The 72,089-nt window shown below is 36.0% G+C and overlaps 1 long non-coding RNA gene across 1 annotated transcript; it reads right to left on the bottom strand.

The window, feature by feature from the left end:
* Positions 1-25,629: 25,629 nt before the first annotated feature.
* On the bottom strand, positions 25,630-56,292 carry LOC130592318 (uncharacterized). Its single transcript, XR_008970526.1, has 3 exons — positions 56,024-56,292; positions 29,296-29,376; positions 25,630-25,770 (listed from the first exon to the last, which is right to left on the bottom strand). It is a non-coding gene; the product is annotated as an uncharacterized LOC130592318 (long non-coding RNA).
* Between the last annotated feature and the right edge of the window lie 15,797 nt (positions 56,293-72,089).

Below are 72,089 nucleotides of genomic sequence, written 5' to 3'. Positions count from 1 at the left end.
AACATTTTGTTTTCCCCATCCAAGAGATCCTCTTTTCTTATCAGATATCACAGCACTTTCTGAGGAAGGTAAATGTTCCAATCTGCTCTTGGAGGCAGAATAAGAACTGATTCACTGCAGTTTAAGTAGTTTACTTAGCCTGGCAAAGGAGAGCTAGAAGATTGCCTACATTTATATTCCACCCTCCTATAAACTAAATGTACTGCCTTCTATCTATTTATATAAGTATAAATATTTTGTATTTATCTATTTATATTTATCAATTTATCTATATAAGTATAAATATTTTATATCTTGTATTTTTTAATATCCTTAAAAATGTAAGTAGATTTTATCTGATTGCTAAATTCACATGATTCACTGATGAAAAGAGTAGTTTTTAAGCCCTGGAATATGACTTGATTATTTTATAAATTTGGTATTTTGAAGGCTAAAATGGCACTTCTTTCAGCTACTACATACTGCACTATTGCTGTGGAAAGAGACAGTTTGGTGACGTGTATATAAAAAGGTGCTATTTTTTGGAGCTGGTAACTAGCATGAAATTTATAAACTTGCACAGATTCATAGCTGTTGTAAGGAAGTTTTGGGGAGCTATACTTATTTGCACCAAATATCTCATTTGTCAGTATGCTAAACACAAACACTCTGCAGATAGATATCTTTCTGCTCTATATTCACAAAATAAAAATTAATTGACCTTCCCTAAACTCTGTAGTATCACAAGCCAATATTCCTCAAAGACTACATAAATACTATCAATGCTGTACACTGCAATTTAAATGAAAAATTGACAGTTAAGATCTACCTCTTGGCAGAACAGAGCAAAAGAAAGGAACTTATTTTTATAGAGTACTTCATTTTAACAATTCTATGGATTATTTTTAGTTATGTGGTCATATGTTTTATGATTAATTAATAAAAGCTGTCTATAGTGAAAAGTGACCTGGAATGGACAAGACAAAATTTATGACTGTTTTGTATCAAAGCCAGCTGAATCCAGTGGAAATGAGAAGCAAAAAAAAGTATTAGTCTAACTGTCAGAAAGACCAAACTTTATGATAAAAACTTACTTCTCCTGTAAAAATCCTTTAATGGGTATCAAAAATAATTTAATGCACCCATCATCATCAGTTTTTGCTTTGATCCTTAATGCACTCCTCCTAGACCTGAAACATTCTAAACCAAGAAACTCTGTATGTGCACATAAAACTACTGCAAAACTGAAAATTGAATAAATGAAGAAGCATTTTAAGATTCCAGTCAATCTTCAACAATCTCACCACTGTCTGATACTTTGTCTCATCACATGCAATGACCAGACTAGAAACAGGGGGATTGATCATGTCAAAACCAAAATGGGAAAGAAGATTCAGGCACAGCTTATCTTTGCTCAAATAGCTGTCTGCGTTCAAACCGCAGGTTGCTGTCCAGGCAGTTTCTCTGGTAGCATGGCTTCCTTAGAGTTTAAAATACTATTTGGCATTTATCCCAAGCATGGTGAAGTGGGGGGTGAAATGTGATAAGACACTAGAGCTGTTTTTCACTTCTGATAATGCTATTTTCTTCTACCACTCACTGTGGTAGAAATTGCTTCACAAAATCACCTTTTCCTTACATTGTTTTTCTAGTTGTTTTGCTTTTCCGAGGTGTTGTGGAATAATAAGTATCATGTAGTACTGAATTTACAATGAACAAGACTTGAAAAAATACTTTTTATGACACTGGGAGGCAGAATATGTGCTGATTTTTTAGATCGTGCAGTCAAGTGAAAAAATAGTAGATTAGCCTAATGGAGTGCCTTTTAATTAACATTTTCTTATTCTTAAAAAAATAAAACTGTTTTTCAGATTTCAGAAATGAAGGAATAAAAATCAAAGTAAGGAATGCTCTCAGCATTCTTGGAACAAGTGATTCTTCATATTACCATTTTTATGGGAGTGACTGTCAATCATCAGTCTTCAAATATGTCATAAACACCCACACATGCTATTTCAAAGATACCTAATGTAGGATATATAATACCATATTTCAAACTGGATTCAAAGCTTTTCATCTATCTAATAGTTAAGAACAAGGAAAAACACAAACATCAAATGAAATGAAATGTTTTGTTGATGCTAACTGGAAATATTAATTTAATAAAAATTAATAGCCTATTACATATCCATTTAAAAATTTTTCATGTCTGAATGATGATAGTGATCCTGAAATGCCTGCATCCGTAGAGAACTACTGATTCCAGCAGGCAATTTGCCAAGTAGGACCAATTAATATTATGGCTTACCAATTTCTTCATTTCTAAAAGAAATCAATAATGTTTGACAGATTTCATCCCATTCTGACCTGATCTCAGTTGTTCATCAAGAATTTAAAAATCACAGAAGTAGGGAGGGGAAAGTCCACAAACATACTTATGGAAGGCACTCCTTTTCCAAAACATTACAAATGTGTGCCACAGCTCCTAGGCCTTCAGAAACTCTATCAGCAAGGCATAATAAAGACAGAAGATGCACATGACAGATTTTCAGCCTTTTTCCAAATTATTAGAAAAGTAATCAGCAACAGTACATTTGGAACTGTACAAAACAACAAATTACAGTTTGGTTTTGCTCTTGCTGTAATTGAACTAAGAGAGAAATGCTGTAGAAAGGATCTACTAGACAATTAAGGGACAGTTGTAAGCAGGTCTACACAGTCCTATATAGGAGGAAACAACTGCTTAGAAAGAACTGCAACAGAAAGTAATGAGAAATTATTAGGAGAAAAGATAACTTTTAAGTGCTTTGATCTCTGATCATCTTTGATATTTTAAGGGAATATGTTTCATCTAATCCAGAAAATGTACATGTTACTACAGTGGCAGCACTCTTGGTTGACGAACAAATAGACCAGAACTATCTATGGAAAGTTCATCAAACAGTCCAAGGACATGGTCATAGACCATTGACAGATGTGGTTAGAGCTTCCCAGTGAGACTGGTAATCCCTCACTGTGCTTTGCTCCAGAAGGCCAGGGGCCTCATAGAATGTAACCAAGCTCAACAAAGATACTACAGGTTCAAACAATATTTAACCTAAAATTATCTTTTTTCCTTTTTTTTTTTTTTTCCACATCCCTTAAGGGAAAAAAACAATGCATGAGGTGTCGAGTCAGTACTAGCAAAGATATGGCAGGAACATCATTGTCTTGGCTATCATTGTCTGGGGCAACTGGCAAGGCCGCACTTGCACTGCCTGCATCTCTCCATGTCATTCCTCTCTCTGATCTGGTAAATTAATGGAACTTCAAGGCCACTAAAAAATACTGGGTATATTTCTCAACCTCAACTCCATCTTTCAAATGACTGCATTATTTATTCATTAGTACTACAGTCAAAGTGCTGTTTCTCTTGTTACTTGGTGAAATAAATGAAAGAATAACAATATCACTCTAAATCCCCATTTACAGCTCTTGGAAGGTGCAGATGACTGTGTCATAAAATTCTGCTTGCCTTCTGGCCTGTCACCCTTTTCTGCCTTGCATCTGATTGAAAGTCTTTCTTGCCCACTGCAAGTGGGTAAAGGCTGACCTGGTGGCCCAAGGGAATATATTACAAGGATCAAGATATTCCAAGTGGAAAGTGGGAGACATTGATGTAGTTAAAATCCTGAACTTGGATCAGAGGATTGAGCTCTACATGTAAGGTGTATCTGCAAATGCATTTCTTCTCTGGAGAAATACTGGGGTGAGAAAGCAGGGAATACTGAACTGTCAGAAAGTACACCATGCAGACAAGGTTCACCTACTTGAAGGTTTTATTCAGTTCCTTGTTTGCTTACTTATTATATGGGAAACCAAATATCTATCTAAAAAAAATAAAATTAGACTGGATTACTTCCTGAATCTTTATTTTGATTTATTATGGGAGACACTAAGCCATCACTGTTTCTCATGTGTAGCTGAGCTTCTCATGACTGTAACGCAAAGTTCAGTCCATTCTGCTCTCATAAACTTCCCCTGGCGAAGCATGCAAACTTACTACATGTTCCTGTGATGTTATGAGGAATACAGCAAGATGCAGGCAGTTTAAATTGTAGGCAGTTTTTAAATCCAATAGCTTTAGAACAAGCTTCATATTATATGTTCAGGTGCTAGCCTTTTATAATTACGGAAGAATTCTAGTTTTGACTATTCAAAAATTTCAGCACAGACTGGACTTGGGGTCCTAACCCCTGCTACTTTTTGTGCATACTTGCAAAGAAAATCTTAAGCCCAAATGCTCATATGTTAGAATAAAAATATTTCAAAAGTTTCATATTTTTTAAAATCTATGCTTTTTAAACCTCATTTGATGATTCTCAGCATCCTGCCTCCTGAACACTGGTGACACAGCAATGTGACTATCAGAATTAACTCTTCAGTCAGATAGGAGGGGAAACAGCTCCAGACTATCTTGTTAGCACTTGAGTTTTTTTGCTGACTATCTCTGTGATTTTTCAAAGGGTTGTAGCTGTTAAGCACTCAGTTCTGACCAACTTCTGCAGTAATTTAGACTCCAAGAAATCATGTATGTCATCGAAGAACAATCCTTAAATGCCATATTATCTACCACCTCTCACCTTTCAATTCCCTAGGAGCTACTTTAGACTATTAAGACAGCCAAGTTACTTAGTACCAGGAAACATGAATTTGTATCTCTCCAAATATTCAAGCTCACAGGAAATCGCAGACGCTTGACCTGTGCAGATGCCTATGTGTGTAACTGTATAGGAAAAATAGAATGCATATATGTGTATGCCAGTCAACTAGGAGATGGCTCCTACTGTTTACGTAACTGCTTAAATACACCTAGCTACTTTCAAATGGGCAGTAAAACACTAGCTGTTTAAGCAGATGCAGGCATGTAAACTATGACTCAAGAGGAAGATCTAGTGTGACAAAAGCAAATTTAGTCTTTACTATTTGAGTAGGTAGCTCAAAGAAGCTAAAGCAGGCAGAGTTAAATTAAACCAAGGTCAGAATATAACCATTGCTAAGATAGATTTAGGTAGCAACGCCCAAATTGCTTAAGGACGTAAAAACTGGTAATTTATCTTGAAATCTAACGTGCATTATCTGGCAATGGCATTGTTTCAATTATGAAAAAATTCATATCTCAGCTGACATATGTAATGAAGCTTGCTACTTGCCTAGTACATGATATAAGGTAAAAGAAAAGAGGGTATGTTTTATCATGATCTATCATATCTTTGTCTATTGTTCTGCAATCCATTTGCATACCTAAAGGGAAATGGCCTTTTTAATTTCTTTCCCCTCTCCTAATCATCTGAGGCCTATTAAGAAGTGTTCTGTATCCTGTAATCAGGCAATTTATACAGTGTGCACCCTTAGGCTACAGCCATTGCAAACAAGCTGAAAACCTCCTTTACAATAAATGGTTAGCATGGGAAGACACCATTCATAATTAATTTTTTTCTGTTTGCATTGGCAGATGGTCCCAGACATTGAAGCATGGCCTATTGCCCACATTTTTATTCCAAAGAGAAAGGGGCAGCCTTAGAGAAAAAGAGAAATGCCTGTAAGACTGCTTCACTTTGGGAATAAACATGCTCCTCAGCTTTTCATGAATTCGGGCATGTTGAAAACTGGATTCAAAGACTGTGGAAGTCAAATGAAAATAAATCGCATTAGCTTGTAACCAGGACCCGAGATAAAATCACAAGAAAAATACTGACTTGAAGGAGAGTATGACTGCTTTTTGTCATCATTTTCCATATGGATTATTCCTGAGGCAGCTTAAGCAGACATACTGTGCACGTGTATTTGAAAATGATCAGCTTTTCATCTGTGAAAGCTGGGTACTCACTGAGGCAGCAAATAAGAATTCTGCTTTTAGCCACATTTTACAACATGCATTTTCCTGCTTCCACAGAAGGACAGCTGATGACAGCTTCGGTCTTATTACTCATGTATTTGCTCAGCGTTTGTATGTTGCTTTTCAGTACTTTAAAACAACTTCTGATTCACTTCTGAGTTGTTGGCATCATTGCAAACTCCCCCAAAATGAGATCCAGCCAAGCAGACTGTCATTTTAGTGGCTTGTGCCAGCATTTCCTTGATGGTGACAGGATAGTCCTAACTACTACATAACAGATTCCTAACTTAAGAGTAAATAGAGCCTTCTGTCATGGCTCAGAACACTCTGATCCTCCCTTTTGCTCTGCAAAAAAAAACAGTAAGCTGCATTTCCATATGTGATCCCTAGAATGTGATCTAATCCAGTCTCACTAAAGTGTACTGTGTGTTTTGTGTGCTGGTACTGAAACCCAAAGTCATCAGCTGCTCATTCAAGATCATTTGTTTGGATTTATACACACAAAAATGCCAAGTCCCTGGATGAGCTCTGGGGTGTGGCACAGAGATTACAAAATTTTATCGAAAAATGTTGTTAGCTTTATCCATATCTCCTATCTGATATCTGGTCATAGCTATACTTGCCAGGAGGACACACGTACCATAGCTTCCTAGGGCCAACATGAGATAATCCACGTAAGCTGGACTTTCTCCAAGGAAGACATGACATGGTATTACTTCAGGTAGTGACACTGCCAAAGAGAACACGCAGTTACAGGCCATACTAAGTTCTAGCCTGCTTTTGCCCCACTCACTGAGACTCCACAGGCATTATGAAGTTCTTGCTGTTGACTTCAGGTATCCTTCTTCTGAAAATGTAATAATTGGCTTGTACTAGCACCCACAAAGCATTAGGTGCTATTTTAAACTTTCCAGAGAGGAAAGAGAAAATAGGAACATTTAGTCTGCAAATGTTTTCGTGCTCACTGAAGCTAATCTTCAGCATTGTCCCATTTCCAGTGGCAGAATTAGGCCTGAGAGCCAGGCACAGGGGATCATTCCAGGGTGGTACAGCCACATACAATCAATTCCAAACGACACATGCATGGGACGGAAACTAGGTGCAGACTTTCCACTGTGGTAAATCATACAGACTTCTGCTTACAGATTTGCTTAGTACTGCTTTGGTATTCTCTTTTTTCCATTATGCCAAAACCTACTTGCCTGACAGATATTTTGAAATACCAAAAGGAAAGCTGTTTTCACTCCAATTCCAACCTGGCTTGAAGTATCAGTTTTACCACCACACCACATGGATTTCTATGTAAAGGCCAAAGAGTTTCATCTAATTTGGAAAAATAAAGCTTTTGAGTTTTCAAACGTTGTCATTTATCAAACGTCTCCTAACCTTATGAGTCCGATCTCAACAGAGAACTGATGAAAAAGCTCTCTGAGAATTTCCAGTTTTGATGAAATAATCAACTTTTTAAAATGGCATGCTCTTTCTGCAATGCAGAACCAGCTGGACACTAGCAGAGAACTAGGAGTCACTAGATATGCCAGTGGCCCAAGGAAATGTACTCTCAGAAAGCCAATCTGCTTCCTTCAGATAAATACATAACTCTTTCTCACCCTCTCTTGCAGTTGATGCAAAACCATAAAAACACACGTTTTTGTCTCTTCTATGCAGTGTTAGCAATGTCTGTAATAACAGTAATTGAACCGTTGAACTTCAGTTTGAAAACTAGCTTACTTTATTAATATGACCAAATATTGGGGCCACTAAAAGATTGTATTCTTAGCCCTTTATTGCGTATTCAGTAGAGATGGTAGCCAAGGCTCCTGTCTTTTCCGCCTTTCTTTCAGCCATGGAACTGTAGGAACAGCTCCTACACTGATAGGCACTTAAAATTCAAATTGCAATTATACTAGAGCACAACAACATGCAGGTAAGGCAGAGGTTGGGTGCAAGCTATTTGACAGAGCCTCTTTATTTGTTTGGATGACCTAATAAGCTGCAGAAGCTGAGGTCATCAAAACCTCTCAATCATGTTGCAGGCTAGTGCCAACAGCTGTAACAGAAACTGATGATGTAAAACATGCTAAGTATGCCAAACCCAAGTTTCAAACAAGTCAGCCTGTAACATTATTTTCTACTTGACCATTGCACAGAAGTGTGCTCAGGTTTATTTATGCTCTTCTTGATAGTAATAGCCAGAAACCCCATTTCACTTTTTCAAGGATGAATGCAAGGACTGTTTTGTCATTAAACAGTATGAAATCTATATTGCTTTACTTTCCAGTTAGGCAGAACGCAGGTATTCAAATTGGATTTGAGAATTTAAGTTTCATTTTTTTTTGTAGGAAAAATACCACTGTTCTTATTAAAAAATACTACTTATTATAAGTTTTGGGGGGGAGAAACAAAAAATGAATTTATGACCCTCACCATTTTTTGCCTCTTACTTAATTCTTTACAACCCTAATTCAGTCAGTGAAGAATTCCATAAAAAGAAAGCATAAATGGCAGAAAAAAAGAAAAAAAAACAAACAACACCACACAAAATTGATTGATTAGATAAAAGATAAAAGCCCTAGGCAGATTTCAGACTGTGATAAAAATGTCTACAGGCAGAACTTACATGGATTCCTTTATGGGTAAACCATATTGGAGTATATTAAGGAAAAGAAAGTAAATAGAAAAGATAGTAGAGGCAACTCTACACAGTTTTCCTGGGACACCATTGTGGCAAAGCCAAAGGGTCAGATTCCAACATCTAACACACAGCGTGTATTGCCACACAAGTCTAAAAACATCTGCTGACACTCGTAAACTGCCACATGTTTGGATTTCCAGCAAGATCTCACAACAAGCTGGGTTACTGCAAGTCATTATTTCCTTTGGGGGAAAAATGTCTCTAGTGATGTTAAAACTCATGGCAGGATGTACTATAGTGTCAGGATAGCTCACCGGGGAGCATTCCTGCCTCAAGGCCAAGAACTTGCATATAAACTCTGCACCTGGATAGGGGCTGGGGAGAATGGGACTAAAAAATAAAATCCAAAAGAGTCAGTGGTTGTGGACAATGACATACTGACAAATCCTGGGAAAGAAGGTAGAAAACCTCCAATTGCTTACACATTTCAGAGCTCTGCAGTGTGGCAAGTGCACCTGAGTGATGCTTATGCCAGCACTTGCCTTTTCAAAGGTGTATACACTAAGCTAGAATTAGCTTTAGGGATTTTCCCACCACCCATGTTAATCAGCTAATCTGTGTTCTTATATCACAAACCAAAGAGCTGCATCTAATATTTTATCATAAATATGTGGCATGTACTTGTTGAGTTTTTCTGGAATAGGGAATCAGAAGACAATGATCAGAAGCACTGAGTCAGCTTGCTGATTGTCTGATATTCTCAAACCAGTTCACAAGATCTCAGAAGTTCTTAGATCCTTTATATTTTATGATGTCACACAAAAAAATGTGTTCTTCCTATATGAAGAAAAAAACAATAGAAGATATTGATCTGGAATGGCTTAAAACTAAACATTAACCACCAACACAAGGCTCAACATCTTGCCTGTTTTGTCTGTGCTACTACTTTGAAAGCACATGGTATTGTGACATATTGTGGATCTTGGCCTACTTCTTGAAGTGTTGCTTCAATGGCCTAAAGTTAGTACCTAACATACAAAACTGTTGCTGAATTTTCCCAAGTTCAAACACAGAGAAAAGGGAAGAGGTTTAAGTATCAACTCATTAGTGACCATTGATAGGCAAGAAGAGGCTAAGATACTTATGTGAAGTGATCTTAAGTTTCTCAGTGGAGTAAAAATTACTATCATGGGTTGATTTTTTTGTCTTCATCTTCTGCTGAGAGACAGGAAAGCACTGCTGTAGTCTTATGAGGGGAAGCTCACAGTTGCCAAAGTAATCTGTCATGGATACTGGATGATCCAGGAATAAACAAAGTAGAACCTAGTCAAATATTGAATAAAAAGTATTTTGCTGAAATTAAGGTATGAAAATCCAGTTCTTATGGATGTATGTTATGCAGTACAGTGACAGCATTTAGAATAAAAAATATAGATTTATATTATGTTTTGAAACAAAAAAATACAAATATTTACATTTCTGACTGCTTTTTAATTTAGTACATTAAATGCTCCAATGCTATACTTTTTTTTTTACTAAAAAAAAAAGAAGTAGAAGGAGAAGAAATATTATAAATGTAATACCATGCTGTTCTATATATACCCTGACTTCAACAGTACTACTGATTTTAATCATGCGATATTGTTGAAGTATATAAAAATAAGTCTGTCACAAACCCCATCGAAAGGCAACAATCAATTCATTAGTGAAAAACAAGAGAAATTTAAATTAATACTTTGCCTAGGAAACATGCTATCTTCTCATTAAAATCTCATAATTGGCTTATACATTTATTCAGAATATCTACTATTACTACAAAACTCAGTTTAACAAAGATTTGTACTAGAAGTATATGCTTAATTTCTTAAAAAAGCAGTTTATTTTACAAACAAGAAATATTTCTGTGCTTGCAAACTTGTTAAGAATATAAGTAAACTCATGCATAAATTTGCTGAGTCAATTAGGAAAAATCATTTACTGCATAAATCTCTCAACTTTTATTAAAACATCAGGATATTATAAATATACCAGCAAAGGACTTCAAACTGGGATCAGTTGGAGTTTCCCATTTGTTTTTTTAAACTGATCACTCATCATTTTTTTTTATAGATATGCTGCCAGGAATTTACCGTAGCTTAAAAAAAATTGTATGATTCACAATATATATACATATAGACACACACATATCTTATTAGCTAACTTATTAATGAGATTTATAGAGGGTGGGATCCAAAATTACAAGACCATAGAGGCTCAAATGGCACGTCTAATGATGTTTGAGAAGGGCTTATCTCAATTCCTGCGACACTCTTTGGAGATACTAACCTGCATCTTTGTGCCCCTAAATCGGACTCCCTGTTTGTATTACAGAAAGAGGTCAGAGCTTGTGCTTTAACTGTACAACCTTGTAATGGGACATAATTTACCAGGATTATCTCAGTACAAAAAAGGTCTCGTATTATATACTTTTGGCTGAAGAGTTTTCCTTAAACGTGTATTTGAAGGCCCGACCTTTAAGTGCAGTGAAATCAGTCCAATGTGTTATGAATTTATTGCACTTTGGAAGAGCAGTTAAGAGATTCTTATTAAGAAAAGCACATTTTTCTCTTAATCGGAACCATTGTGTATATTTAAACAATAATCAGGAATGTGTACAATGGTAGTATCAATGCAGTTGAAACTAGTAGGATTTAAGTAGGCATTATACAAGTGGTTAGGTTGACTCTGTATGGCCTTATGTACCATGGTTACTCTGATACAGTTTTATTTCAAACACAATTTTTCAACAGATGGAAATGATAAGAGAAGGCAAAGGGCATAGCCTAATATTTGAGGAAGTAACCTTATGAAACTCTTGAACAACATTTTGGAGTGAGATAAATATGCACTATTTTTGTTTTAATTAAAGCACATGATAATGTGGTTTGCAATGGGGAGGTTTTAAAAAAGAATAGGAAGACATGGCAGATTGACAATATTATGTGATAATTGGTTATATACATTCCTCATTTTTCATAAAATCCATATAATATTGATCTGCAACAGTTTTGACTCACTATCTTCCGTTATGTTGTTGTAGATGACAGCAATACTCTGAAAAATATTAAATAAGAATCTTCCAGCTGTTTCCTTATATACACAGGAACTAGTGACATGAAAGTTTCATACTACTTTTGTCACTACTAGTGACAAGTTTGTACTATAGTGTGCTACCACACTACTATATTCATACTGTTTGAATGAAAACTAATAACATTTCTTCAAGCTAAGTTTGTGTTTTCCTGTCTTGTTCAATTGTGAGGTGGGAAAAAAAGAACAGAAATGATGGATTTTAACAATATATACTTGAATATGCAAACACAGATAAATATACATAGCACAGATGTTATTATTTCTCAAAATATACCAGACTAACAATCTCAGTCTTCCAGAAACAATTCAGCATTAATTATTTTATGAATATGTCAGTTGAGTCAATGAAACTAGTTATGTGATTTAGATAAACAGGTACTTAACAGCAGGTAAGGGATTAGTGGGGAAAAAACAAATCCATTGGCACACCTATTTGTAATTTTCCTAGTATGAGTCAAAATATAGTGAGTCAATACCCTGCTTAGTATAAAACAGCACAACTTACTGACATTGGAGTACTTTGTGCAATTCTGCTGTCCTCAGCTTAAGAAGGACATGGAGTTGTTGGAGCAGGTCCAGAGGAGGGCCATGAGCACCTCCTATATGAAGACAGTCTAAGAAAATTAGGGCTGTTTAGTCTGGAGGAGAGAAGGCTGCATGAAGACCTCATAGCAGCCTTCCAGTATCTGAAGGGGGCCTACAAGGATGCTGGAGAGGGACTTTTCATCAGGGACAAGATGTAATGCTTTTAAACTTAAACAGGGGAAGTTCGGGTTAGATATGTGGAAGAAGTTCTCTTCTGTGAGGGTCATGAGGCACTGGAACAAGCTGCCAAAGAAGTGGTAAATGCGCCATCGTCGTCAGTGTTCAAGGCCAGGTTGGACAGAACATTGGGCAATATGGTCTAGGGTGAGGTGTCTCTGTCCATGGCAGGGAGGTTGGAACACGATAATCCTAAGGTCCTTTCCAACCCTAACAATTTTATGATTCTGTGAATGGAGCTATGCTGATTTACACTTACTGGGACAGCCTAATAGATACAAATTCTGATCCTTGACATATTCTTGCAAATCCCATCAGTCCAAATATGGAATCTTGTTAAATCAATATTTTAAAGATTTGATCAGCTGGAGAAGAAATCTGAAAATACAGGTTTGGTTTATATTTTTTTTTTTTTTCTTGTCAGATGACTAGTTGAAAAAACTCAGAAGTGAAATAAATCGTAAAAAAATCTCCTCAGGAAGAAAGTTTAATTTGGGCAAAGTAAGAAAAACAAATGAAAATAAATAAATAGATACTCAAGAATTATCACCCAAAGATACTCCAAATATAGATTATGATGAATTCTGTTCTATTCAACAAATAACATTTAAATACTCCATACAAAGGAGTAGACTACAGACATTTCACCCTAAAGTACTGATGCCATGAGGGTAATACAGTTCCCTGAGACATCAGAGTCCTTGGTTAAAGTTTGGTCTCTGCTGAATTTAGTGCATGGGCAGAAATTCATGCTTTTCTGTCCTCCTAGTACATGTTCGAACCATTATGATGTGAGACTGATTCCCTCTCTGCTAAGTGATGTACAAGTTGGCCATGCAAAGTGGATCATAAAGAATCAGAATCCACATTGTCTTGGGCAAGGGTAAGGGCACTCTCTTGAAAGGCAGGAAGACTGCAATGTGCTTGAGCCAAGGCATCTCACAGCATTTACTTGGCAAGAGGACACATCCTTTTATTTCTTTGGCTTCCATTGCAATGCACAAACCCAAAACATTTTGAAACACCAAAACAGTTCATTTTGACATTTTCAAAATGAAGCACTTCAACATTGTGTTGAAAAATTTTTGTCAGTTTTGTTTCTACTCAGACTATTTGTCAAATAGTTTCAGCCACTCTGAAACTTCTTTGTTCAGAAATAAATGTTACCCTGATTTTTTTTCTTTCTCCCTTAACTTTGATTTTCAAATAGCTTACCCAGAGCTGTACTTATACTCAGTAAAATTTTTCTCGTATTTTATTTCAAATGGTAATTTTAAGGCTTGTTGTAATTTGAATTGCAACATACTGCTTAGTGAACCCCAATCCTGTGAAAGTTTAGAAGACTCCATGGTATTTAGAAGGAAATAGGATATGTAACATTCTGCTAATTGAATAAGACAGCTTTTATTACTAAGCAGTGTCTTTCTATTTCTCACTATATCCAAGATATTTACATACACCTTTAATTTGCAGACTATAAGCAGCCAAGTCATTACAAAGCAATTAATAATTGCTAATCTATTTACATGGAAATTATTCAGCAATTAATGTTTTACAGGAAAGAGCAACAGCTGATTTTGTCCTTACAAGACAATCTCTCTAATGACACATTTCCTACACCTCAGAAGCAACAAGCAAAAAACCAGGTTGACACTGGTATCAGATGATTAAAATAAAAAACTTTTAATAATTCATTTCTATACTTTTTTTATGTGTGTTTTTTTAGGAACCTTAGTTGTAGGTCCAAATTAACAGCAGAAAGGAATGCTGAAATGAAATCCTGCATCATTGAGATCAGGTGAGAAGAGCAATATAAGTTTCAAGAAATCTCTACAGCCTTTTAGTGTGTTTTCATTCAGAGAACAGAGAAGAAAAGGCAGTATTTATCATCTCATAGCAGAGAAATTACTTTAAAATGCATATTTTGGGTTATCAACCTGTTTTGAATGCACTGAAGAGCCAATAATGGCAAAATATATCTTACAGGTGTTATTGAAATCTTAAAAGATTGCTATACAAAAAAATGTCAGACTCTATACAAATGATGGCAGGGAAGTGTTTACATTCAGACTATGCAACTAGATGGAAAAACAACTTAAAGCTAACCCTGGATTAAATGTTTTGCTGACTTTAATGGGAAAGTTTCAGCCATGCTCAAATATGAGCACATACTTCCTAGATGTAGCTGACTCTTTATTCGGCTCAACAAATGTAAATATTGTATCATGTATTAACTATAGGAGGAATTAGAGTGGATGGAATTTTGACTTATAAACAGAAACGGAATTTGTAGCTGTTTAAAGACATAAACTATGTATAACTATGAGAATTTTAAACCAAAAGGCTTTTTATTTATGCAATAAACTACTTTAGTTTATAATCAGCCTATTCAATGCTACTATTATTAATCCTTTGAACTAGAGTTATTTTGCTGATTCTACAATTTATCATCATCACCGCTTTTCACTTATCAAAGGAAATAAAGCAGGACCTTTTTCTACAGAATAATAATAATAACAACAACAATAATAATAAAGAGGTCTTCATTAATGGTATGTTCTAAGGCCCAGTGAAATCAAGAGGCAATTTCAGAGTCTTCAAGGTACTAAGTTATTTTAACTCCTAAATTAAACTAACAGTAGCAATTTGCCTATCATCCGCCCAAGCCTGAGTTCTTCACAGGGACAGGGAAAATACATTTAATCACAGTCACCTTGTTAATAATTATGTATTTTATCAACTTTTTATGCTCAACAGAATTCTATTATCTAACATGCAAGAAAATTTTGGAAATGAGAATTGCACCTAGAAGTGCCCCTGCCTATGGCAGGAGGGTTGGAACTAGATGATCTTCAGTTTTTTTCTGACTCTAACTATTCTATGATTCTAAGTCTACAAAAACTCAGACCCAACTTACAGTCTACAGGTTCGGAGACCTCATGACTGCAAATGGCGAGGAAGGCATTTGTGTGCCTGAACTGTAAAGAAACATTGTGTTTTTCAACATATGTGATTACTCAGGAACTTCAGCGAGGCACACAGTTTGATTTGTCTGTGGGATCAGGATCTTATACCAGCACTGGTATTGTCTCCATAAATTCACGCTACTCTGATCTTCGAGAATAAATTTTCAGAAGATGCACTCTGATAATAAAATAAATTTGCTAACAAAGAGACACTCTTAAAACTTCTATTTTCAAAGAACAGGGCAAGAGAGTTCAAAGATTACAAAGAGGAAACAAGCTGTTTCAAAATATCTGTGAAAAAAAAACTAAAGTTTGCTGGTTTTAAGCTTTTCTTGTCTTCATTCATTAATTTATTTGCTCACTCAAATCCTCAAGAGAGTAAGACCCAAATCCTGACAGAATCACTGCACAGAGCATTATTTTTAATTTTGCATGTGTTGCTCAAAGCCTTGTGCTCAGAGCTACAAGGATATGTCTCATCTCAGAATCAAACATGATGCAGTTCCTTACATTGACTGGTAACTGTTAGTAATACGAGCAAAAGACATTGCACGGCTGGTGCCAAAGCTTTGAACAAAATTACTTCCTTTAACACACCGCCACCTTAATTATGTGCTGGGGAACATAAAGCAGGTCAGACAATTTGTACTGGGACATCATAATTCCATCAGTATAATGCTGACATTGCTAAAGATTTATGAATGGAATGTCGTAATTATTTTTCTAGTAAACATATCAAGTTTCACTAGTGGGGGGGCTGGAAGTACTAATTAGCTGTTTTGGTTTTTTTTTGTCTTGTATCATATAAGATGAGGGGATCAGAGGGTGGAGGGGAAGGATCTGTGACAAAAACAAGAACACACACAATTTATGTATGGCATGTAATTCAAGCAGATGTTCTTATATAAGGGCTGCAGGGATTAAAGCCTTTCTGCACATAATTCCATTTACTAACTACCTTTTGTCTGCACAGGCCTTCCAGTCTATGATGGACTTTTGCTAAGTTACATCTCTTTAAAAGCAAAAAAGAAAAGAAGAAAAAGAATTTAAAAAATTTCTGCTGTTAAGTGTCAGGGTTTGGCAGCTTGACTGAGGCTCTTTAACCTGTAACCAGCTGGTTGTTTCCACTGGAAATTCCACCGGAATTATAATTGCATCCTACAAGCTATGACTCTGATGGAGCTTCCTTTGGAAATCCATTCAAAACAGCATTTAACCAAAGTAGGCACATATGCTTTCACTGCAGAAAGAACTTGTACTCATGCTAAATCTGAAGAATTCGCATTAAAATAATAACCAGAGCCTCTCCCCTTGGTGTCTATGCTCAGATTTGTCAAGATAAATAGGTAGCTCAAACAGAAGAAAGAGGTAAAAACAGTGAAGAAGTCAATACTGCAATACTACAATACGGCAATATCCCAATGCAATGGCAACAGTACAATTTGGGGTCTGAACATTCCAAAATTGCTATTTTTAACTTGCCTGACAGACACACAGCATCCAAAATAAAGTACTGTTCACAACAGTGAAGAATTTTGAAGGTTTAGATAAAAACTATATTCATGTATGTAAAGAAAAAAAGTTGGTCAAAATTATTTTCTTAAACACATAAGTGCAATTCCACCCTGACATTATTGTCACTCAAAATATATAGCAAGCAATATCCAGGTATGTCTACAGGTAAAGCCTTTTTCTGCGATCACTTGTAGTCAGATACTAGACTTCCTACAAAGGAAACATAATAAATATAATTCTTGTAGCAAGAAGGAACTATTCAAGACTCTAGATCTCTATTATTCTTCCTCCACCTCCTTGAAAACCAGAAAACATACACCATGATAATATTTCTAGAGCAGTGTCATGACTTTTCTACTACATTTCCCTCTTATGAGTGAGGAAGGAGACACAACCATGAACTAATTCTTCTTGCATGCTGTCATGACTCTACAAATGGAATGCTTGTAACAATAGCACAGTCTTTGTACTGTCTTTTATATAATGTTCCAGCTCTCTCTATACGGAGAGAGACAGAAAGGAGAGAAAACAGGATTCAGTTCTCAAAGTGAAGCTGAAAATGAATTTTCAGAGTCATGTTGTTAAATAGCTTAATACAGTTTTTAAAATTTCATAGAAAAGATTAATAAAAATTTGTCTTGGCTAGAGGAGGGATAAATTGTGGTTTTGCTGGATTTCATAGAAAAGATCAGTGTTGTCCAACCACCATATGCAAATGACTTTTAAATACATAATTTAAAGGACATCTTTACTTATATTTACAGATGTGGATAAACTGACAATCTATTTCAGGAATTTTTTGTATAATTTTATCTTACAGTCTCTTTGCTTCATGAAAAGTTTCCTGAATATGTTGCACAAACAGTATGGATTCCTAGCAGAATGTAGCTCAATGTATCTCAACATTTCTTAAATTATCTTTGAAATAAAGAAAATTGACATAAAACACAGAAGTCAAGTACATGACCCTAAAAATGTGACAGTTAATATACAGTGATAGGAGAGATTTCTAATCTCAGAATAAAGATTAACATTAAAACTTTATCTAGAGTTTGGCTTTCAATTATCCTCATATTACAGCACTTCCAAAGAAATTTGGATAGCATCCAGATAGCTTGGGATCATTTATTTTCTTTGAAAGGCTTTTAATATATTGTTGATCATAGACACTCCCATATTCTTGTGCTTCAAATATGACAGAAATGAAACTTCTTTTTCTATGCCAGCCAGCTGCAGCACCTGCTCTCATGTTTACTTTTTATATTTCATTAGTGATTTGAAGCTTTGTATAAAAGCTCATACACGTTATCTAATTGTAGTCTTCTTATTTATACTTTCAAGACACTGAATATAAAATAGAGATTGATACTGAATTGCATGCTTCAGTAGTATCAGAATGAGTACTGCATGTAAAGGATGTTTTTGTCCCATGTCACAGTGGAACTGCCTCAGAAATTTTGCATATAAAGGATAAAAAATCCCCAATTCTTCTAGAGACGAAATGACAAAGCATACTTATTTGTTATATTATTTGTTATATGTCTGTTAATGACAATATACTGGGTTATATTGTCAATAAGCTACTAATTTTATTTTTTTTTTTCCTCCCAGCATGTCTGAAGCAACTGGTTCTTCAGCATTCTGTTTAGTCAATAAAAGTAGCACAATCTGGGCAGGACAGTGGAAGCTTCTGAGAATAAGACGGAATAAAAACTTTCAGAGATCACTACTCAACTGTGAGATCTCTTTCAGTGACACAATGATCAGCTGTAAGTGGTGTTAAAGGAAAACCCTGGGTAGAAACTTTATTCATAGTCCCAAAAGAGAAAATCAATCCTCAGAGTGATTTAAACAGGAAACAATGTTGTCTGAATATTTTTTAATCTTATTCATGTTTATACTTTTGTTTTTATTTTTTTTATGCTTATGCATCATATATTAGAAGGATTTTTTTTTCAGTGTGAATCTCTCTTTTTTGACAACTATTTTTGGTAAGAATTGTTTCCCTATTCACTTGCAATCTGAAATCTGTACTGAATCCACTGTGCCTAGAGAAAGCATTAAAAAATCTGATATGAAATTTTTGTAGTGCTTTCAAAATTCTATCATAATTATTTTAAAGTGCTTGCTTTAAAAATACTTGCAGTGAAAGGAAATGAGTGGTGGAAACTTTTCTTCCTTTTTATATATACCTTCCTCATACTGCTTTTAAGCACTTCATTGGTGAAGAGCACATCACAAAAGATTAAAAAGGGATAAAAATAAAAACTGACATCTTGGAAGAAAGAACAGATGGTAAAATGCCAACATTACTGGTAGTAACAAGAAATTCATAAGTGTAAGAGGAAGCAGTAGTACAGGGCACAGCAACAGCACCAAATGAAACTTTTCTTCTGTACAGCTTTAAAGACTATTACTTGCCTGGATCAAGGACTTGTGCCACCAGTGGTCTTGATAAGAAACATATGGATGCATTTTACATTGGTGTGAGGATGCGATTCTGGTATTATTAGATCAGTTGACAGCACTCCCCCAGGGCAATGGGCATATTGTGAGCATAATGGTATTAATTCTACTTCATTTGCTGCAGCTTAGTTGTTTCCTTACCATCAAAATCCTTGTAATGAAAAGACAGAGGTCAGAAAGTTTTCCAGTGTACTAACATTCCACTGTAAGCATATTCCTAAAGCATTCTGTTACAAGGGAGAAGTTATTAAAAAATAACACATAATTACTTCACTGGTTGCAAAGACTCAGCTGTGCATCTCACTGCTGTAACCTCTCATTGGAAAAAGCATGAGGTACCACACTGTTTTGTGAATATTTGTGCAGTCAAAGGACTGCACATGAATGGAAGGTGAGTAGGAGGAATCTACTTACGTATATGGAGTACTCTGAAGGGTCGGCTTAAAATGAAAATTAATTTTGTTGCTAACAATCACATAAGTGAAAAACAGATATTTCACCCACCTGGAACTGTTAGACAAAGCAATTCTGAGCTCTCTTCAAACTTCACCTTTCTCAGCTACAGCTTTTTTTTTAACCTAAAAGATTTTTTTCACTCAAAGAATCTATAACACTTGCTGTGTACAGTTTGCAAAGATTTCTAATGAGAGCAAACTCTTAAAACCCTTTTCTTTTTTTAGATAAACATATTTGATTTTTTCCAGTCATTATCATTTTAACTTGCAAAGTGACATTATGCCAAAAAGAAGGGATTCATAAATTAGTTCCAATTTAGAAAGTTTTCTTGTCATTGTATAAATGACAGATCTTTAAAAAGATGACTTAAAATGAAATGCAATAAAAAAAATTCACTTTTGTGGCAGGTTTTTCTTCTCTTTTTTTTTTTGACTGAAAGAATAAAACAATGTGCTATCAAAAAGAAATGAGTAGTAAAAAAATTACAAATGTTCATGGGCAGGAAACTCATTTAAATTCTTAGATTGTTTTAGGAAAGCTAAATTTAGTTGGGACAGTAACTAAATAAGATGTAAGCAGAAAACACTTTCCTAAGTTTAATTCACATGTCAGTAGAAATTAATAAAGCATAATTCACATCCAGCTTCGTATTTCTAAACCTGACGGTGGTTAGAACTACTGTTATTTTGGAGTTCAACTAGGAATTTGCTAATCCTGTTACTAGGCTAACGTGTCACCCATGCATTTTGTTTCTATTCTCTTTAAAGACTGTGAAATTCAGATGCAGATTCGGGTTTGGCTTTCAAATACCTTTAATGTTTAGGAGCGCTTGATTTGAATTCCTTTAGCAGATGCATTTCTGTAATGAAAGAGATGATATATGGAGAAGTATGAAAAAAAGACATGAGCACAAGAGATGTCAGGGTGACTGTGGAAGCTAATGGAAGAATGCCATCTGTGAAGGGGAGAACGCAAATTTAGGGTTACATGTGAAGATTTTTTATAGTAGGAAAGCATTCTTAGTTTTGAAACATTCAAACAAGGTACCACTCCAAGCAGCTCTTAGGACTTCTGGGACCAAAGTGATCCTTCAGTGGATTCATTACTCTAGCTTGAGCTTGGCTCAAGGCATTATTTAGCGGGAGTACCACATGGTTGTTCTGGACCTATGGATAGCAAATTCTTTAAAATATTCTTACTAATGTAAAAGTGAACTGAGCAATTTAACCACATGGCCATTAACCTATAAGAAATAGCTTCCTAACATCATCTTGTCTGATACTAGCTATCCCAAGTTACACACAAGACTAACGCCAAGATGTATTTGTCACGTTAACATTTATTTTTGTGTTTAGTAAGCATATGTTTGATTCTGTAATGCTGAGATTCTACTACTCTGTTTTTCTATTTCAGGTGTCTTCCCTGAAAGTTTAACAGTTGCCAAACTTAAAAATTTGCTAAACTTAAGGTAATCATGGCTCTGTTCAACACCTCAGTTTGACTCTTCATTTCTCAATGAGTTTTCATTATGATTTTTTGGTGAGTTCTCATACAAGAAATTTTAGCGTCAAGTTTTAGGCAAAAGAATTTTAGGATGAAGTTACTTTTTCTTACTCAAGATTTCACAATACTATCTTGTGAATCCTGCACCACTACACACTGTGACTGGCAAAACATTAATTTTTTGAGTCGTTTTCTTCTTTTGCAGCACTGTAGAAGCTTCAGTTGAAAGCGAGTCTTTAGGCAGCTTAATGATAGCAATGTGCAGGTTTAAAAAAAATACATCTGTCACAAGCCACTAGATATCAAAATACAATAAAATACTTTGGTGTTCTTTGCATTGCAAATTGGTACATAATTTATAGAAAACAGGTTTCTGTAGGGAGTGAGTTCTACCATCAGCTAAAAGAACACTATTTGATGTGCAGATATACTGCCATAGTGCTAGTCATTTTAACGTAATCCATTATTTATACCTGTAAAAATAGTGATTGCAGGACACAATTTCTAAGCTTTCTTTTTGAGTGCCTCTTTCACAGTGTGACAAAATTTGTCTGTCAATACCTCTTTCTGTAAGAGAAAGCTGAACATACAAATTTTCTGGATGTAGTCTAAAACTATATTTCAGACCAGTCATGAAGGAATCGTTAATTCTTGAGGAGCATTTCTTCTAAACAGGTAGTTCTTGTGTACAAGCTGGTTCCCTCTCTAGTCTGACCAAATGCAGAGGATCATAGAGTGTAATTAAGAACATTGATTGTCTCTGTATGGGTATACATATGTGTATGTGTATGCATGTACATATACACACACATCTATGTACAGAATGATCTTTCTGAGGAGAATAATTGCAACTGAAGTCTTTTAGAGCTGAAAATACATTCTACAGTATTACCCCAAAAGCTGCCTGCTATGGTGAAAAACCTGCTATAATGCTGTTAGGAAATGAATAAAAATGGAGAATGCAGGACACAAAGGAAGCAACATCTAGAGGTTAAAAATATTTGTCAAACTCATTTGTAATCACATCTGAGAATATTTGTATGAGAAGACATCATGTACTATGATCTCAAGAAATAATTCTTTGAATCACAGAGGCATTATGAAAACTCTGTTTTCCTCATCTCAGCCTTACAGGAAACACAGGTTTTGCACAATGCTTTTAGAAACCTTGAAAATAACATTTTAGACATGAGTTTCAGATCAGATTGGGGTGTATATGACAATACACACAGCTATGTAAAATAAGGAAGACAACCTAATCAAGTACCAGCCAGTCTCTGATAAGTCTGTGGATATATAGGAAGCAAGTATCAGCTTTGAAAAGAATCTTCATAAAACTTTCAAAACTTGTCTTATTAACACTGTACGTGAGATAAGACACCTCCATGAAAATGTTAAGATGACAAATATATTAAGGCAATAAGATACAACTACACATTATCTATTGAGATATTATTCTAGAATAAGTTCAACAAATAACCTAGAGCTAACCTGTTTTCAGAAAAGTTTAGATTCTGAATACAAATGAGTCATTAAGTTCAACAAAGTAAATTGCAAGGTCCTACACCTGGGTAGGGGCAATCAATTTTTATGTTGAGGACACCAGAACTGTACACAATACTCCAGGTGAGGTCTCACAAGAGCAGAGTAGAGAGGCAAGATCACCTCCTTCAACCTGCTGGTCACGCTCCTTTTGATGCAGCCCAGGATACAGTTGGCTTTCTGGGCTGTGAGCGCACACTGAAGCCGGCTCATGTTCATTTTCTCATCGACCAACACCCCCAAGTCCTTCTCCGCAGGGCTGCTCTGAATCTCTTCTCTGCCCAACCTGCAGCTGTGCCTGGGATTGCTCCCACCCAGGTGTAGGACCTTGCACTTGTCATGGTTAAACTTCATGAGGTTGGCATCAGCCCACCTCACAAGCGTGTCAAGGTCCCTCTGGATGGCATTCCTTCCCTCCAGCGTATCAACCGAACCACACAGCTTGGTGTCATCGGCAAACTTGCTGAGGGCGCACTCAATCCCACTGTCCATGTCAGCGATGAAGATGTTGAACAAGACTGGTCCCAACACCGATCCCTGAGGGGTGCCACTCATTACTGGTCTCCAGCCGGACATTGAGCCATTGACCACAGCTCTTTACTTGCGAAAGACTGGCGCTACTGATCAACTTCCAAAAATTTTTTGAACATTAACAGCTGTCAAAGTATAAACAGTTAATTGCCTTTCGTAGTTATAACCTTGTCTTCATTCTTCCAAAGTAATACATTCAGAAAATATCCGCCTCTTCAAGCAACCAGCCTTATTTCAGTGGGGGATATTGGATCTGAGTCTATCTAGTACAATTTCAAGACAGTGAAACTGCAACTGATAGAAACTTCAACATGATTAGAACGATCTGTTATCCCCACATATAAACTTTTCTGGTTTTTATTTTTTTCCCTGTGTAGTAGACCTCCTTTTATTACTTTAATGGCTACATTTAAGGCGGAAAGTGAAATGATTTTTGGGGTAATGTTTTAGTGTCTGTTTCACAATGGTTTTTATTGAGCTGTAAAGCACTGCATGCATAGAAAAAAGAAGGTGCATTTTAGAAATAAAACTATTAAGTAACATTATCTTGCCATGGATCATTCCCACTGGGATAGAGGCACCATTTGAAAAGCATAACTGAATTCAATTAAAATATGATAAATTTTGATCTCCACCTTACCCACACTTTCAGCATTGCATGCTGATCAAAAAGCTAATAAAAACATGACTGTTTATGTTTAGCAGCTTTCGCCTGATCACATATTGTACAACACGTTCATATTTTTCCCTGGCTACTTACAGTAGGGAATAACTTGAGTATAACAGCCTTCTCATATGTCCTACATGGCGACATATGTGTGGATGGACACATATGTCCCCATACCTAATTACCAATCTGCGGTCCATCAGTAACAATCACTATTACTTGTCATTCCCCAGAAGACACGCTTTTGCATATCATGGCAAGAGCAAGTGGAGTCCAGATGGGAGAATGAAATGACTGTTTATATCTGACACAAAATCACAGAAATGTGTGTCCAAAGTAAAATTCACAGAAACAACTTCATTATATTTTTTTCTGTGGGACAAATCCAGAAACTGCATGTATCTTCTTTTCTGTAAGCAGACACCGACAGAAACATTGGAGATATGCGTAATTATCTTGAAATGACTGTTTCCTGATTCTCTCTGAAGAAAATGGAAACTACTCCAGTTAATTGAGAGTTAAATTAGTATGCATTTCTGAAATACAGGCCCCATATCCATGTCGCAGGTCACTAGATCCCATGATCTGCACACAGGAGATTAACAACATCTTTTGAAGTATATTGGTTTTCCTATCACATATATGAACACTGTTTAATATAGAAAAGTAATACTAAAACCCAGGTACACAGTAGGGAAAGACCATTTCTGCTTTACAGATGGCCAGCTGAGACATGAAGAAACTACGTGATTTTTCCCAGTGTCAGACAAGAAACCTGTGTCAGAATGGAGCAAATTTAGGCCTTCTGAATCTTGGCTGATTTTCTGAGCTGTCAAACTATTTTTCTTTTCTGATATGAATAAACCTCTGGTTGCAAAGTGGATTGGTAAAAGCATCATGGGATTAAAGACAAAAAAAGAGAAGAATCATCTGACACAGTATAATATAACCTGTATAGCAGCTGCCTTCTCCAGAATTATATCCCAAAATCTTATATAAAGTTAAATAACACACTAATTAAAAAAAGAAAAAGAAGCAGAAGAAAAACTAAGTACCTTAGACAAAAAGATGTTTCAACTGAGGCATGAAAATAAATGTAGGTAATAATTATCACTTATGCAATTCTTTTCATCTGCAAAATGCTGTATAAATATTACTTTCAAAACCCTCACAACACCTCAGGAGGTGGGTAAATATTAAGCATAATGTAAAAAGTTATGCCCTCATATGATATAAACCAATTTTCCCTCTGGAAAAAAAAAAGGGTGGAAGGCAAAAAAAGTTTATTTAAAGCACCTGAGCTAGCCACATTCTAAAGAAAAAACCCTATACTGCCATCCAAGAGGGTTGTAATTCTCACAGGCATACATGAGCTAGCTTTAATTAATCTAGCACAGACTCAGCACATGTATGGCAACTAGGGTTCAACAAGGCTACAAAGTCTATTCCAGATTCCAGGCAAATAGTGTAGGACAGTTAGCCTGGATTGCATTCAGCACTAAGTGGTCATTAGCAGGATACAAATTAGCTAATTAAAAGCAGACGTGAGTACCTTGTTCAAAGGGTCCTCATACATCTATAATGTAGCATGAGCAGATCCAAAGCTGAGGCTGAAACTGTAGAGCTGGCTCCGAAGTTTTCTCCAACAGCTCAGAAGCAGCTATGCAGGCACACACAGTGAGGCTATTTCACACATGATGGAGCTGCAGTGGAGATGGAGCTTTTACACCTGCAGAGCCTGCCAAAATAATGTAAAAGGGCAAAAGGGAAGGTGGTAAGTCTAATCAAAGACAAAGTTTTGGGCTGAATAAAACACTTAACTGCGTGGAAAATTCCATTAGATTGATTAGATACTTGCCTTAGGGCCCTCTTAAAACACCTGTTTAAAAAATAATAATAAAAAAAAAGATAGCTTTTGCAATGCGGCTTAAAAATATTGGCAAAGCAGGAAATGGAGCTTATTAGAGCTCAAATTAGATCTGAGATTTATGTGAAGAACATTTGGTCTCTTTAAAAGGCCTGCTTAATCCCTAGATGGCTTTTATTATTTCTATTATTATTATTTATTTATACAGTGGCATGGTATACATGGCACTTTACAGACAAATAAAGAAAAAACATTGGTCCTCCCCCAGAGAGTTTACAATACCTGTTCAGGCAAAGAGTCAAGTGCAGGAGTAACTTTTTTTATAGAATAGCCTCCCTGGGAACCAATGAGATTTAAAGAACAACAAAAAAAATCAACTTACTGACATGATTCCGCCTTCCAGATCAGACCCTCTAGTCTCAGACATTCAGTCTTAAGTCACAAGTGTAGAACCCAGTTCACAGGAGTAACTACCTGAGTTTCAGTAACTTCTGTTGAGCGAATCTCAGTGTTTTGTTCCAGGTTATGGATGATAAACATAAGCAAAAGCAATAAAGGGGTGAAGATAAACTGGTTTGTACTGCTAAGTTAGTTTCAGTGAGAGTCTTTCACTAGTATTTGTAATATTTTCTCAATTGGAGGAGTGAAAATAGTCAGTGATTGAGAAACAGCTACAGGAGGCCGTTTAATGCAAAACAGGGAAGCTGCAGTTTTTTTGTTACTTCTTACTGTACACTAGTGTTAACGAGCTGTTTCTTTAGGGATGACTGACCAGATCTCTCCATCTCTACTCTCAGACTTCTGAATTTGAATATTATTATAGTGAATGTATTATATTTCAGGTATAAACTTGAAGTAATATTGTGTGGAAGTGTTCTTTCTTATTTTACTTTTCAAAAGCACTTATGGTTCTGTTAAAAAAACCTATATACTGTTGGTTTCTTTGGAAGATGACAGGATACTATTCTCCTTCTTACCTTCATGATGCCCCTATTTCTGTGAATGGAAAATTGGAGCTACCTCAAGTGACTTCTCTTTTGGAGGGTAGTGATGACTAGTCCAAATGTACAACCCTATTTGCCTGCATATAAACTTTTAATAACGTTCATTAAACTTTATTAGAATTGTACATGCAGCCAGATCAGGGTTACAAATTAAAACCTCAATCCAGCAAACACTTAAGGAGCTTTATTCATTTGAGCAAAAAAAATTTCTATACTCGCACACTTAAACTGAATCTGAAACCTAAACAAAATCCCTTTTTGTTTAGTCCTCTGATATTAAACTTAGAAACATACAGTCAAGAAAGAAATTACATGTTACTACTGCACAAAGGAGCAAACCACTCCCCAACTTTTTTGAAACTGCATTTTTAAAAATTATCACTATGTATAAAAAAATTTCTGATGCAACAGGGTTGGAAACACCAATGAACAAATGAAATATGACCATATGCATGTAACGATATACAAAAGTCCTGGTCAACAGGGACACTGAAGTCTGAAGAGGCTTTGCAATAGTCTTTATGGGCAAAAGGATCAAACCAACAGAGCCTGATCTGAGGGCCCTGTGAAGCCAGTAAGATTTTCCCCATTGATAAGGTTTGAATCAGATGTACAGTGACAAACAGAACTGTAGGTAAAGATGCAGCCATAAAAGCCATAAAGAATTTTTAAAGACAACAAACATAAGTGTCATAAAGCCAAGGTCAAACTCCCATCAACCAGACAAGTATGTGTGAGTTATACCTTTTAGGCCTAAATACAGTATTCATTGGTATTGATTTACCTTGAAACAAAAGATAAATTAATCAATTTATTTTAAAAATATGGTTCTATTAATTGAGTAATTTCCTTTGACAAATATTTCCTAAACCCATTAGCAGTTATACTATTTTTTTGTTTATATCTGACATGAGACTATGTATCATTATTCATGCATAGTCTGATTCTGATACCTTGTTTACAATTTGTTTTGTATATTTTGTTATGTAAGCAAGAATTAATATACTCAGAAATGGAAGAAATATGCTATATTATCTTTGACTACATTTTTTTTTAATATGACTGTCGTGGTTTAAACCCAGTCAGGCAACTTGTTCACTCACTCCCAGTGAGTGGTGCCGAGATGACAACAATCGAGGTCTGTGTGTTCCCCCCCCCCCCCCGGGGTTCTCCCCTTCCCCACTCCCGGAGGAACGGGGAGGAGGATCGAAAAAAGTGCAACTCCCGCGGGTTGAGACAAGAACAGTCCAGCAAGCAATGTACACAAATCACCACCGCTACTATCAACTACAACAATGATAAGGGAAAATAACAAGGGAAGAGAATACGATACCACCGGCCAAGAAAATGAGTTCCACCCGGAAGCCCGTGTCCTTCCGGGTAACTCCCAGTCACCCCCCACCCCGGCCATGACGTGCTGTGGTATGGAATACCTCGCTGGATAGCCCGGGTCAGGCGCCCCGTCTCTGCTTCCTCCCGGCTTCCCCTCCTCCCTGGCAGAGCATGAGCCTCACAAAGTCCTTGGTCAGGGTAAACATCACTTAACAACAACTGAAAACATCGGCTTCACCAACACTGTTCTCAGGCTGGAAGTCAAAACACAGCACTGCACCAGCTACCACAAAGGAAAAAAAAACATGACTGCTACTGCTGAGCCCAGGACAATGACACACATCATCTTTAAGTTACGGACAACATTCAAGATAGTCTGAGTAAAACACAAATAAATACACATATGGGCAAGGACAAATATGCTAACTGGAAAATTCTATAGAATACAGGCTTGCATATGGGTACATTAAGCATGTGTACCTATAAAAGCAATGGAAATCATAATCTGACTCCAAATTTTCGAATAAGCATAAAAAATTGTCTAGCTTAGATAATAACAGTCACAGGCTGCTCTCCTACAGCAACTAGGTGACAAAACCTCAGATCTTCCATTTCAGTTTCTGCACATGGGAACACCCCATCACAATTAGTACACTCTTTTCTAAATACTAGCACCCTCCAGTGTGCACACCCAGTAACATACACCTATCCCTTGTTTGGTGAGCTTCCTACTGCAAAGATAACCCACCACGCAGGAATGCAGATTAGATGTGAAGTAGCAGACGTTTTCATACAAACCCAGGTTTGCACAATTCCAGTGATGGAAGTATATAAAGACCTGGCAATTCTGACAGAGTAATTCAGATGAGAAATTGCTGTGAAAATTTGGAGACTTGCCTTCAGATGTATCATTTCTAAGGCAACCAGGTTTCCTGTCCTCACTTTTTTCTTCCATTGCTGCTTCTCTTAGTCATTTTCAACTAGCGTTACATGAGTGAAGTTCTCAGACCACCTGGACTCAATACAACCTACTTGAGTCTTTTCCTTTTGACTATCATACCTTTTTATCATGGTAAGTCACAGAGCCTGAAGCCTTTCATCACGTGTAGGCAGGCATCTCCCATGAAAGTCTTTTTGTTAACTGCGAGGAAAAAAGGACAAAAGCATTTTTTCTTTTTTTTTTTTTTTTTGTTCTGATACAAAAGAATGTTTCTATTAAGTAGCTGAATTGAGAGTATGATGACTCAAAAAGGTAAGTACCATGTAACTGATTTATGTTCATTCCTGTGTTTCCTATTGCAATTTAGTTTTGATAATTCTTGTTATTTTGGATTTCGAGTATATGGAATGACAGGAAAAAAATTTAATGTTCAGAATGCTGAGACTCCCTGACTAGTTAATAATCCAGGTGTTTGTTTCTTTTTCTTTTATCCTTAGTCATAATTATATTTCTCTCTCAATAGTTAGCTTGGTTTTTATTTATTTTTATTATGTTTGGGTTTTTTAGAAAATATATGCAATTATTATTGATTTGGGCCTACATATAATAGTATGGTTTTGTGGCATTTTAAGTTCTCATATTCACATCAAGGGAAGATGAAATAGATAAAACATCTCTGAAGGAATTGTCTATGGTAGTAACTAGGTTGTAAAGTCTGACCTTATGAAACGAACCTATGTGGTTCAGTTGAAACATTGAAGGGAAGCAATGGCATCCAGAGGGACCTTGACACGCTTGAGAGGTGGGCCAATTCCAGACTTGTGAAGTTCAACCAAGCCAATTGCAAGGTCCTACACCTGGCTAGGGGCAATCACAGGCACAGCTACAGGTTGAGTGGAGAAGTTCAAAGCAGCCCTGCGGAGGAGGACTTCGAGTTGTTGGTCAATGAGAAAGTGAACATGAGCTGGCTTCACTGTGCACTTGCAGCCCAGAAAGCCAACCGTATCCTGGGCTGCATTAAAAGGAGCTTGACCAGCAGGTCAAAGGAAGTGATCCTGCCCCTCTACCCTGCTCCCACGAGACCTCAGTTGGAGCACTCTTTGCAGTTCTGATGTCCTTAACATAAGAAGGACATGGAGCTTTTGAAACAAGTCCAAAGAAGGGCCACAAGGATGATCAAGGGGCCATGAGCACCTCCTGTATTAAGACAGGCTGAGAAAGTTGGGGCTGTTGAGCCTGGAGAAGAGAAGGCTGCGTGGAGACCTCATAGCAGCCTCTCAGTATCTGAAGGGGGCCCTATAAGGATGCTGGAGAGGGACTCTTCATCAGGGACTGTGGCAGTAGGACAAGGGCTGATGGGTTTAAACCTAAACAGGGGAAGTTGAGGTTAGATATAAGGAAGGTGTTCTTTACTGTGAGAATGGTGAGGCACTGGAAAAGGTTGCCCAAGGAAGTGGTAAATGTGCCATCCCTGGAAGTGTTCAAGGCCAAGCTGGGCAGAGCCTTGGGTGATATAGTCTAGTGTAAGGAGCCCCTGCCCATGGCAGGGGTGCTGGAACTAGATGATCTTAAGTTGCTTTCCAACCTTAACTATTTTATAATTCTATTATTCTATTTTATTATTCTATGATTCTGTAAGTTATGTAATGAACATTGTAAACTAGACTGTTGGAGCTCTATGGTATTTCAGGGCCTGTCACGCTATGCCTTCTGAATGCTCCTCGGATTATGAAAATGGTCTAACCTGTCTTGAAACTAAAACTAAATTTTATTCCTACTGATCTACTCACAGCATCAGATTCTAAGGGCAGCTGTGACTTAACAGAACCCAGACAATGTTCATCCAGGTACCTCTTTTCCTTTTCAGAATTTCTATTGCAATGTAATGTTTAACCAAGAAACCACTACCGTTAAATTGTTTAATTTGTTTATAATTAAGAGAATATATTTCTCATCTAAATGTTTTATTAATATCACTACAGATATTGCCAGTAGCATCTTACAGTCATATTTTCAATTAAGTCCCACAGATCTTCAAAGTTATTTATGTGCTCAAATTCTAATGAAAGTATTCTGCAAAGCAGCCGCCTAATGTCTTTCAGGATGTAACTTGAAATCTTACTGGACTTTTACAGATAGATTAGTTTTGATGCACAGGGTCTTAAGTAATGTAGCCATTTTTGAAATCTGTGTCTTTGGTCTGCCATATAATTGATCTAGAACAATGATCCAACATGTTGACAACATCTTCCAGCCTAATCTGGCCCTGGAGGTGAGTCTGAGATAGATGTGTCTGTGAAAGCAAATCATCTGTATAGAAATCAATAAAATGATGCAAAAATATAATAAGAAAACACTCACAGGAGGCCTACTAATAGGTTTTGCAACTCTTCCTTTATATTTAGATTTATCAGTAAACAAGGAACCATCACTGTCTATTACCGGGCACATAATCTTCAAGGCTGTACTTTTTGATTATACAATTTTCATGAACATTGCCTCTAATCAAAGTACCTTACCTGCTAATTCATGTCCTGACATCGCATTTCAGAAGAGGTAGCTGGATTTTTGACTGCTTTGCAATATAATGAGTAGAGCTTGGATGCTCATATTGTAACATACTTTCAAATGGAAAATTATCTTACTCTTAACTCCAGAATTATGATCTGTTTCCAGAATATTAAAATCTCAATATTCTCTTTTCACGAGTAAGGTCAATATAATTTTGTTCCCTATTTAGGATCATGTCCTGGGTTTAGCAGTAGCAGTCAATTTTTCTCCTTCTTGGTAGCTGGTGCAGTGCTGTGTTTTGATTTTCAGCCTGGGAACAGTGCTGATAACACCGATGTTTTCAGTTGTTGCTAAGTCATGTTTACCCTGACCAAGGACTTTGTGAGGCTCATGTTCTGCCAGGGAGGAGGGGAAGCCAGGAGGAAGCAGAGACAGGACACCTGAAACAAACTAACCAAAGGGGTATTCCATACCACAGCACGTCGTGCCTGGGGAGGGGTAACTGGCTTCTGGGTTGGACTCGTTTTTCGGCGGGTGTTATTGTATTCTCTTCCCTTGTTATTTTCTGTTATCATTGTTGTCGTTGGTGGTAGCGGTGGTGATTTGTGTTGTACATTGGTTGCTGGACTGTTCTTGTCTCAACCCATGGGAGTTGCACTCTTTCGATCCTCCTCCCCATCCCTCCGGGAGCGGGGAAAAGGAGAGCTGGTGCGGGGGAGGGGGCCTCAATTGCTTCCAGCCCGGCACCACTCACTGGGAGTGAGTGAACAAGCTGTCTGGCTAGGGTTTAAACCATGACACATCATGAGATAATTCAGGTTGAACGGGGCCTCAGGAGGCATGTAGTCCTACCACCTGCTCAAAGTAGGTTCAGCTGTGGTCAGTGAAGAGCACTCAGGATTTATCCAGTTTGATCTTGAAAATCTGTAAGGATGAAGACTGCATAACCTCTCTGGACAACCTATGCCCCTGCTTGGCTTGCCTTAGTGGGAAAAAGGTTTCTCTTCATTTTCATTCTGAACCTTTCTTGTTCCTCCTTGTGCTTGCTGCTTCTCACCCTCCCACCATGCATCACTGTGAAGAGCCTGGCTCCATGCCCTCATGAACCCCCTTGCAGGCACAGGGGACTGCTATGAGGTCCCCCAAAAACTTTACCTTCTCCAGCTGGACAAGTCCCAAAACCTCAGGCACCTGCAGTGGTTCTTCACTGAACTCACAACAAGCTTGCCAATGTCTTTCTGGTTTTTGTTGATATTTACAAATAAACAACAGCAGTTATCACAAAGTAATGGGTAAAATTAAATCCCAGAATCCAGTGATGTCTTCTGCTTGAAAAAATGGGGTTTCGCAGGGCTGAGATGTCACAGGTAGATTCTTTTTTAATGCCTACCTCTGGCACACTCTATTTCTGAGTTTGCTCATTCTTACCTTTGATATTTATAATGTCTCCCCCTCTTCTAGATATTTAATGACTTACATGTTCCCAAGTCACTTGAGAAAAAATGTTGACATAATAAAATTTTTGTGCTTCAAAGTAATAGGAACAATGGAGAGATGGTACTTATTAAAATATGATTACTGACTTGAACTGTATAGAATGGACATACTTATAAGAGAAAATTCTTGTCCTCCCAGGAGCAAAGCTGTATATTCACTTTTGTTTTCAGTTCCAAATAGCAGGAATGTTAAACTGGAAAATGCACCTATTTTCAATTATGGCACTTTTCTGTGCTTCTTACTTTTCCAGTGGTTTAACTTAACTGCAGCCCAGAGAGGCTGGATGAGAGCAGTGAGAGATGACATCATATCTGTCTGAATTAACAAGGTGATAAAGAAGTACTGTAAGTTCAGCTGAATGGATCAAGAAGTAAGTAGAAATATAGTTTCCCATAGCTGCCTAAGACAAATCATGAGAACTCCTGTCTTTGGAAAAAAATCTCCTTTAAACCAAGACTAATTAATTTCACATTCTTGTTTTTTGTACATATTCATACTTTTTATGGTTCCTTAACCTGAATGTTTTTTTGACTTTTTAAATTTTAATGTGTTATATGCCTTTATGTTAATAAATAACTGCTAGGGTTGTTTTTTCCACTTTATTTTTCTACTATTCACACCATACCTACTTCTACATATTTACATTTATTACAAATGCTCTGCCTGCTGTACCTACAAATTATAGAATGTTGTCTATATGTTCTACCAGGGTTTTTTAATTTCCCTGAAAAATACTTTCATTCACCACGTACCAATAATTGTAACCAACTCTTATTTTCAGTCAATAGAAAAATGTTCACAACTAAAGCATTATCTTTCATTTCAACATGTACAATGAAGATGTGGTTTTGCTGGTATGTATCATGTTTAGAGCTGAGAAACAAGAGTCTAGAAAACAACTCCCATCCTTGACTTGGTCACCAGGTTCCTTTCTGATCTTGAACACATCAAATAAAACTTAAGCTAAAACTTTGTCTTCACAGTTTCTTTATATTAGATTGAGATGCGCTGTATGAGGGACTGAAGCTGCCCTTCAGGGACTCTTAGTGCCATGATGTTACAATGACAGCCTGACTTGCCTCCTGCCACCCCAGAAGAATTGAAAAAGAAATCTATCCACACAGTGGAAAAGATGGCTAAGAAGTGTGTTTTCTAGGAGCTGGTTTAAAGAGTTAATTGGACTAAGAGCCAGGATTAAAAGAACTACAGTAACTCAGGATTTTGGGTCTCAGCTGATTGTCCCCAGGTTCGGCTTAGTCAAAACTACTCTGATAATTTGCAAACCCTAGGCTCTGTCTGCCCAGTTAAAGCTCATTAACAGTTCCAGAGGCATGATTCTTACAGAAACATCACAAAAGAAACATGCACAAAAGAAGGAAGAAAATGTGAGGAAAGGTAAAAGGCTTTTGACAGATGAGCTTCATGACCAAGCATATGCAATTAATAATGGGCAGTTTTAAGACTTACCTGGGCTGACAAAAGTTGGCAAGTAAACCTCACAGGTATCTCTGAGAGAGAAAGCTGTAAGGAACCCCAATTTGAGGAGATTTGTGTTACTGGGTTGAACATTCTGCAAGTAGACTGAAAATCTTGGAAAAGTCTTAATTTCCAGTTCTAAGAAAGAACTACAGAACTGGATCTGCTCCCTAAAACTGTTTTCCTGCTTCATTTATTTCTCCTGCTGTTTTCCTTCTTAATTTATTTTCCCCGCAGAGGCTTGGCCTTCAGCTCCACTCTCTAGATAAACCATATCAAGACCAGATGGGGTAATATGTAATTGCAACATCAAAGTGTGCAGATCTGTAGATGTCTCTGTAAAAAGAACCACGTAATCAACCAAGCTCAGTGTTAAAACATGAAACGTCTTTTGATTGGACATTCTGGCTGTTTGTAAGCCCTACAGTGTCAGACAGGATAGATTTATGTTTAACATTTGTTGATTGATATTTAGTAATTTTTCTATTACAAAAATAAGTGCAAGACTGCCAAGTCCTCCAGTCCATACCTTTAATTATGCTTGTTGTTAAAAGGAGAAAACTTCACCAGATCCTTGACTGACATAAATGGAATAGCATTAATTTCTCCAGGGGAAAAGTACAAACTTGAATTATGGAGTAATTAGTTCACAATATTGTGGTGGTTCATAAAGAATTCTTACAAATTAAATGGACTGCAAGTGGTCCTAATTTTTTGGTTTTTTAAGTTTTACAAATCCCATCCACTCCCATTCTTTCCAGGCTCCTTTCCTGCTCCTTAAGACTCCAGTAGACTGCAATCATAAGGGAAAAAATCCAGTACTCAGTCAATAATTGGGTGGTAATACCACTTGGCACACTTACCTGTGATAATAAGCAATGATGAAACTTATTTTCAGGTAATCTAGGTCTCAAATTGTACTTTCTATAGCTAGTTTTCACAGTTCCAGCACCAAGAATGTACAGAATTTTTACAACAGCACTTCAGAGCCTGTTTGGTATATAATTACTGACACAGTATTTTGCAACAGACCTCTAGGAATATAAGAACAGGTTTTTCATTATTTTTCATTTCAAACAGGCAAGCTGAGTAAGACAGAATAAAATACTTTTTGCAAGAGTCATACATTAAACTGGATCGGGAACAGGGGTTCTTAAATCTCTTCTCTCCTTTAACTCTGACTGCTAAACCTTTTTTTTTTTTCTGCAGCCATAAGAGCTGTCCAGGCATTGCAGACTGCTTATAAAGTTGTTTTTTTTTCTGCAGCACTGCTATTTCTCTGCAAAGTGGTAGAATATAAATATATGACTTTCACCACTGCTGTCTATATATTGTCTTTGAAGTCCTTATTTTTGTTTAATATTAGATAACTGAAGATACCACTCATAAAAGTCAGTAGCACGACATAAAGTTACCCCTCATCAAGAAAAGACCTATTCCTCTAAAAGGCACTAACAGATTCCTAATGATGCCATTTTGTTAAGGAGCCCTCACGATTCTTTACTGAAGGGTGATTTGGTGTGCAAATGATACCAAGAAATACATATTTAATACAAAGCTTTATCTGCTTTATTGATCCCATTAATACCTCACTCTGTTCCCAGAAGTGATGGCTCAGAGATCTTACTGAGTGCTACAAGAAGGGAAGAGGGAGCATGTAATGTTCCCCCAGGTCTGAGCTAGCAGTTGCCATGTTGGTGCCAAACACCTCCAGGGCTAAAAGTACCTGCTGCAGAGAATCCTGCAAAGTAAAGATACACTGCATAGATCATAGATCTAAAAAGTTAGGACATAGAGAGATCAGTAAACCACATTTATCATTCTTGTGTAAGAGACTGGTTGCTTCTGCCCAGACTGCTCCTGGATAATGTGAAGGATAGTGTTAGTCAAATAAGGAAGATATTTGCAATTTGCAAATAACTGGCAATAACCTAAGCAAAAATTAAGATGACTACATTATTTTCTTGCTCTTTCACCAGAAATCTCCTATGTTAACACTCATTCCCAAGCAAAGCTTTTCCACCATATGCATCTGACAGAATCTATCATCTGATAGATGTTTCAGTTTCACCCCCCACCAAAAAAAAAAAAAAAAATCAGTTAATTTGTGATGGAATATTTCTTAGACTATTTGCATAGCTGAGTTAGGCCACAAATGATGGGAAAGGCTGATAACTGCAAGGTTTTATCTATACAAAGGAGAAATGTAAGTATTTGTTTTCTGAGACTGGAGCTAGTTGACTCAGTCTGGTGGCACATACCTAAGGTATAAATCTCATTCAACAAAACTATGAGTCTTTCTCCTGAACTTTAATTGCGTTGGTGGATCATGAGCTATAAGTTAACAGACATTTCTAAAAATTGTTTTAAAACCAAATACATCGTTACTTAGGATAACATTAATACGATGAAAAAAAATCCTAATTTGAATACAGAACTAACAGGCATGAAAGAACAGAGATATGACAGAAAAAATGGAACTTGAGTCTATTTCTAACACACAAAAGAACTACCATCTTCCTATCATATGGTGATTAAGCTTTGTCAACCATGCAACAATTGCTGCCCTTGTTTATTTTTTTGCATTGTCAAAAATAGAAGCTGCCTTTCAAATGCAAAAATGTAAAAGTCACCATAATTAAAGGAAATGCTACAAATTCCTATTAACTAAATTAAAATTAAAAAAGTAAAAAAAAAAGGAAAAAAGGAAAGAAGGAAGGAAGGAAGGAAGTTTAAAGCCTAGATGTTTAGACAGCCCTGCAAGCCCCCTTGTGACCTTACTCTGATATTTAACAAAACATTAATCTTCTTGCCAGCAATTATAAAGAATACAGTGATGTAGTTGGGACTCAGTGAGTGAGTAATAGTAATTCCATTGTTCTCTCTTATTTATGCCTTGGCTGTACCAGGCAGATGAGGTAAGTTGGGGTGTTTTATATATTATTATTCTGAACTGGCAATACATAAAGGCTGATTACACAAATATCTGTCTGTTTCTGAAGCACTGTTTCACACCACTTTCCAGCTCATGATCAAAGCGTTTCAACATTTTATTACGAAATCATGAATCCCCACTTAGTTTGCATATGAATTATAGTCTTTTTTTTTAAAAAAAAAACCCTGGTGTACAACAGTGACAGTGCCTTTTGAACTAAGGAACAAAACAAGGTGTTACACATTGCTTCTTGAAGGCAATGACTTGCTGAATAATTCTGTTTGTTGGAGCACAGTCCAACCTCCCAATTGAATACAAAAAGCCTTGAGACCAAAGATTTCTTTTTTTCTTTTTTTTTTTTTTTCTGTGAACAGGCCAACAATTTTGTTTCACTCACTAGAAAAAAAGAAAAAAGCAGAACCCTATCAAGAAATTGAGAAAATGTTGCCATGTAGCTGCAATTATAACAAATCTAAGAGAGCTTCCTTCTGTATTTCTGAAATGCAATAGTTATACTAAAAAATTTTTAAAAAGGCATGTTTTCAGTTAATAATATCCCATTGTGCAAACCTTACATTGTGAAAGGTTCCATGTGGGTTCTATATACGTGTCATAAAGCACATTAAAAGAATGGTAAAAAGGAGGCAAAGCATACCCTAAAGTTATAAGCTGGTATCCTGCACCTATTTCTTAGGGGAACTGTTATGGTATCTTTAAGTTCACATTTACTATATTTCAAGGATCGACTTCATAACAAAACCCACAATGCTCAATCTTTCTGCTTCAGGAAGAAGAGGGGTTAAGGTATCCATTCAATTTTTTTACCCTTTAAGAAACTTGTATTTGAAAGTCTTAGAACTGTAAATCACGGATTAGAATTCCTCTGACTTTTACAAGAACATCTAATTGTTGATGCTTATGCTAACATGCATGTTTCTGTATGACGTTCTTTTAAATATACCGTGAACATACATGTGTTTTCCTTCACAGTAGTCCAAAAAGTGTGCCATTCTTATAAAATATTTTAATATTCTAAGGATTTTTTCAAGTTTGCTTTACAGAATACAATCATGAACTGTAAACAATCTTATAAATAGAAAAAAACATTTTATTAGGCTTTACTGTCAGTGATTTGCAACTATTCATTTTGTTGAAAGTCTGCCATTTGTGCCACTTCAGTCAAAGCAGGAGTTGGTTGTAATTTTTGGCCTCTTTTATTTGCAATGTTATCTTCTCCTTCTGCTCACTTCTCTGTATTGGCAGAGACAGATTCAGCTCATGTTTATAAATCTGATAATGTCACCAAATCAATATTTAAGGTGGGAGGGTAAAAGAAATTGCTCCTATGTTTCATTACCTGCCTAAAGAATGAAGGATCTAAACTCTGATCGCAGTACTTCCATATGGCTGTACAGTGAAAGATTGCACAGCCAAACAACAGCCTAGTAAGGAATACTTGGTTTGTTAAAAGATTTTTTTTTCAGATCATCAGTAGGTGGCTAAAGTAATTAAACTTAATACAGCATTTATTTTCTGAACAACTAAAGGCTTAGCTTGTTACACTGAACAGTATTTTCCTCTTGGAGTAAACACATGGAGGTTATCCAAAAGCAGATTCAGCTCAATGGCAGCTAATGTAACCTGGCTCTGTACTCCTTGTGGGACTGCAGTGTTGTGGCTGTGAAAATTCATACATCTTCTGTCAGATGATATAATTTCTTTTACCAGCCAATTCAGTACATTTGAAACATTTTACAAAACTGGCTACTACTTCAGACTTCCTCTGTGAAGTAACTTTGAATATCCACATTTGACCTTAATATAATTTCTTCAGTACATCTTAAAACTGGGATGGGTTTAAATTCTGCATAATCATCACTGCATTTTCTATACTAGCATATTTTAAAGCAGAACAGAACAGCATTGTGTGGGTGAGATTAACAATTACATTTTTATAAGTATAAATACTTTATTAAATTAATTAATACATGTATAAAAACCTTAATATTACTCAACCTCCTTGTGCAGACTTCACAGAAATGCCAGATCAAACAAGGAGGTATCCCTGTCTTGATATCAAACTTCAAAAATAATCCATCTGATCCTGTTCACAGACAGAGAGGATGCATCTCTGTGTACCCTGCAAAATCAGTGCTCTCCATGTGTGAGACACAAACTTACAAAGGCAAGAATTCAGAGTTGAGCCTTAAGCCCAGTTGATAATTTGTTTCATTGTTACAGCACATATGAGATATGCAGGACCCCCAGCACCTCTGAAGCTCCTGTTCTGTTCCTGCACAATAGGGGTGAGCTAAGGATTGCATTGTATCCATATCCCCTCAGTTCTGGTGCCTGGGTAAGCTTTAAGAAAGATATTTAATGTTATTTGAATGAGGTTTTATGATGATGTCGAAAAAAACAATATTTGTGAAAAGTAACAAAATCCTCTCTCGAACTAAGATGTGATAAAACTGCCACAATACATCATGCAACTTATTAGGAGATTACACCATTCCTCTGAGCTATGAATTTACGTAGTGTTGGAAACCATAAGAGATAAGAAAAGGCACCTGTGGCCAATTCTGAAAGACAGAGAAAATATACTTTTGCATGGCAGATACTTATATGATGAATCTAGTAAATTTCTACTTCAAAACCTGATTTTATGGAACAAAATTTATCAAAGCTAAACTTTATATTATTATCTTAATAATTACTTTGTAGACTCATGAACCCCAGACTTTATGGGGTAGATATTGCATTAGCCGTATTTTAATGTACCACAATGACAACAATTACTTTTAGAAACACTGTTGTAACATGTCCATCACCATGGAGTATTTCAATAATATTAAACCCATACAGAACAGTATCATAAGTAGATGCAGTTATCAAAACAAGCTTCGTTCAAAAGGCTTAGAAATTCTTATTCTTTACCTCTTTTCTACTTAACAACACTTAAGCGTTTAGAACATGTGAACCTTCCTGTGCAATGTGTAAAAACAATATTTTCAATATTATCAATACAGAATTAAGCTGCAGATTTCATGGAAATCTGGAGTACATCTTGAGGCACTCAGAAGGGAAAAGGCTACGCAGGAACAAAATGGCATTTTATTATGCTGATGCAATTAATGTGTAATATTTGTTGTGTTGCTGGCTTATGTAGTTTTGTATTCTCTGTTTAGAAATATCTGATCTTTTTGCAGGTTAACTAGAGATAAGAGTGTTCACAGTTCTAGATCTCTAGGTCAAGATAATTTTAGGTCTTCCAAATCTGAAACATAGAGTATTTAAGTATTGTTGACTTGAGGACATCTTTAAGAATGAGAAAGAACACAAGCTCAGCATGACTAGTAGAAATCCTAAAGCCTAAGTTATTTTCATTTCAGATTTCTGAATTAAGAGGGCAAAAGTACTGTAATTCCCAGAAAAAAAAAGTTGCATGTAGTAACAGTTTAAGAAAAATAATGAAGAAGCATAAGGTGGAACAGCATGTTCTGCTGGGAGTAAAACAACCTTCACCTTCCTTAGGGCAGGCAGATATTGCTCTGTCAGGACTCCAGCTGTACTAAAGCTGGCTGAACATCTAAAGAAAGCAGTTATACTTCTCCTTTGAATAGCCCTGCTACCAGAACTCTGAAGGACAATTAGGACAGAGCTGAGTACCCTTATAAGTTGGGAAAGTGGTCAGGGAAAAATAAAGGAAGAGAATATAAACACTGTCTGATAAGTGTGCACGTCTTACCTTCAATTTTTTGAGAAATGTTGCTGGTTTGTTTCCTTTTGTCAGTCCAGCTGCACACTTACTAAACTTCTGCTAAAGTAGATTCTGAAGAAATATTACTTTGTGTCTCTGCCTCGAGACTTCTGTTATGCCAGGTAAGCTTAGCTTGCTTTGCCCTTATCATTGCCATGTGGAATTTAGAATAGCCTTTGGCTCTGCATATGAAGAGGCTGGAGCCCACTCCTGAAGTGATTTCAACCTACTTTCCCACCAGCTGAGAAAACTGGGAGGCAAAATTTTCTTCTGCTGAGGCTACTTTACTTTTTTCTAACCAGCTTTGGGATTATGTTTCACATATCTTTTAACAAATTAACAAACAGGTTCTATTCAGGTAAACTGGGTATTAAAATTTGGTTACCATATCACTGGTGGTAGGATGCACTGTATTAAACAGGGACTGACCCAGTCCCTGTTCGTGAACTTCTGGGCTAGGCCAAGAGGTACAAAGGTACCAAGGTGCCTAATTCCTGTCCAATTCAATGAGATTTTAGTATTTAATTCCTACAGTCTGTACCTCAGAAATATTTGTACAAAGGAAACAATTTGAAATTTGCTGTCCCAGGCAACTTCATGTCATTTTAGGTACAAAGATGACTTGGCAAGCACACAGAAAAAGACTCCTGACTGACATAAGCAAGGAGGTAAGCATTAAGTATGCAGCTCCTAAATCAGCCACATGTTGCACTGCTGAGCAGAACAACTGCAACAATATTTCTAAAAATTAGACTTTAAATACATACAGTAAATGGCCACAGGATTAAGCCATATATGATTTTTGTCTCAACCATGATAGTATCTTTTGTCTTTCACATCTGTTCTCATTATGGACTCATTTTCTTGTCTATATTTGTATCCATTTCTTAAATCTGAATACTTGACAAATATTTCCACTGGCTTACATCAATAATCAAAGTCTGAAAATAATACTATAAATATAGTTGATTCATTAGGAAAATAAAAAGTATATTTACACTATTTTGCTTCCAATGTAATTTTACATTACTTTGCAAATTATGCTAATATTTGGTTATATAATCTCAGCAACTTTTACAAAGTGAGGAGTATCAGTGAAAAACATATTATATCCACTTTTAAATTTAGATGCTATTTATATCTGATATACATTCTTTCCAGTCATGATGGGACTGATGTAAGACCATCACTTCAGTCAGATATCTCCCTCTCTCAGACATTTCTTTGCTTTCTGTTGCCGAAGTCTACTTCTAACTGTCCATAAAAGGTCTTCCTAGAAGACTAATATGTTGCATCGGGTCCTTAGCATGTCTCTCTTTATTCATGCTGAGATCATATCTACTGATTTTCTAGCTCTTCTCCAGGTTCTGTGCTGCAGTCCCTTCCCTTCTGAAGTTTGTTTTCATAGATGACCATTACTTTCTTATATTTAATTCCTCTTAAGTGCTGTAATTTCCCAAATGTTTTTAATTCCATAAGCTGTTTCCTGTGATCTTCTCCAGACTACTTCTCAGCATGGTTTTCAGTTTTCTCTGGGGCTATATTTTTTTTATCCACCTCTTCCTTTTCTCTCTCTTCCCTCAGCATACAACAGCACTGGCCTCCTTCAGCCATAGCTCATTTGTCTGTTTAGCATCTGTTTGTCATTCATACCCCTTGATGTTATAACACTCATCTTTTTCATATTCTCATCTATAGCCCACTGTGAATAATTGCACAGTGCCTTAGAGTCACCATAGAGCATTTAGCTCTGTTTATTCTAATAGGATATTTGCCTCCTTATCTTCAATAGTCTTATTCTTCCTTAGGAAGTTTTAATATTGTCATCACTCTTTCAAATTTACTGTTTCCTGCAGCTGATCTTTAATTAGAAAGCTGCAATGAGATGGTGAATTTGCAGAAGCCACACTTGTCCAGCCCGCAGATATAAGAAGCCACTCCTAAACAGAGTTTGTGAGATGCCAAAATGTAGGCCTTTCACTACTTTTATGACAGATAAGGAAGCCCACTGAAAATGTCCTGATTTGTCCAAATACTCAAGACATGTGAATACCACAAACAAGCTGGCATAACTTCACAAAAGAAAAAAAAAACAAAAAAAACCACCAAAACCAAAACAAACACCCCAAAACAACAAAAAACCATGCACTGATACTGTGGAATTAACTTTGGGTACAACAATTGCTAAAATCGGCATGTTGTGGGCATGCTTTTTTATCTATCGCCTCTGTTTCTTTATGCATCTCTGATTAGGTGCAAGCTAAGCAAAGTAAAATTTTTGCACAGTTGCCTCCATCCTGAGGCTATTCTGAGTTTTGTCCATTGCTCTGAAATTATTGCAATCAGTGTTTATTTCTGACAAAACTTGAAGGCCAGAATCATACATCAAGGCCCAGCTGGGACATGTAAAATACACCCATTTTTTATATAAAATAAGAATGCTTGCAACATATGCATCTGAGAGATATGGTGGATACAAAATAGATGAGGAAAGCCCAAGGTAAGAGTGAGATGATAATGGCCAGTGTAATAAGAAGTGCTACTGCACCTCAACTGCTTGGCTATGATTAAATTAATTTAGTAACTGCTACCATGCTAAGAAAAGGAAATAATGGCAGGATGGTAGTTTATTATCTTCTCCCTTCTGTAATTTACTCAGCACAAAAGTATTTATTAGAAACATATTTATCATGTACTCACTTTTGGATGTGCCATATGTTCCTCTACTTATGATGTAATAATTTCTGGATTTTTTTTTTTTTTTTGAAGTGCTGTATAAAAAGACTAAAGCTGAAACTGGAAAAAGTCACTAGATATCAGCGCTGAATGTGAGATCAATTTCATAGGAAGAAATTCATGCCTTTAATGAGAAGTTTGCTCTAATGAAATGAAGGAGATCAAAGCTGATAGAAAGCAAAGCTATGTAATGAAACAGTGATTTAAGAAGCCTGGGACATTCATTTTATTTTCATTGTAAGATAGCTTACTTGCCTTACTGTTTGGTATTGTTTATTCTGGTGTCTGTACATGGTTTTGATTATATTAATTAGATTATTGGTCAAATTCTAAACTGTTGTAAATCAAAATTGCTCTTATGACTCCAGTGAATGACAGTGACTTATACCAGCTGATGATTTTCCCTTCAGTGTCTTACAAATACAGGATAAAGATTTCGCAAAACTTCTAAAAAAGCTTTTTTCTTTGTGAAAATGTTACAATTTATTGCAGTTTTGCAAATGGATAGAATTTCTTGTTTTAAATACTTTAATTAGTTTTATAAAATGAATTGAAATTTAATTAAAGATGAAAAAAAGCACAGTGGAAATTTTTAAAAGGATAAAACCAGCAAGAAACACTCCCAGATTTGAGTGCCATTTTAACAGTAATCTGAACCAACATCTGAAACGTGTTATATAATTTTAAACATATACTAAAAATTATTTTCTTCCAGCTTAGAGCAAGTGCAGACTCAATAGCTGTTCCAAAGCTTTTAGTTATTTTCCCCCTCAATCTCTAGACATAAACAAACAAGAATGTTAATTAAAAATGTTACTTCAGGCAAGACTCTTGTCAAAGTAGTTAAACAGAGTTAAAGTCAATGATCAGAATGTAGGGTAACCTCTAGAGAAAGCATTCATCATGTAAACATGTTGCATTTATTCAGAGAGTGATTCCCCAACAGTTTAACAAATGGCTTAATATATTATTGAAAAATATCACTTTTGCTCTTAATAAGAAAATCAAATATGTGCTCCCTTCTTTTAGTGCATATAATGAACATGTTTCCAAAATGTATTTTTGATACTAAGTATCAGGGCAGGTTTTATTGGTGACTGTTATACCCTTAATTCCTTAAATTTTCCTTGTTTCTCAGAGGCTGTTGTCCATGGCACAGTACACACTTTCCCCACTATAACTACAGTTTTACAAGGGTTTATGAAATTCTCAGTGCAAAAGGGAAAAGGTAAAGTTGATTTCTAAAAGGATGTCAGACTAACTTGTATGCAGGTACAGTTAACATGTTGACAGCTTGGTTGTTCTTTCAAACAAGCAATGTAAATTCAACAGGGTTTGCTTGATCAGGTCTAAAGTGTAGAAACTAAAAGCATTTCTTAGCCTCTGAAGCTGACTACACATGTGTTTGATGTTCCCACTAGAAGGTGACCTAAGCATTTGAGCAGGGATTGCTGTGGTGCTATTACAGCCTGGATGGTCAACAGGTACAAGGTACGTCAGGGTGGCACCTGTTACTAAGTTCAGATATAGTCAACAAGATGTGTTAGACTTTGACCTGGAAAGCATTTATGCATGTCAACAGTCCAAAATGACAGGAACTGGCACCTCTGGAACACAAAAAATCTTCACTGAATATGGAACACTCTATTCTGCCAACCTACTGAGACCCATGACACTGTTTATTGAGATCTTCATGAAATTCAGTAAAATCCCTAGAGAAGTTAATGGCTTTATGGCTACTATATTCCAGTGGCCCTGAAGGGTCTTCAGAGATGCAGAAAAGCTAAGAGGTTTGCAAGGGTACGTGACAGAAACAAGCTCTTCCAGAATCCAAATGGACCCAACAGGATTCATGGGAACACAGGGCCTGAGACACAGCACCATGAGGTTCTTGCTCCACACAGAGGCCATATTGGAAGCAACATATAATCCTGTTTACAAGTGTAAAGCTTCATCTGAAAACTTTTGTCTGTTTTGCTCATATGAAGAAGCAGATCCTGAGTTTGAATAAGCACTAACAGTTTGAAAAAAATTATTGGTAGTTTGTATTTGTTACTATCACATTTTAGGTGTCCTGGCAAACTGTCTGCTATGTCTGAACACAGAGGGGAAAGCTCCTGCAAGAAAGAGTGTGACCAGGTTCTTGATGCTCTAGGTTTGGCTTGGATGATTTTCTTCTGATATACAGTGTTAAAGTTTTGGTGGTTCTGCAGAATTGTCATTAGTTTATCAATCATTATTTTGTCACCTAGTTGAGTATTATGTTACATATTCTCTCACTTTCTATTTTTGCATTATATTTTTAACTTGTAGAAAAAATGTAAATGCCAGCCTGACAAAGTACAATGATGACAAAGTACAAAAGGAGCAACAGTAATGTTTACCATTCAAACAGATTCTCATATATTCTGTAATGTACGTTAATGTAGTCAAGGCAGTCTACTTAATGTTCTAGACAACACTCATTCGGTAAATTGAAACTTTTTTCATGGATTTTCATCTGACAATTTGAGTAATTTTTATTTAGAAAATTATCAGGTTGTGTATCATACTTCATTTCAATGTGTTTGAAATCAAATTAAAAGAATTTCACTTTATTTCACGTTCCAATTTTTGCCTATACATTAATATAAAAATACATTGCTACAGAAAGCTACAAATTATTAGCACCATAAAGCAAACTTCATAATAAAATAAATATGCCCGTATGCTCAGATAACTAAGTGAAATTTAATTATGTTTGTGTATGAATATTTAGGTAGCTATCTTCAAAAAAGAACCTACATGCTACAGTTAGTACCATAATGAGCATTTGTATAGTGTAGCTCAATATGCAACTTCAAATGAACTTGTGTTCTGTAATTTATGCCTTTCTTTTTAAGACAATATGTCCTCATGTTTTTCCAAGAATAGATGTATAACTTAGGGTTTTGGGCACTGATCCAGTTTACACATTTCCTGATCTGGCCTTACATTACTGGAAAACTTATTCCAGGATGAAAGCTCAGTTTGTGTAAGAAATAAAATCAATTCAATTGAACATAGATGACTGTCGCACAAACACATGTATACTGTGTTACACACAAATGTTGACATTTATCACTATCATTTAGAAGCAACCAAATAAACTCCTTCTAGTGAACCTGGTTTCTAGTGGGTGTATTTATGTAACGTTTGCACTGAACTTAGAGCAGGCTGTGCTCTGTATAATGTTTCAAATAGCAGTGCTAAAATGGTGAATTTCTTTCCCACTGAACTAAAATTTTACGTTTCTGGCAATGGTTATGGAAGATAATGTACTTGTTAGCCAAAAAACCCATTCAGAAAATAACCTCACTCCTACTTTGATGTACAAATGTAACAGCAGAGTTCTTTATGAAGGGATATGGCCCATCTTAATTTTATGTGTTATATTCCTTTTTTTTTTTTTTCTTATGTCAAAGACGCTTATCTTAGTGAAAGGCTTCTCCACGGATTATATTTTCCTTCTTTTCTTTCTAGGCTATGCTCAAGATGAATGAACTTTATCTTTTCAGGAAGTTAAATTTTTATTTAAAACGTGAAATCTTGTTGAGTCCCAAGGTTAAGTGCATGGTTTCAATGCTGATATACTTTACATACGGCTCTCCTATTTCTAGCTATATTTAACATTCTTTTATCTTGAAACATTTTGTTTAATTTCTCAGAAATGCCATTTGTTTAAAAAGAAAAAAACCTTTTTGAGAATCAAGTCGCCAGCCAGACTTTTTCCTCTATTTATATGCAGGACACAATCCTGGCAACAATTTAACTCCAGCAAGTTGGAGAAATTCCACCTGGACTAAGTGCCCCACAACCAAACTGGCAGTGTGATCCAGAAGATGGCTCACTATCAGATGGCAACTGAAAGTATATTTCATTTCTTTCTTCATCAAGGGAAATGAAATCAGTTATGAAAAAAATTTATCTCAGGGAGGTGGGCCTACATCAATTCCTACTGAATCTGGCAACAGTATACTTCATTCTAGACTACATACATTTCATTAATATTTTGTTTAAAAAAACACCACTCCCAGACATTTGCCTATTAAAAGTTTCTGATGAAGGGTCAGGACCTATGAGATACAAAATCTAAATCAACAGAAAATATTTCAGTGTTTCATAGTTATTCAGAAGATGCTAAAAATACATTTTGGGGGACCATACTATTTCCAATATCATCAGGAAAGAGCCTGGAGAACCATGAAGCATTTTGAGAGTTACAGTAATGAAAACATGTACAAACTTGACTTTAAGTTTGACTAGAAGCATTTTCATTAACGAAATATTCTGTTAAGAAATCTAGATTGGATCCACAGTGCTCACACCCAAGAAAAAGCAATACCTCCTGTTTTATATATATGCATAGTAATGATATTATATATCAAGATAAGGGTACTTCATCTCTTAAAATTACACAAATGAAACAACTCTTGAAGATACTTACAGTACCTTTACTCTTTAAAAATATACTCTTTAAAAAGCAGAATTGAACGCCATATACTTTTTATGCCCAGGGCGTCACATCCAACCAGTTCTGCTCTTACACTTACACAAGAAGAAAAGGGAAAAGTTTAAGGTTTTGATGAAAAAGTAGGCATCTAATCTGGGCTAACCGGATGCATGTAGCAGCATTCTTCCGCTTGCAGATCCCAGGTGAATAGTCTAGCCACCTCCTAGATAACTTCTGTATCAATTTGGTCAACTTCTCTTACTAAGGTTTTAATTTGCAATTTCTAAGATTATGTAAAGATAGTGCAGAATTATTGTACAAATGTTTACTGGAATAGAGATTCAAAATGGGCTTTCGCATAGAAGAGAATAATCCTAACATTCTGTATTTTACAGCAGAGGCAGCTCTCTCACTTAGACCAATCACTGTAATCTGGATGCAATTGCGTATTTTTTATTTTATTTATTTTTTATAAAAAATTATTTTTAAGGAAACTAGAAGGACTTTATGAATGTTTCTGGGTTTTAATTAGATGATTTTTCATCTAATGAGATGAAAGACATTTTTCTCAAATGATTCTTAATATTGTTCTAAAAAACAGATTTGTCATGAGAAAAGGTAGCTAAAGCAAATTATCTGTTAAAGTGTGCTGCACAGTCCCTTACTTCCTGGAATGTTGCACTGAATTTAAGAGAAATACCCTAGTGTAGAACTACAACTGAGCATGAATAACTGTGTGACTGCCTGCCATTTATCTGTCACGCTCAGCTAAAATCAGTGATCTTTGGGACAATGTATTGCACTACACCCTTACAGAATATCCAAACCGTGAAAAAAGCAGAAAACCTTAAGAGAGCTACAGATTAACAATTTAGATTGATTTGCTGGTATGATTAGGTCTATTACATTCAAGTACCTTAAAACTGAATAATAATAATATTTTTTTTTAAATTACAAATAAAAGACTAACTAGGACTATAATGACATAAAATAATGATGATAGACTACTGTGATGACAGTTCAAAAGGGATCTAATTTATCTCTGAGGTTTAATTATGTGTGGTAATACTTTTAATAATGGTAAACCCATACATTGGAGATTCCTGATTATTATTATACATTGGAATTTACATTAAGAAGAACTGGCTACTCATAGACATTATTATTTAGAAACACTATCTTTTTTTATATAGAGTATACACTACCAGAATTATTTAAAGGAGTGCTAATACTGAGAAATAAGAATTGATTAAATGACAAAAACAATCGCCAAGAAAAATAAGCATTGAAATCTGACTAAAACATTAAATAAAAGAATGAATTGGTACCAGTAATCTGGAGCATCACTTTCTAAGAAACGCATATGGTAGCAAAATCTATTTTAATTTCCTATGGGGATTTTGCCTGGATTATGGTAAGTCACATGACAAGCCACTACTAAGTCCCCTGTTGGGAGCAAAGGACAGAAAGGGCTTTCACTGGGCTTGTTGCCACCTTTCTCAGCAACAAGAAGTCACTAGCCCCTAAACAAGAGTTGCCCTCATCAAGCCAGCCACTCCTTAGGGAGGCTCTGGCTGGCAGCAGTTTCACATATCTCCAGCTTTCCAGTGCCTAGTCTTGGTGACTGCCAGCCTTTGGCATAAACTAAACTGGTCTCCCCACTCATGCCCTCTTTTTACATCTCTTTGTCATTTTTCTGGATCACCTTCCTTTTAAAAGCTACTACATCGCAAAGAGAAGCCATTTAAGACTCCAAGTCATGAAATATTATTCTGATTATGGAGTAATCATATTTTATGTGTCAGAATGGTAAAAGATATTATTGCCTCTGTCAAGAGCAATAAGTGCAAACCTTTTGCATCACGAGTAGGTACAGAGTAGTCAATGGTTAACTGACTTAACAAAAACTACCACTGGGGCCCAGGCAAGAGTCATAATAAAGTATCTGGATGGCCTCTAATTCCTTAAGAGCTACAAGTCTTAGAGCTCCTATGAGAATCAAGGTGTATATATCTTGTAAGCACTCAACTAGTACTATTTTGAATGTCCCACAGATGTCAGCAAAGATTGACCATAAAATCAAAAGATCTTGTCAGTCTGGTGAACAGAGGACAAGAAACAATACTAATTACCCAGAAACTCTGTTTGAGTGATAAATGCAGGAGGAATTGTAGAAAAGATCATTTGTAGTATGAATTTTCCGAACTATTTTTATTTATCTTTGCAGACAAGGGAAGAGTTAAAAATTCAGTGTCACTGCTGTCATGATACTAACGTGTGGACGTAGCCTTCCTCCACCTTCTGAACTCCTAATACAATCACACCATTTCTCAAAATGGCATTTTATCAGTTTCCAAAGAAATCACACAAATGTTGAACTAATGCCTAAGGGTGGGTTCATTGGGGCATTATTCAACATTTTGTATGCTTGCATTGGAACCTGTTCTTCTACTTCCAAGTGCAAACCTAAATCTTTCCTGGCTGGAACAGAAAATCTTGTCTCTGGCCTGGTATTCTATAAGAGGAGTCCTCCATTAATTTTTGTTTTTCAACTACTCTTGGCACAACCATATTTGCTTTTCTTACAGACCTGTACTGGTTTAAGAAGATCTTTTAAGATTTATAGGAGTTCTGCAACAAATTTAACAAAACCACCATGACAGAAGATAAATGAAACAAAGGAAAATTATCGTATGGCTTTGAATTACATCAGAAATAACATACCAAGACCATTTAAAAAAATTGTAGGCTTATAATTTACCTATTTTTATAGTGATCTAGATTTTTTCTGAATTTTAATCACCCCTACCCAATGAGAACACAGTTGAACTACCTATACTTTCCCTCAGAATTATGTCTGACATGCTTATAAATAGTAGATTCACACCTTCTCAAAGGTGCCTCAAAAATGCAGTGCACATTTCTATAAGAAAAAAATTAAAGTAGCTAGCTTAATGCACACTGTTTTATATTTGTAATCCTATCTGGATCATCATTGCTTTGGCTTCAGATGGGAAAATGTATTACATGCAGCATTTTTGTAACTACAAGAAAAGAATAACAGAAAAGCTGTAGGTTGTATTTCCCTGATGTAATTAATAACATACAGAACAATATAAGCAATGTTAACTCCTTTATATAACCTTGCTCTCATGATTGCTTTTTATGTCTTTATTTAAAAACATCAAGATCAATTTCAATATCAATAATAAAACGTAAAAATTAAAGTTAAGAATAAAACCAGACATGCCAGGAGCTAAACCTTTAATGGAAAGAAGGATGAGAAACCAAAATAAAGGCCTGCATATTTGCACAACCACTGTCACCTCTTCCTGGTTAAGGTATTCTTCAAAAGGGAATAGCACACAACTACAGAGTGAGAATTCTCTGAAAATTAATGTTCTATGTCTTATGCAGAAATGTCAATGTAACATATCCCAAATATGTGCATTTCATTGTTTCTGTAATATTATGTTCTGACTCTGAAAAAAACATTATGCTCAAGTGTTTAAGAGACCTTGAATATCTGCAGTTTTTAAGGGTTATTTTTTGAAATCAACCCCAATTTTTTTGTCAGTTTCTTTTTTTTTCTTTTTTCGTTTCTTTAAATGGTGTCCAACCCCCAAGGCAACCTTAATAAAGTCAATGAAATTATACAGGTGGAAAGGACAAAAATGCAGTATCTGGATTTCAAATAGTGGCGAAACTGGTCATGCCATTAAACCCGACACAAGAACCTTTTAATTTAAATGTAATCTCCAAAAGACCAAATTACCAGCAACATATTCTCATTAATTCCTGTAAGGGATACTCAAGCTTTGGACTCTCTATTGTTCTACTTATCCAGAAATGGCTGAGACTTAGTATTAATAAGACATCACTCATTTAAGTGGGCATTCATGACTGGGCGGGGAAAAGATAGGCTCATCCTTTTGAAGTGGTAGCGGGCAAGTAAGGCTGCTGTAATAGGCTGTGATTATTGTCAGTATGAATGCTCCCTCATCTTTCTAAAAATTAAAAGGAGCACTCATTTTCCTGCTTGAGTATTTCTCACACTGGCAAAAAATGAACACTTTGAAATGTAAATGATTTAATCTTTGCAAACCCCTGCTTCAGAAGGAGGTACAGCTTCATTTACAAAATGAAGACATTTTAGGAAATGATTATCATTGTAAAATTGAGGTCAGCAGGGAGCCTGAGTTCAAACTCTTAGAATATCAGCAGTGTAACAAGTTTGATCTTCCTTACTGCATTGCTTGCATTTGCTTCTCTGGGTTCCAGCAGAGAGCCATTGTCAGTCTGAACTTGTTCCCACTCGTTTCCCTTGGTTAAATAAAACAGTTATGCTTATTATTTAGAGTTAGTCAGTCCAATAAAATTTGGGACAAAACTAAAATAAAAAAGGAAGTTTAAACTTATTTTGATTAATTTATACACAATGTAGTTATTCAACTTAGAACATTAAATGGTTGAGAACACTGAAGGCAATTTCTTTATAGTATAGGCGATACCATTGGGTAGTGTTACTATACTGTCCTACCCATGTTTGGGAAGGAGACCACCCATAATGGTGAGAGAATATTTCATTTAAAAATTAAACATTAAGTCCTTAATCTCTCTTCTGCGACTTCTTAACAGAATTACAATTATTGTTGGTGGCAGTCTAGGGGTCTACGGTGTCAGTCAGGCTTATTATGAACTTGTGCACATAATAAATTTGTATTGTAAAACCCAGATGATAACAACTATCATATGACAACAGCCATTGGCATGAACTACAGAGTCTGACTGATATGGACAGCTTCCCTGCACTGCTAGACACTCCTAATGAAAATGATGGAAATCTTTCAGAAATGAGAATCAATCTGTGTGAAACAAATCTCAGAAGTGAGGAGTTTAATGTGTTATTGGTGATCTTGAGATGTAAGTTCATTATCTTTTAATCAATGTTATATGCTATTTTTCAGTGGAGTTACTTATCTCTCTGCAATTCCTGAAAAGTCATTTCTGTATCCCAGCCTGATACCCTGGAAAGTATACCTTAAAATGAGAGCAAAAATCTCAGTTTTCTTACAAGTATCTTTGCTATGCCACTGGAGTTACACCCTTCAGTGTAAACCCACCCTTCAGTTACACACTTCAGCATGGATTAAACTCTACAGTTACTCTGAGCAAGAAATGCACCCATGTATCTACAACATATGAGAAAAAAATATCAAATCAGGCAGTATTCAGTATCTGTCCAATATCTCACCAAAGGATAGGTAAGAATGAAGGGCTGCTTGTAGTCAGGTAACGCAATATAGTTTGAAGCAGGTCTAAAACCTTGGTAGCCAAACTTGCAGGATGCTTGCCCAAAGCAAACTTAAGGATGTTTATCTTTACTAATGATGAAAAGCAAAAAATTAATAATGGTTTTTCATGTTCCGCAAAAAGAGGAGAAAACCCCCATGTTTCTATAAACAACCCCCCACAATTTTTCAAAATTTCCCAAATGCAGAAAAATATGTTAAAATGTTTCAAAAAAAAAAAAGATAAAAAGAGAAAGTCTAAAAAACATCCAACATACAGCAAGTCTCATTGCTTACTGTTTTTTCTGGGTTTAAGCAGGTGTTTTGTTTGTGTTCACTGAAGTGTGAGGCAACTGTTCTCTGAGTAATGAACGACTCCATTATGAGCACCACTCACTCCCCTTCCAAGGCAAGTCTGCAAACTGGGTGATTGCTGCAGCAGAGGAAAGATACATACCCTTCCCTTTGGGCAAGACTTCTCTTTCTCGGTGGAAATAAATACCCAGAAAGTCCTGTAGATGTAAGACAAGTGAGTGTGACCAGAAACAAATGTGAGAAAGAGTCACACAGGTATTGTATTAATACTTGAGGTATTAATGCACATGGTCAAGTGTATCTCGTTGACTCACCTGGTGACTTTATGAGAGTTCTGGAGGACAGGGACCTGAAAGATAGCTGTTTAGTATTGGTATTGTCCTCTTAATGACAGTATTACTCCTTTAGCTATTTAAAGGTGTCTATGAAGTTTTAGATTTGCTGTTTATAACAGAAGCCAGGTTGTGAGAGGGTCTAGAGCTGGATGAACGCAGAAGTAAGAATATGTCTGTTTTGATGAACCAATACTGTAACAGATAACAAAAAGCTATTCCAGGTTGTAAACTCCCTGGGGCGCAGAGTACTCATTCATCTGTAGAAAAACATCAACACACTGCATATTGGGTAGTAAGTAAGGTATCCCTCAGCCTTTCCCTGTCCCATAGCCTGCAGGACTGGGGCCAGAGCACAGTAGGAAGAAAAATTCAGTGCAGTGAAACTTTATTGACCTAGAAGGGAATTCCAGGAAGCTCACAAAGATTCTGAGATCTGAACTTTTAAGCAGGCCGTCACTTTAACCATTAAAGAATTTATTATTATCAACAACTCTGCTCTATTGCCAACTATGCTTAATATTTATTTATATATGAGGTAGCTCTCAGTTATTTTTCTCAGTTGAGAAAGTAAGTCTAACACATCTTAATTAAGTTTCTCAGAATGTTGAAGGGTGAAGTTGAATGAAGTGAAGAGAGAACAAAGGTATGGGCACTAACACTGCATGTGCTATTAAATTCAGGACCACAGGTTGCAATAGTACTGTGTGGATTATGTTTCTTTAGCTCCACATTCTGGGCAACTAATGCAGTATTTTACATAACATTTTTTGGGAAGTTGAAATCAACTCTGTAAATCAACTTCTGAAAGTCGTGAAGTAGGCAGTTTAGCTACTCGCCTAGAGCTCTTCAGGAATAATCTGCTTTGAACTACTTAACAAATACCGTGTTTTGTCATTAACTCATTGTCTCTGAAGTTCCCACAAACTGTTTCCAAGTAATTTTCGTAATATTCTCTTCAGTGACAGATATTTTACACATTAAATCTATTTTTCATGTTAGTCTAATGAACAAGAAGGCTGATGTAATCCACTAAAGGAACATATATTCTAGTTTTCATTCATGCTTCAGAGTATTGTCACAGTGCAGCACAAAGGAATAATCTGATTGTTTCTCATAAAGCAAGAACAAATCATGATTGAAGGATTTCTTCTATTTAAAGCTATGCTCTGCAAAGCCTATTGAACTTGTTCGAGGAGTCATCTTTAATGCGTACACTAACTACATAAAGCTGCTGCACAGTTGCCATTCAAGAGCTTATTTAGTACCAAAAGGCCAATATTGCTGACTTGCAGATTACAAATATCATATTAATTTATTTATATTTAAATCAGGCTAAAAGATTAAGAGTACCTTCAGTAGATCCATTTACAATTAAAATGAGTGCAAGTTTGAATTACTTTTTTATGATCTAGTACAGCTGGGATTTGAAAGAGTTGCCGCCAGAATGATGCAAAGCATTTGCCTTTGACAAAATAATGCAAAATTTGTGTAAGTGGGTGAAAGCGCCTCAGATTATATTACCTTGTAGGTCAGCTGGAAAATACAGTATGTATTCTGATTGTGAGAACACAGAGTGAAAGGAAAAAAAAAAAACCCAGGTGCTGGGTGATTCAGTCTGCAGAGAGAGGGTAGGGGACGATGGCAGTGCAGAGGCCAGATTCCCCCTGTTATCTTTCTGTGGTCAGAGTCTAAAACTAGCAGGGGCGGTTCTCATAGGTTTGACCCCTGGGCAAAGATAACTCTTTCATACCCCCTGTTCCACTTTTCCACTTTGTATCCAAGTCCTCTGCTATAAAATGTAAAACCAGCACATAGAACATACTGCTTTGGAGGTCTGCCACTTGCATTCAGGCAACCATTTGTACTTTTGCAGGCGTAATCAATCTCCTGTTGCTATCAGCAGGGGAGTGGGGCTTTGCTGCTTTATGGCTTAAAAGTAGTTTTGTGCAAATTCTATTTCCCTCCCCCCTCCCTTTAGCTTCACCACTCACAGGATTTCCAGGGACATGGGCTAGAGCTGAGAAAAGAAGCTTGTTTGATTTAAGCACAGAGGGGTTTTTTGTGTGTGTGTTTATATTTTCTCTGCATCTATTAAGGGGCGAGGGGGAGAGACTTCATTTATATGTTAATATTAGCTGGCACCCTGACTAAACTGACAGAACTATTTCATGGGAAGCTGACAAATTTTGTCAGCTAGGCTATCTTTCCACATCTCAATAGTGGCAATAATCTTGATTAGCAAAACAATTGGGGGCCAAAGAAGTCCTGCTGCTCCAAAGACCCTCTTCTCAGGTTACAGTTTGCTAATGTGATGAATCCAGAGAGCCCTTCAAGCTTGAAAAAATTTCCCAAAGCGCTGAATTTAGGCAAATGAAGGGAACCATTTTGAAGGCTGGACAAAAGGGGTTAATTTGATCGACCATGTCTCCATAGTCTTATAATAATCATTTACTTAACAAGCATATAGAGAGTCACTCCATGGAAACTGGTGAAGTTAACAGAGGAAGTTCGAATAGAATATCTGTTTATCCCAGATGTGTGGGAATTTTAGCCAAAAACCAACAACACATAATTGCTGCCTGCAGTACTGAGTCTTACATAGAAACAACAGCAGAACTGAAGGGCTCTAAACACGTTATGAAGTCCTTGTCTATGAAGCAGTACAAGCTTCCATTTCGATTAGCTTGTTGCATTGTTAATAAAATAATGAGAAATTAACAGTTTCAATGGAAATTAACTAAAAAGGTTTGTGCAGTCTTACTTCTCAGTGCAATTTATGGCATCTATTTCTATTTGCCATCTTAAGTGATTTGGTAGTATTTTTGAGGCATATTGATTAATCTTCACACCTTTTATTGCTTTATTACATGATAAGCCATACTCTGAACTATATTTATGCAGCTTAAATCTGGTGTATTTCTTCTAGTGGAATTATGTTGCATTTTCTTTAAAACCAAAATCAAATGCTCATTAAAATTATCAGTAGATTGAAATGTGCTTTGTCCGGGTCAGCTTGGAATATATAATCGCAATGTAATGTAGCCATCTTGGCTTTGTCCACACTTATTTATGCATGTAATTAATTTATTATTAATCTGCCATAAGTTGATCTAAAGTAGCTATTCTTCATGAGATAGATTCTAATAAATTCATTGATGGCTGATGCAATTTGCAGACTTGCATTGAAAACTCCATGATAAAAAGTACTAACTAAAACCATCTCTTTTCACATGGACCCTCCCCCTCCCCTTCCTTTGGAGCAATTTCTTTGTTCTGTGACAAATAAAAATAACCATTTATATCATGTTTTGTATCATTAAGGGATTTGACCTAATCTGTGCACACTGGTGAACATTAGCTTAAGTATACATTTTGCTAGACATCAAACACAGGGTACTTAAAAATACTGATCTGTCTTTGATGGGTTTCAGAACTAAACTTTACTTATGCATTCTGCAGCTATGAAAGAGGAACCATTTATCATGAAGAAAGGGAGGAACAGAAACCCTGGCATATTTTTTCTTGTTCTGTTATACATCTCTTGTGTTAATGAGAACTTTTATACATTTGTCATATTCTTTTTAAATTTTAGAACATTTTTTGATAATTTAGAAACTATAATGAAATTCTCCACCTTTAACATGAGCCAGTAATTTTTTTTCAGTTCCACTCAAATTTGTGATAGGATGTGACTGGAACATGGTTTTTAAAATTTATTACATGCACACTTAAAGATAAATACATGGACAGAAAGATTTACTAAACAGGTTTGCTCCACAGCTGTCATACTCTTTCACAGTGATAGCATTCAGGAAAAAGATCATGCAGAATCTCCACTCATAAAGAACCTCCAACATTTACACTAGCATAGAATAATGTTCATTTATATTTAATTTGCAAGGTGGATATGTGAACTGTAGAATCAGAAGTTCCTCTTTTCCTTTGAAATCAATGGAATGCCTTTAAAGATTATCAGAAAAATTCTGTTTGATGTCAGTTGAAATTTTGCTTGAGCTAAAAGGTTTACCAATAACATAGCACACTTGCAAATAAATGAAGCAGACTTGCAAGAGTTTTCTCTCCCAGTCTCTCCTTCCCATTATTTGTTTGAAAACTCTACACACAGCCTCTACTTTTCAGCATTTTGTGCTTCCAGATGTTCATAACTAGACTAATTTTTTAGGAAGCTGAGGTGCTCTGCTTCATACAATCTGTCACACAGTACCATAGTTGAAAAGGAAAACACATTATATGATTAGCATCAAACTGTTACATGCTCATTAAGAATCTCATATATTTTATCATATAGATCTATACCTCTACAAAAATAACCACCTTATAATTCCCTCTTTTAAGGCTGCTTTAAACAATGGCACAGGTTACAGTGACAGCAGCAGAAGAGAAGTTTTTCAGTCCTCATGCATGAGGCTAAGGAACTCAGTCTATTTGCAGTAAGAAATTTTTTTGCTTTCATTTGTTCAACTTGTCAGAACAGCAGACAACATCTAAATATGAAGTTCTTACCCAAACAAAAGCTTCCTTATGGCATTATACTTGATTCTTATCGTTTTAGGTTAACATGGTACAAACTTTCAAACAACTCCTAAGCTTGGAATCTTGTGCACTACTAGAGTGGCTGAAAACTGTGATCCTGATTATGCACAATTTAGACTAGCAATACCTCTGAGTAAGGCTTTGAAGCCCTCACTCGAAGAAAGACTTTCCCACCTATACCCAGTGTCACCAGCAGTCAGCTGAACACCAATGTACTACAGTCTGCGAGATCAGGCTGAAGTGCCCTCTTTCAGTGATCTTGGAGAAGGCAAGGATGAAGACAGCCTGGAGACAACACAGTGTTTTGGGGTTAATTTCCTTGTGATATAGGATATTTCCTTACAAATTTTTGTTGATATTTACACAATGAGTTCAGGCAGTTACTAGCCATACTTCACTTCCAACTGTAATTGTTTGGTGACAGTATGTATTCTGTGCTTGATGCACTGCTGCTGAGACAGGGAGCGTCCCATTTAAGGTTTTGTTTGTGCAAGGTATCCGAGGCTTTTGTCTATAAAAAGACAGAACTAGCATAGGTACTAATGCTTCTCTGTGATAATTTTACCCCCTTCTGACACAGTTCCAAAATGATTGTAAGTGAAGAAGAAACTCACATTAAACACTGACATACATGCTTTGCACAATTTTAAGGAAAATACCTTTGGTTTGCTTCCAAATATCGTCAGCAGGATGAACACAGAGGGCAACATTTAGTTATAGATTAATAATCCAAAGTACAAATAGTTCTGAACAAATAAGAAAAACATAAACCCACAATATTAAGCAAACCAAAGGACAAAGATCACTCTCAATTCTCCATGCTATATTATTTTTAAGTGGTGAAACAAACCATACAGAAGTCATTGAACTCTGTGATGTCAATATCAAGGTGAATCAGCCTGAATCATACATGCCGCAAAGAGTTATGAAATGTAAAAGCCACTTAAAGCATGAGGAGTTTAAATGAACAACAATGAACCCACTGAATTTTTAAAATTTCCCAATTAAACTCTTTGAAGTTGGAGAGTACAATGCCAAGATGTACATCAAACAATCAAGAAAATTTGAGGAAAGCAAATCAACTATAAAATTCAGTTACTCTTGTGTTACTGTAATATGTTAATACCACTGGAATTAACTTGAATTATATAATTCTCTGTTAGTAAGACTACACCTGACATAACTGCTTATCTATGAGTAAAAGAAGAAATCGAAAGAAAGAAGAATTTCTTCCATTGGGAAAATAGGAACACACTTCTCTGGAGGGACAAATTTTGAACTATTGTATAAGCTGCAAATCACCTTACCTAGTCTGATTTTGAACAGTGTTTTTCAACTGCTCATCCTGTAGCTCACACATTCTTACCACTCATGAATTATTCTGAGAAAGTTACATGCAGCTGAGACCAGAACAATATGTAAAGCCTGCTCCCCTACTTTGATTCTTCGGTGAAGAATCAAAAATAAGTATGTGTTTCTGTATAAAGAGTTGAATTTTGGCATGAATTTTGGGTGATAATTCTGTTTTGTCACTGTTCTAGGGCATAAACAATTATCTATCATCCATTGATAACACCGGAATGGTCATCCATCTATTATTATAGTAAAATTATTTTGTTAGAAAAGATTGTGAGAAATCACCCAATGAATGTCTAGGCTATCAAATTAACCATTATCTGTCCATCCCAGACAATCTTCAGACTGTGTTTCTCCTCTAAAAATTAAAACATACAGCACTCTAGATCTCATCATGGGCACATAGAAGAATTCCCATTATATTAGGGATTCTTTATAAATAATGCAGCCCATAAATTTATCTGCTTCCACTCCAACATGGAGCTTTTCAAAATAATTCTTACTTTATGATCAGGGAAAAAAAACCCGTATTGATTGATACACAGATATCATAGTGTCAAATAATTGTGTTCTCTGGATTTATACACAGATACCTTCATTACTATCACAGTTTGTTTCATATCTTTCCTCAGATCTGTTACCTAATAATATTTTATGTAGGTGAAGTGTCACAGAAATGGCTATATCCCCAGTGAAATATAAACTCTGAACTTACTTACACAATTGTGCATCTTCTTTAACAAAAGCAACTCGGTCAGTTTTTCAGCTGTTTTTCTTTATGATTTTTTTTTCCTTATAAATAGAAATATGAAAATAAATAAATATTCCACATTGCTTACATTTTGAGTTCAGCTGTGTAAATCAACATTTATAAAACATCATAGAGCATGAAAGGTGAGATTTTTTTCATGCTTTGAATTTACTCAGTTTATATGTTAAGACTTCTTGAACAGTCTGAGGTTTGATAACGCATTATAACTGAAACTTTCCCATGTTTTGTCAGCTTCGATTCCTGGAGCAGTGTTACTGCTGAGAGTGCATTGGGCTAAATTTTTAATGCTCTGTAACACAAAAAGCAGATTTCTACTATTTCTAATCAAAGGATTTCAGGATTTCTTCAAATTCTTGATGAGATATGAATCGAAGTTTGGTCTTCAAGGTGAATTGTTCATTAATCCTAAAAAAAACATGATTAAATCAAGGATGCTTCAACACATATTGTAAAAAATAAAAGCTTGCACAAGCCTTTTATTTAATATTAACTTCATTATGTTTTATGTGAATTCTGGGAAGTTGGTTATCCCAACTTAAAGTTAATATTTCCTCAGAAAAAATGGTATCATGTGATTATTCCTCATGTAGTTACATAGCTTTCTTCATGTTAATAGTTAAGCTATTTCACAAATGGCATTAAATAGAGGAGTGCAGAGAAATTCTGTTGATTCTGTTGTGTCCTTAAATTACTCTGACATATAATATGAGCCAAAGTTTATAATAGAAAGAATTAAGAAAATACATTCAGAGAAGCATATGCTAGTTTTATGGAACGACACACGATAAAGAAGAGAAATGCAAACATTTGTTATCCTTAGATCTCAGGATGATCAGTAGGACAGTCTAGTTCTCATTTGCAATTTAGAACAGTCCTGTAAAAACCTGCTCTTTCCTTGTCTGTTGTTTACTTTCTTAAAATAAATTTCCCAATCCACTGAAACAGTATGGAAGCTGCAACTGCTTATGAGAGAGGAAAAGTGGTCATACAGAAGTAATAAACTTGCCATTTGGGTGGGAGGGTTTTTCCTTCTGTTTATTCTCTGAAGGACATGCAGATTAAAAGTTTGGAAGGCACATTCGGAAAATTATATAGCATAATCGAAACACCTGTATCTCTGTGAGTACCTGCCATTTCAGGAGTCATTGACAGTCATAGTCAATAATGACACCATTAACTGATTTATTTTTTTTCCCCAAGAACATATATGTTATACACATGATACATACACAAACAGGTCTTCACCTGCTATCAATAGGCCATGCATGCAGCAAAAAAATCGATTGCCTATAACTCTGACAGAGACACTACATCGTCTCTAATCCGCAGAGGCGGCAGGAGATAGTGTAAGACTCAAGTAAAACAGAGCACTTAGCCTTAGGAAGCACATGAGACACTCAGCGTCACAGAACCCTTCTTCAGGAAACCACACTTCAAGCTTACAGTGAAATAAAATAGAGAAAAAAAAAAAGAAAGAGAAGCAATTATAAAAATTCAAGAGGATAGATACTAAAAGCCAGTTAACCAGGTAATGGCTCACTGCTTTATTGTCCATGTATTAACATACCAAGTTTCAAGATTATCACACTGCAAGGCTATATCCAGCAGTCACAAAATTTTCACTACTAAGGTAGCTCCCAGATTCAACAAAGCCAGTGAGACTATCCAGTTTTATAAACTAGAATGTATGTTTTAAGGAAACATCATGGCTAATCATATAAGAAACAGGACAATTGAAAATCGAAATCAAGAAAGATATATGCAGCCACACAAAAGTTTGACTTTTCAAGGGTCTTTAGGTACTGGTCCAAAGAATCACATTATCAAATAGAAAAAAAAACCAAACTCAAAAGATACTGTCAGTTTGTGTCATGAAATTCACATCAGGTTCTTCAGCTTATCAAAAGTACTGATGCAAGTCCCAGAGGGCTGCTATACTATCTTTTCCCATATCTTTTCCCCTCAACCTCCACCTGTAATAATGAGCTACGTAATCTTCATGTTATGTGATATAGTCATCAAAAAGTGATGTACCTGCACATAACACATACAAAACAATATGAGAAGATACTTTTAAAAAGAGGAAAGAACCTTAAACATTAGTAAGTAGCAAATCTGTGAAATCAAAGCATTTTCCTCCTTTTTTATAATAGCCTTTCATTCTTTTTATGATTTGTCTTTGAAAGCTCCTAAACTCTTCCTGTGGATGACAGTTGATATTGTTCTTCCATCCTGCTGCAGACAGCATAAGGGAGGGAGGGAAAAGAAAAAAACCCTATTGTACAGCTTTTCGTCTCTGAAACATGATTTTTATAATTAATATATACAACTGAGAAGAGAAAGGTACGTTATAATGAAGTGCAATTAAGAGGTGTTTGTTCCTGTCCCACACATAAGATGACTATAATTTCCTTGGCTGTTTAGAAGTCAACCATTATCATTACATTTCACACATCTTTTCTACTTTTTTCTTTTTTCACTTCTGATTTTGTTTATTTTCAATTAAAACTCCAAATAAACATGCATACAGAAAATCTGATATTCAGGTAACACCATCTTTTAATTATATTGTGCAGTGATCATTAAACCTAATGCTTATGCAAACGTATTTCGATTTAATTTCATAGGCATGAATGGAACTGTCAATTTTGCATTAGATTTAAATTCATGCAAGGGAGCACAGAATGTGCATTTACCCAGTCTATATTGCATGTAGCCACTGATGTATTATTAGAGGAATAATTTAAATATGTTCTTTTGGAATTATTGTTTACTTTTAAATTCCCCCAAACCATATCACAGAATACTTTTCTATTTTAAATTTTGTGTTAATATTATTTGCATTATTGTGGTGACTACCACTCTAATCTCCCATATACTCACACAAAGAAGTAATCACTTCCTGGAAGGCCTTAGGAAGTAAAGATATTAAAGGAACAAAAGAGAGACAGATTCTGACTGATGTGGTGCTGGCATTTTTGTTAGCCTTTAATGTAACTCCACTTAGAGAGTTCCTTAGCATTTATATTCTGGCTGAAGTTAGAACTCGGCTAGCTAAAGTCATGGTAGATAGAAGCTGTGAGTCCAGCTTCCTTGATCCAAAAACCAGCCCAGCTACGGCTGGAGAAGTACAGAATTAAAGATGAATCTGTTTTTTGAGTTGAACTCTCATTAATGCCATAAGGGACCTAAAAAATACCATCTTTCCACTTTAAATTTGGAAAACCTTTATGAACTAAATCCTGAAGGTGCTACAAAGGATCAGTTGCTGATCAGTTGCAGATAGGCAAACTGAAAATTATGGCCTAATTAAAACCCATTGAAACATATAGAAAGATTAACATTGAGAACAGTGGGCTTCTACATGGAGGCAATTTACTTCAGTAGATGTTATTGAAGTACCTTCAGATAAGAAAAGCATTTTCTTTTTTATTTACCTTACGGCTGAATGTACTATTTACTTTAAAGTTAGCTGATAATTTTTTTTCCAGTTTTGCTCATGTGTTATTATTTCTGTGGAAAATTTTGATAGATATGATTTTAATTCTCTATGTGCACTTGTGCCAATTAAGATAAATAATTCATTTGTTCATACAATGAGTATGACCTCATTTTACTGGAGTAAATATTTTCTCTCAATTTTTTTTGGTATGCTTTTGTTTCTACAGAATACTTCCTGAGAAAAATGTGTACGTATTAGTTGTAACAAGCTAGTTCCAAACTATATAAGACATCATTGCAGTTTCTACTACTGTTTTTTGGTTTTGTTTGTGGCTTTAGTTCAAAAGAGATCTAAAAAGATAAATTTAATTGCATTTTCCATATTGGAAAATGTATATATTGTCCTTTTAGTCTTCCAGGTTATCAGCAAATCTTCATGCTTTTGTCTCTCCCTCTCTTAATACACTGTTCCAAGAAGTAATTAGCCTTATTTGATTGAAACAGAGTTGATATAAATTATGAGATTAACTTCTCAAATTAAATTCTTCAGAAAGCTTTATCCACATTACTGTCCATTTGGTTCCTATATTAAGTGCACTGACTTCTATTTGATATTTTTCTGACTTTAATGCTGCTTTGTTCAACTATTAATTTAAATTGATGGAAAAGGTTTTTCTACCAGTCTGACATATTACTTGAAACTATGCAGTAGAATATACTATCAGGTTAACGTTATCTGCTGTTGCTATACTTTTTTGCATTGTTTCTCTTCATCTTCTGTTTTGTATTAGAAGTCATAAAACCTTGTATTGCAAAAAGCCTACAATTCAACTAGCTCTATTCCAGCAGTTAAAAAACCTTCAGTTTGCCAAAGCACGGATCTTATCCCAGCTGCTCTTTGGTAAGATGTGTTAGAGTGACCATACAGATTTCTCACTTGCATGATGAAAGACAGACTTGGTGGCATTTGTATTTTATTTATTGATTAGAAACAAGGAGCCAGCCAGAGCCACATCTTTCAACAGCTATAGAAGATTAAAAGTTATATTTTAAATGTAAGAATACAGCACGAGTTGAAAAAGTTTCCAGTCTTGCTGATTTTATCTTTTGGGCTGCACAAAAGTAGTAAAAATAAGAAAAGACCTTCCTGTCTCAATCTCTTTCCTAGATTTCCCAACCCTGTTATTAACCCTTCCCTTCCTTCTCCTTTCCCATTTTATTGGGAATTATCTACAAAACATCCAGAAATTGGTGAAAGGAAAAAACTGAAACTGCATGAGATAAAGAGCAGCTGCCCAGGGAAGCCACATGCAGCCTGTACACAAATCTTCAGTCACAATCCTTACTAAATTCAAAGGGATTATTTCTGTGAATAGATGTTCTAATGCTCTAGCATAGACACAGTCCTGATCCAAATGGAGCAGTGAAAGGGGCTTTGCTCCTCCTCTCTCTTGTCCTTTCTGGTAATTTTCTCTTTGAACATTTATGTGCTGCTTACTGGATCATTTTCCTAGTTCTCACCAGCTTATACTCATTTTTATAACAGTATGGAGCAGACTTCTATTATAGAATCATAGAATCATCGAATACGCTATTAATCAGCCTTATAATGTCTTACCATTTGTCCTATAATAACAGAAAATACTTACTGAAAATTCAACATGCCAGAAGGATAAGTAGTGCAAATCATATACTTCTGATTATATTCATAGCTTAAATTGTTCCACTGTTATAAGTGATATTGTTCTAAAAAAGAGATTTCACAATGCAACTTCACTCCTTCTTCCAAGGTAGTCTTTAAATTCAGGCACAACCCACAGTTCAAGTTTGGTTTACTTAGAAAGGCTCTAAATACTCCCTGTAGCACAGCAGGAGGCTCCTTTAAAGCAGTTGAGATTGGTGGGTGGATTGAGAAGACATGAGACCACAATTATACCCCATTTCAATGATATGTCTGGAGCAGTAGTGACTCCAAACAAAGAAGCTGAAGTGTGTGGAAGCTGATATGTCTTCAAGACAGACTTAAAAGTACCTATCTGAGCTGTAGGTTTGAAGCTAATGCCACGAGCAATTCAGTGAGTTTTCCTGCTGGGAGCCAAAGATGCTGCTGAGTCATTTACAACAGGCTGCCTAGAGTATCTGCTTCTCAAAGAGAGTGAAGCAACTTCTCTAGGTAATGCAAGCCTCTAGTCCTCCATTTACTTGCAAGTAACTACAAAAGGGTTTATTTTAAGTTTTCCTCAGGCAGAGCTCCCTTGCTCTCTTTTTGATCACCATCCTCTGCCTCCTCAATACTCTGCCCATGTTTCTGAAGTGCATGTCGGTAAATCATCAGCATCAAGATGAGATGTGAAACTCCGGAAGAGGTTTCAGAAGCACACATGATCTGACCCAGATGGAATATCCATCATATAACTCAAAGTAGCTAACCTCTGCCGCTTTCAAAAAGGCAAGAAAAGCCTCTCATACTAACACAACAGGAGGAAAAAAATAGTCATTCACCTGCTATTCATCACAAAAAGAATTCATTTTTACACCTTGGAAGTCATTTGGACTCTCCTGAAACTAAGCACTGTTGAGATCAGCTCAACAAATCAATACAAGTAGAAGCTTTATTAGATGCACATGTCACACATTTCTGATTTTGGCTAAAGGAGTAGGAACAAAATTAATCTCCTCTAGAAGACAACTGAGTCAAACCAGCAAACTTAACACACTAAAACCCAGAAATAATAACACTGAACATAGCATATTATTATGAAAACACTATAGGCATACATGAACATACACACACATGATGTGCACGTAAATAAATTTATTTACTTGGCCTTGAAAGACTTCAGCTGAGTTTTGATTTGAGCATCCTAGTTTACTAATACATGGAACAATTGATATAGATAGCCTAGTGTATATCAACAAAAATAATCAGACATCTAAAAGAATCATGAGGAAGAACTGAAGAAGTTGGGGGACATTATCATTCTAGATGACAGTTACAGAGAGAGAGAAGAGTTTTCAAAACTATAGAAGTTCACTGCAAAGAGCATGATGATATCATCAAATGAAGACAACTTGTTTAACTGGAACTAGGAGAAAGGTCAGGAATTTATGTAATAAGGAGGAGTAAGGATAGACACTGGAACAAAACACTGTGAAAGGACAGCTACACTTAACAATGTAATGGAGTGCCAAGACAAGCTGAGTGATCTCTGTCACAGGAGTATAGGAAAGCAATAGTCACCTATCCAGGACTAGCTGACACTGTCTCCAAACAGAGGAGTGGCATTGTGACATCTCGTGGTTCCTTTCAGATACATGGTTCTCCTATCCTAGAGACCTTAAACTAATGTGGATATTTGGATTGATCAATACAGATCTATTGCGGTATTTTTTAGGGGAAGCTGCCTGACAAAAAAAGGAAGTCTCTGTTAAGCTCTATCATGCATGCAACAGACTTTGATAGAATTATTTATCTTATTTTATTTTATTTATTATTATTATTATTATTTTATACATCCATATTGTAATTTACCATGAATAATATAATAATGTTAAACTAGGATCTGATTTCCACAAACTCACTAAAGGTAAAAATATTTTCTGAACTGTGACTGACATTGCAAGATAATACTGTGTGTAAGCTGTAGATGATTCCTAAATTGTGATTAAAAAAAAAAACCGTTCAATTTTCTCTTTGCATTGAGGATCAACATAATTTAATTCTAGGACAAAATGTAACCGTGTTTCACAGATATTGGTTTTTTTTTTTTTTTTCTTTCTGAAGCATATATGACTTTTCTATGAGCTATCTTTATCCTGAAGCCATGCAGTAACTCAGAGGAATACATACAGTGAGAGGCATTTCACACAAATATCTGGTTTTTAAAGCAGGCTCCCAATACTTGTCTACAGCAACTGGATGTTACTGGGGTCCAGAGCTCACACAGACACAACCTGGTTTTGCAGCTATTCAATTTAAAGATACTTTATTCTGAAAAGTCCTCACAACAACTTCTCTTCCCACATTACTAATACTTGCTATACTGGAGCACCTTTTAGGGTTCAAAAACTTATCCACTAAGCTTCACAGCCTTCCTGTGAGGTAAGTACCAATTCATTATCTCCCTGTGAAGAGGACGAAAAAGTTTGCATTGTGGAAAATTTGGATGCAGTTTTCCTTTGAAATCTGCAGCACAGACCTGCGACTTCAGTATTCGTGTTTGAAAAATATGTAACCTAATTTTTTTACCAGCTGTTTATTTACACTGAAAGTTTTTCAGTGCTCATTAGAAGCACATCACTTGTCATATGTTCTCATTTGCTCTGAAAATTAGGTGCTTTTTATTTATTTATAAAAACTTTATTGCCAAGCTGCTTCTACTATTTTCTTCTAATGTGTACAAGAAGAATCATAAGTCTGAAATGTTTCATTTTTTATTCAGTGATCTGTGAAATATACAAATACTGCACCTATTCAAGCGAATGCTGAAGTTTTTCATTTCAGTGAAAGAATATAACTTTGATATGTTTCAAGCAATAATGTTCTCACAGCTTGGTTTCAGAACTACACACTACTATGAATATTCCCATAAATGGCTTTGTCTATCAACATGCTCTCCAGTATTACTTTTCAGAAGAAATATCACAGTTTTTGTGTTAGCTGAAATACAGGGAATATGATATTACGGTATAATTGGTTTAGCTGAAATAAGTATTTTTTTGTTAACTTCAGTGAAGCTAGGATATCTCGATGCCAAAGCAAAAAATTACTGAAAGATTATAACTCTATAGAATTTGACCCCAGTGATGGGAAGAGAGTAACTCTGCTCGTCAGATTTCTACAGTGAAATCCCATTTTCCACTGGGCCTTGAGGATGGTGATAGTAGAAACTTAATTCTTTGCAAATCCTTTTGTTAGCTGAAAGACAAACACCAAGAAATACTCAGGATAAGACAGATGCAGACACCAAAAAAATACAACTATAGATGTTGATGTCAGCTTTGACAGCTACACTGCTGACTGGCATGTGCATGTTGACAGCTGAAGATGAAGGGCTAAAGTAGGAGGGGAAAAATATTCCAAATCAATTTAATTGATGCAAATCACTATGACATAAGTAAACTATAATATGGGCTATGAAACAGGAACACCACATGCATGCAAATTCATAGTACTTTGTGAATTTTTATACTAAATGCATGATCCAAGTTATCCTCTCTACCTATAAGTATATTTTAAAATAAAATTCTGATAAACATACTGCATTTACCTTGACAAAAATGAAAGACTTAAGATAATTCATATACTAAACCAGAAATAGCTACTGGAGCACTGCAGTACATGCAGATAACCAAAAACCCTGTAGCCTAGGAATTAGTTGGGAAATACACTCTAGGACAGCTGTTTTGCTATACTTCAGGAAGCAACATACATTTCCTAGATTTATCCTTCATGCTCCACATTATCCTTAGTTTATAAACAAATTTCTTAATTCAGTATTTTGCAAACAGAAATACAAGAGAGATTTCTTTTTCCTAAAACACTATATTTGAAATAAATGACAGAATTTTTCTGTCGTTTTCAGAATAATCTTCAAACCTACTGTTTATTCAGGTGTCTCCAAAGTAGCTGATCTGTTATACACCTACAGGTAAACCCTCTCTGTGTGGACAGAAAGCACCTGGCAATTCATGCTTCACTGCATAGGACAGGCTTTACCTATAGCCCCTCTTCCCAGCCCTGGCTGCTCCTACACAGGGAGTGACTAGAAACGTGGATAGAGACAAGGCCACCAATGCTGACCACTCCTAGCTCCCTTCTCCTCAGGACGCTGCAGATGGGGACATGATTAGGCTGGCTGGGTGCTCCCTGATGCTTTCTTCCCCAAGTGCCCTCCCACAGCAAACTTGGAACATGTACATTGTCCATATATGTACCTAAGGGCAGGAGGGACTCCGAATTAAATTAGAAATTGACTCCAACCTCTCAGACAATTTGCTTAGATCATAGCCCACACTCTTGAGAACTTCATGATAACTTTGCCAGCTAGATTAAGTAGTCCCAACCAGCCAAGAGCTCTCTTATTTCCAGGTGGTAAATGATGCCTAAGCTTTTCAGTTCACTGCTAGAATAACAGTCCTAGTCTGTTCTGTATTTCTCTACTGATAATCATAGGACTTTGAGCTAAAAGCCATTTATGTAAAGAGCTGGACCCCATTTCTATTTGAAACAGGAAAACAAAGGATTATTATTATTTAAATTTTTAAAATACTGGACATACACACCCCCAGAAAAGATCACGCAGGTAAGTAAATACCGTTAGTCAGACAGAAGCCTGTTTCATGGGTGCTCCTATTTTGAAAGTCCAACATTCATGAATGAAACATATTATTTCAGTCCTTAAATCTGTGTACAATTTACTATGAAATGTTGATTCATAATTCTTCTCAAGCTTTTAATGCAGGAATTATACGTATATTTTAAGATAACGATACAGGCCACTTCATAAACACTTTCTTTGATGCAAAAGATCAGACAACTGTTACTGGCTTTTATTAGCAGAGGAGGAAAGTAAGGCTTGGCGTCAGCAGACAGACTATTGTATGTATAATATCTGTAACTTAAGTTTACTCTGAGTTGGCTCCTTTGTAAATTCCCCAAGCTCTATGAAATCTAGAGTTGGGGCTGATAAAAACACTGAAAAATAAAAAGGCATCCAAAAAACAGTTTTATAAATGCAACATATTTTATAAAAAGCAATTTCAAATATGCTCCAGGTAGACACATAAAATCTTATGAATAAGTTCAAAGCATGGTTAGAAAACTTTTATGCATTCCCTTAAAATAAAAAAGAATGTATATGCATGGTTTGGAGAATCTTTGATATAGGTATGTGTGTTCATGTAACAGTCTGAATTAAATTGTTTCTTTTGTATGAATATGTAAATGTGAGGTTTTGCTAATAATTAACTTTCATTTTTGCCCTGACAAACAGATGTGCCAGCATCAGAATAGATACTCTTATTAAGCACTCTCTACTTGATTCATGTTGAGTTAGTTTTCTGGGAAATTCCATATCTAACCAACCAATATAGGGCACTGACCTAGTAGCAGACTTGATGGAACCACCCCTGTGTACCAAGGGACCAAAATACTTGGGGTAAGGATGATGGGGGGGTGGCAGCCAAAGGGGAGGCGGTAGCCAAAGGGGAGGCCATGCTTGTGTGATCTCTGATTCATTAGACCTCCCAGGAAAGAACTGTTCATGAGACCTGTGTGTATTAAATGTAAAGGAGAATGCTCGTAGTAGAATCTCAAAGCAGCAGCAGTGGAAGTCTTGCTGTGTGTCTCTTCTCCTTAGCTCAACCGCACCAGTGGAACATACGTATTCCTCTAGAGGCACAGGAGGATTAATCATTACCTCTTGGTAACATCCAATGTATTTTTGTACATAATATGTACTC

Source organism: Pezoporus wallicus, unplaced genomic scaffold (assembly GCF_028554395.1).
Source record: "Pezoporus wallicus isolate ANWC-B61680 ecotype Strahan unplaced genomic scaffold, APGP_CSIRO_Pwel_v1 contig_3324, whole genome shotgun sequence".
In the NCBI taxonomy this organism is placed as follows: domain Eukaryota; kingdom Metazoa; phylum Chordata; class Aves; order Psittaciformes; family Psittacidae; genus Pezoporus; species Pezoporus wallicus.
The sequence above is the reverse complement of the archived record's forward strand: the minus strand, read 5'-3'. Positions and strand labels throughout refer to the sequence as shown.